The sequence below is a fragment of the Podarcis raffonei genome, chromosome 2, assembly GCF_027172205.1.
Source record: "Podarcis raffonei isolate rPodRaf1 chromosome 2, rPodRaf1.pri, whole genome shotgun sequence".
NCBI classification, from domain to species: domain Eukaryota; kingdom Metazoa; phylum Chordata; class Lepidosauria; order Squamata; family Lacertidae; genus Podarcis; species Podarcis raffonei.
In genome coordinates, this window is record NC_070603.1 from 11,342,094 (window position 1) to 11,413,637 (window position 71,544).

The window sequence follows — 71,544 nt, forward strand, 5'->3', positions numbered from 1 at the left end:
TGATGGTGGAAAATCAGCACAGCTGTTGAATGGTTTGTGGGAAGTGAGCAACATCTGGGCACTGACACCTCTCCCCCAAGCCAAGTGAACATACAACAATATGATGGTGATGGTGATAATCCTTAACATTCCTAAAGGACTTCCAAGTACAGTGGTACCTCGGGTTACATACACTTCAGGTTACAGACTCCACTAACCTAAAAATAGTACCTCGGGTTAAGAACTTTGCTTCAGGATGACAACAGGAATTGTGTTCCAGCGGCGCGGCAGCAGTGGGAGGCCCCATTAGCTAAAGTGGTGCTTCAGGTTAAGAACAGTTTCAGGTTAAGTACAGACCTCCGGACAAATTAAGTACTTAACCTGAGGTACCACCGTATTATACATGCTTTGATTCTGTGCACTATCTTGCTACAATCCTTACAACAAAGATGTAAGGAGCGTGATTCTTGGCAGCCACATCTTGCAAATTTGGGGATGGAGAAGTGAAGCTCAGAGGGAGTAGCTTCACTAAGGCAATCTGGTGAGCTCTTGCTAGAGGTGAGATTGGAACCAGAGACGACGACCTGATTCATAGCTCCATCTCTTAGTCACTACACTATGCGAGCTCTCAGAATCATAGAATCATAGAGTTGGAAGAGACCACAAGGGCCATCGAGTCCAACCCCCTGCCAAGCAGGAAACACCATCAGAGCACTCCTGACATATGGTTGTCAAGCCTCTGCTTAAAGACCTCCAAAGAAGGAGACTCCACCACACTCCTTGGCAGAAAATTCCACTGTCGAACAGCTCTTACTGTCAGGAAGTTCTTCCTAATGTTTAGGTGGAATCTTCTTTCTTGTAGTTTGGATCCATTGCTCCATGTCCGCTTCTCTGGAGCAGCAGAAAACAACCTTTCTCCCTCCTCTATGTGACATCCTTTTATATATTTGAACATGGCTATCATATCACCCCTTAGCCTCCTCTTCTCCAGGCTAAACAGAGATTGTCTGCATTTCAGAATGTGAAATCACCTTGCTGATATGCAGCTGTATGAGGGCTAGGTGTAAACTAGAGGACCTTGAGCACTCCTTCTTGACAGTGTACACATGAACGGGGGTCACCAACTTTTTAAGGTTCACGGGCACCTTTGGCTTTTTGAACGAGTGTCATGTGTGCTCCCTGTTAGGATCGCTTCCAATGGGGACAGAAAGTGTGTGCGCATGCGCACTTGGCTTTTCTGAGCTGGATGTGTAAAAGTCAGGTCCAGCAGAATTAATATGAGCCTTGAAAACAATGCAGTGGCAAAAAGGAGGCAGTGGGAAAGACGTCACTCTTCCAACTTCCTCCTATGTACTTTGCAAAGAGGAGAAAGCTAACCATTCTTAAAATAAATAAATAAATAAAACCCTGCTTGTCATGCTCCCTTCCCAATAGCACAGGAGTCCTTTTCTCCCATGTGATGAGTTCTCCCAGCTGCTTGGGCTCCTTGGTTCCATAATATGGAAGCAACTGCAGAAAGAGGCTTTCAGGTCGGGCTTCTTAACACTAAGAAGAGTCCTGCTGGATTAGGCCAGTAGCCCATCTAGCCCAGCACCCTGCCCTAAAAATGGCTAACTGGATGTGTTTGGGAAGCCTGCAAGCCGGACATGACGCAACAGCACTCTCCCCCTCTGGCCGTTTCCAGCAACTGGTGACAGTGGAGGCAAGACGCCTCAATCAGAGCGAATAATCACAGATAGCCTTGCAGACCCTGCAAGTGTCCCTATTTTCCAGGCACAGTCCCAGATATAAAGAAGCCGTCCTGGTTTCTGATTTGATCCCAGAATGTCCCACTTTTCTTAGGACGTCCCTATTTTCATCGGAGAAATGTTGGAGGGTATGGAGTTATCCGACCCTGGAGCCAAGGAGATATGTACCTATAAAACCTTTCGAAGACTTCTGAAAGGTTCTGTACAGGGAAGTCTTTAAAAATGTTTCATGTTTTATTATGTTTTTATATATGTCGGAAGCCACCTAGGGTCCTATTCATTACAGTGGTACCTCTGGTTATGTACTTAATTCATTCTGGAGGTCCGTTCTTAACCTGAGGTACCACTTTAGCTAATAGGGCCTTCTGCTGCCGCCGTGCCGCTGGTGCACAATTCCTGTTCTCATCCTGAGGTAAAATTCTTAACCTGAGGTACTACTTCTGGGTTAGCAGAGTCTGTGACCTGAAGTGTTTGTAACCTGAAGTGTTTGTAACCCAAGGTACCACTGTATTATTAATTAATAGGACGTCCCTAATTTCATCAGAGAAATGTTGGAGGGCATGGCCTTATCCTCCATGCATTTGCGTAATCCTCTCTTGAAGCCATCCAAGCTGATGGCCGTCACTGCCTCCTCTGTGAGTGAGTTCCATAGTTATTCACAGTGTGAATAAGTTCTTCCTTTAGTCCTTCTGAATCTTCCAAGAGTGGGTATTCCCTGAGTGTTATTATGACAGAGGGAGAAAACCATTTCTCTAACTGCTTTCCCCATGCCATGCGTGATTTTATACACTGCTGTCATGCTCCTCCTCTTACCTGCGTTTGCTCTGAACGTAAAAAAAACCACACCAACCCGAATATTGTAACCTTTCCTCATCAGGCAGTTGTTCCATCCCCTTGAGGCAGTGCAATCAGAGAGAGAAGTTGAAAGGAGTAAGAAAGGTAAAGCTGCCCTTTGATCTTCTCTGGGTTTTTAAAACCCTGTCATGAATATCTCTTGCAAAACTATACAGTAGGGGTGGGAAACCTGTAGCATAAGGAAGTTTCTCCTAATATTCTGTTGAAATCCGCCCTTCTGTGTGGAGGTAGGGCATCTGTTCTCATGCAGAAGGTCCTAGTCATAATTTACATGCTTCTAGTTGTGCTTTTAGGGACGCGGGTGGCGCTGTGGGTTAAACCACAGAGCCTTGGACTTGCCAATCAGAAGGTCGGTGGTTCGAATCCCTGTCATGGGGTGAGCTCCCGTTGCTTGGTCCCTGCTCCTGCCAACCTAGCAGTTCGAAAGCACGTCAAAGTGCAAGTAGATAAATAGGTACCGCTCCAGCAGGAAGGTAAACAGCATTTCCGTGTGCTTGCTCTGGTTCGCCAGAAGCGGCTTAGTCATGCTGGCCACGTGACCCAGAAGCTGTACGCCGGCTCCCTCAGCCAGTAAAGCGAGATGAGCACCGCAACCCCAGAGTCAGCCACGTCTGGACCTAATAGTCAGGGGTCCCTTTACCTTTAGTTGTGCTTTTGCGACCCACCTTTGATGAGGCCAATATCCAGCTGTGGGTCCTGACAGTGGCGTAGCCTGGCTTGCTGGCACCCAGGGCATGCGTAAATGGAGTATAAATGGAGCCCATTGTGCCAGCCCAGCCCTCACCAGCGAAGGTGCTGGATCGAACCCTCATCAGAGAAAAAAAGGGGCCGCGCTGCTGGACCGCACAGGGGTAGCCCGGCCGGATGAAGCAACCCTTGGCAGGCGAATCCCCCTGAAGCCTGCGGAGACAAGTGCTGGGCTGGGCCACTCTGGGATCTCCCCTTGCCCGCCTCCCTCCCTCCACGTCCACTCACCAACTGGGGACTGTGTCAAGCAAGGAGCAAGTGAGTGCTGGCCTGGCAGCCATTCAGCAAAGAGGCCAGGGTCGCAGAAGCGAGGCCAGGCTGGTTTCCGGGGCCCAGAGACCCCCAGCGCCTGACGGGGAAGGACGGGGAGCCGGGGACAGTGCCTGCCAGGATGTGCCTGGCTGGGACAGGGATCCCTGCAGAAGCTGGTGTCTGTGTATGCACACCTGGTTCATGCCCCCTCAAAATTGTGCACCCGGGGCTATGGCCCCCCTGACCCTGGGACCAGTTGAAGACTAGGTAAAGGTAAAGGTAAAGGGACCCCGACCATTAGGTCCAGTCATGACCGACTCTGGGGTTGCGGCACTCATCTCGCTTTATTGGCCGAGGGCCAGCGTACGGCTTCCGGATCATGTGGCTAGCATGACTAAGCTGCTTCTGGCGAACCAGAGCAGCGCACGGAAACGCTGTTTTCCTTCCCGCCTATTTATCTACTTGCACTTTGACATGCTTTCGAACTGCTAGGTTGGCAGGAGCAGGGACTGAGCAACAGGAGCTCCCCCCGTTGCGGGGATTCGAACCACCGGCCTTCTGATCGGCAAGTCCTAGGCTCTGTGGTTTAACCCACAGTGCCACCCGCGTCCCAAGTTGAAGACTAGTGATGTACAAAATACTGAGCTGGACCAAAGCCTTGACTTGGCATAACACAGTTTCCTAAGATCTGATCCTTCCCTCTGGATCTCTTCAGGGAGATGGCAGGTTATTTACAGCCAGTGTAACAAGGACTTCAGCAAAATCTATAGTATAGCTTGAAAAAGGCACAAAGAAGGCAAGAGAGATGCTAGTGTGGTTAAGCGTCACACAGTCCCTTGTTTATTTATTACTTGCCCTCCTCCCGCAAGGTCCCAGGTGGGTCACAACATTTAAGCGCACAATTAAAAACAGTTTAAAACAAGTTGCAATCATAACAATAAGGTGGGTCCTGAAAAGATATGTACACCTCAAGTGTCAAAAGCCAGGTCAAGGATAAAGGTCAAGTAGACATCCTCCCCCCCGCCAAAACCATCTTCCAAATGACATCAAATGAAGAGACGTAGAATTATCTGCCCTTAGAAGAGGCTCATGAGAGGGACACAAGGGCAAGACAGTAAATTACAGCGCACAGGACTGAAACAGAAACCCTCCTCTGCAGATTTGGCCTCAGGGCTGCCTTTCATGATTTAAGGCATTTCTCACAGCTACCCTGCTGTCTTTTGAACCAGCCCCTTTACCTGTCCCTTTAAAAGTTGCTGATCTGCAGCGATTAGCAGGTGGGTCCTGCTTTATCTCCCAAGCTATGGAAAGTTTCACCTATTGCTTTCTGCAAATCAATCCTCTATTAAGGGTACAGGAGCAAGTCAGGACCTTCCTTTCTTGTGTCCCAACTTTCCTGGCCAGCTGGCATTCCTGACTGACCATTGCAGGATGGAAAACTGAAGGGAATGGCATGTCCTGGAAGAGGGCGTGTCTGTCTGAAACCCTGAATAGAAACGCTCTATACGGCAGGAACGGAAAAACCCATGCAAAATGGTCACCGCCTGTACGCTAAAACACTGCAAAAGCCTGGGCGCAAGGCGCACACCAGCATTTACTTGGCACCAATGTGGTGAGAGCTTCAGCAACACCCACTTGCAAAGGGAGGGTAAAACTACAAAGGGGAAACCCCCCCCCCCACAGAGAAGAAGGCTGCTGGGATTCTTGCAGCGAAGGCTGAATTAATGCATCCGGAAAAAACACTTCTTCTGTTCCTAAGCGAGTGTGCATGCTCAGGGTCACTTATTACCCATTCTGCTTTTGCTTTTAAAAGATCACAAGCATGCACCCTGACTTTGAAAATTGAAAGCACATCTGTGGGCCACAGGAAAACCCATATATATGCTTTGTTTTAAAGGAGAAGACCACTCCAAGGCAGTCCACCCCCAGGGCTAATGTTCAAGCATGTATGCACTAAATTAAAATGCTGTTGGCTTTTACTCAGAAGAAGAAGAAAGAAGAAAATCTGGCTTTACTGAAAAACAATCAGGCAATACCATGATTCTACCTCGCAACATTTATGGCACCAGGCTTAGGGGTCAAAAATAGTGTGTCTGGTTGGCATTTGTCAACTCACTTAGAATTGTGGAATTGTAGAGTTGAAAGGTAGGGACGCGTGTGGCACGGTGGGTTAAACCACAGAGCCTAGGACTTGCCGATCAGAAGGTTGGCGGTTCGAATCCCTGCAACGGGGTGAGTTCCCATTGCTCGGTCCCTGCTCCTGCCAACCTAGCAGTTCGAAAGCACGTCAAAGTGCAAGTAGATAAATAGGTACCACTCCGGCGGGAAGGTAAACGGCATTTCCGTGCACTGCTCTGGTTTGCCAGAAGCGGTTTAGTCATGCTGGCCACATGACCTGGAAGCTGTACGCCGGCTCCATCGGCCAATAAAGCGAGATGAGCGCCACAACCCCAGAATCGGCCATGACTGGACCTAATGGTCAGGGGTCCCCTTTACCTTTACCTTTAGCATTGAAAGGTACTCCCATCTAGTCCAACCCTCAGCAATGCAGATTTCTCAACTAAAGCATCCATGAGAGATGGCCATCAAACCTCTGCATAAAAACCTTAAGGGAAGGAGAGTCCAGCGCCTGCCAAAGGAGTCCATTCCACTGTCGAACAGCTTACTGTCAGAAAGTTCTTCTTGTTGTTTACGTGGAAACTCCTTTTCTGTAACTTGAATCCATTGGTTTGAGTCCTGCCCTCCAGAGTAAGAGAAAACAAGCATGCTACATCTTCCATCTGACAGCTCTTTAGATCTTTGAAGATGTCTCTCATATCTCCTCTCAGTATTCCTCTTTTCCAGACTAAACATGCCCAACTCCCTCAACCGTTCCTCATAAGACTTGGTTTCCAGACACTTGACCATCTTGGTCGCCCTCCTCTGCACATGTTGCAGCTTTTCAATTGTTGTTGTTTAGACATTTAGCCATGTCTGACTCTTTGTGATCCCATGAACCAGAGCACGCCAGGCACTCCTGTGTTCCACTGCCTCCCGCAGTTTGGCCAAACTCATGCTGGTAGCTTTGAGAACACTGTCCAACCATCTCGTTCTCCGTCGTCCCCTTCTCCTTGTGCCCTCCATCTTTCCCAACATCAGGGTCTTTTCCAGGGAGTCTTCTCTTCTCATGAGGTGGCCAAAGTACTGGAGTCTCAGCTTCAGGATCTGTCCTTCCAGTGAGCCCTCAGGGCTGATTTCCTTCAGAATGGATACGTTTGGTCTTCTTGCAGTCCATGGGACTCTCAAGAGTCTCCTCCAGCACCATAATTCAAAAGCATCAATTCTTTGGCGATCAGCCTTCTTTATGGTCCAGCTTTCACCTCCATACATCACTACTGGGAAAACCATAGCTTTTACTATACGGACTTTTGTTGGCAAGGTGATGTCTCTGCTTTTTAAGATGCTGTCTAGGTTTGCCATTGCTTTTCTCCCAAGAAGCAGGCTTCTTTTAATTTCGTGGCTGCTGTCACCATATGCAGTGAAGCTTTTCAATATCCTCCTTAAATTGAGGTGCCCAGAACTGGACACAATATTGCAGGTCTGACCAAGGAAGAATAGAGTAGTACTATTTCTTCTCTTTTTCTGGACACTATACTTCTGTTGATGCATCTTAGAATAGCATTTGTTTTTGTTGTTGCTGCGTCACACTGTTGACTCATTTTAAGCTTGTGGTCCACCAAGACCCCTGGAGCCTTTTCACACGTACTACTAGCAAGCCTCCATCTTATATTTGTGCAGCTGCTTTTTCCTGCCTAAGTGTAGAACCTTACATTTGTCGCTATTGAAATTCAGTTTGTTGGTCTGAGCAGTTCTCCACCCTGTTAAGGTCATCTTGAATCCCAATTCTGTCTTCTGTGGCATTAGCTATCCCTCTCAGTTTGCTGTGACCTGCAAGTTTGATTAACACCCACAGATTTAGTCTATAAATAAGAAGAATAAAGACATCAAATCCACACAGAAACATTTTATTTGGACTTAAACTCACTTGCAGAATGAACGCAGAGGCTGTTGAAAATAATGAAGGATTAACATCAGAATGTCTTAAGGGAGTTATTGTAATATTTTGAAATGCAGTAGAACTATGAGAACTTAGGATTCCCTCCGATCTCGAAGCATGGGAAGTCAGCTAAAAAATAAATAAATTTATAATTAGGCATAACATTGGGATTTGTTTGATTATTGGATAATTTGTATAATTTGGAATATATAATTTGGTTTGATTGGAAAATTTCAATCATTATTATTATTATTTTAAAATGTTTGATTAACATCCTCTCAATTCCTTCATCAAACTCATTTATAAAGATGTTGAACAGCAACAGGCTCAGGACTTGTCACTCAGGACAAGGAACCATTAGTGAGCACTCTTTGAGTTTGGTCAGTCAACTAGCCACAAATCCACCTTACAGTAACCTCCTCCAGCACACATTTTACCAACTTATCCACAAGAATAACGGGGGACTTTGTCAAACACCTTCCTGAAATCAAGATACATTGCGTCCACAGCATTTCCCCAACCCAACAAAAAAAGAAATGAGATTCGTCTGGCATAACTTGCTTTTGAGAAAGCCACACTGGGTCTTGATAATCACAGCATCCTTTTCTAAGTGCTCACAGATTGAGTGTTTAATTATCGGTCTAGGACCTTTCCTGGTATCAATGTCAAGCTCATGGGTCAGTAGCTACCTGTGTCTTCCTTTTTCCCTTTTTTGAAGATGGGGACATTTGCCCATGGGGAAACTCACCTGTTCTCCAAGAATTCTCAAAGATAATAGACAGAGGCTCTGAGATTAAACGCTAAAGGCGGAGAGAATTTAAAGAAAAAGTCCCAATGAAGATTGAGAATTCACACAAGTATGGAATGTTCAGTGCCAGTTGGAATGGAGTTGCCTAGAGTTGGGCATGGATTGCAGGCTGGGATCTTGAACGGAAGCACTTCTGATAGAAAGTAAGGATATACTGCAACGTTTTGTTGTAGGTTCTAGCTGTGTTCTGATGTTCTTGGGAAGTTTCCTGTGCTATCAAATGCAGCTGCCCATTCTCAATTGCGGCCTCTTTTGCCTGAAACGCCACCCCCTTTGTGAAGCCAACCCCCCCTTCTTTCCCATGCTTCCTGTCATAGTTGTCAACTTTCAGATTTGAAAATAAGGGATCAGCAGCCTCAAAAATAAGGGATCTGCAGCCTCACCTGTCCTGGGGACAGTCTACGGGATATCTAACAATCTGGGATAGCAGCGGGAAACAGCGCTGGAATAAGGGAATTTCCTGCAAAAAAAAGGGAAGGTTGACACCTATGCTTCCTGTAAAACTCACCTTTTCAGAGAAGCCTGAACTTAAATGAAGCCCATGCCTTTATTGCTGCATCCGTGCACATTCACCCCTCATAAAGCTAGCTTGATTGTTCAATTCCATCCTTCTCTATGCCCCCTCTTGTTAGCTCTGCCCACTGTCAACATTTACGGTAGATTGACAGTGTGCTCTGTCTTTTTGCTTGTAATAGTCTTGTGAAGTGCTATATACACAACACTAATAACTATTCCCCAAATACCACTGGGTCATCCCTCAACTATATCGGGCAAGCCTAAACACCTGGTATCTTTACATCCCTCACTTCATTCATTCATTATGAGTTGTTAATCACCTTATATGGAATGTTATATATACGGTAGTATTCCACTGGATGGCTCAGTTGGTTAGAGCGTAGTGCTGATAACACCAAGGTTGCAGGTTTGATCCCCATCATGAATAGTTACATATTCCTGCATTGCCGGGGGCAGGACTGGATGATCATTGGGGGTCCCTTCCAACTCTACAGTTCCATGATTTTATGAACCCAGTATCAAGGTGATGCACCATCTTAAGAATAAAAGGTAAAGGTAAAGGGACCCCTGACCATTAGGTCCAGTCGTGACCGACTCTGGGGTTGCGGTACTCATCTCGCTTTATTGGCTGAGGGAGCCGGCGTCCAGGTCATGTGGCCAGCATGACTAAGCCACTTCTGGCAAACCAGAGCAGCGCACGGAAACACTGTTTATCTTCCCGCTGGAGCGGTACCTATTTATCTACTTGCACTTTGATGTGCTTTTGAACTGCTAGGTCGGCAGGAGCTGGGACCGAGCAACAGGAGCTCACCCCGTCACGGGGATTTGAACCGCCGACCTTATGATCAGCAAGTCCTAGGCTCTGTGGTTTAACCCACAGCACCACCCGAGTCCCTATCTTAAGAATAGTATCCACTAATTACAAAATGCAGCAGTTGAAATACAATGAAGAAATTTACTACATCATATCAATAACTTATCACACAACAAATAATTTCCAGAATATTAAGAGAGAGAAATTGTCCATGCATATTAAAATCTCCTTGCAGAAAATGTAAAAACAGCAGGAGGGGCAAAATATCACTCCCCTAACTAGCACAGTTCCATTGTTGCTGTTTCATGCATATCATATACACGTGTGTACGCATGCATACACCCCTGTAATGTGCATAAATGCCGGCTGGCAACACTTGCCAGGAAGAGTCAGTCCTCTGGAATATGCCGCTGAGTTGCATCAGGCCCAGCAGATGCCGGGTGTTCCTCAGGCCAATAGATGGCGCCCTCTGCACAAGGCAGCTCTTAGCAGCCAGGGAAGGTGGGGGAAGTGACTTCCACGCAGCAGCTGGAAGAAAACCTTAACCCTTCCTGTTTCTCAGCCATGCTGGGAGCAATGCAATTTTTCAGGGCTTGGAGAGCATAGGAAAGTTAGTGGTACTAGATGCCAACCATCCCACAGGAAGGTGAATTAGGTAGATGGGACTCTTTCCTACCTGTGCATAGCTGCACGCATCTCTTGCCAAAGTTATCTGTCCTGCGAATCTCTTGAATTTAATAAATAAAAATAAAGCCATGGGAGTCTGCTCTTCTTTTGCAGCTGGGCACCCCGTCAGCAGTTGCCTTGATGTAGTTGTGCCTCTGGAGCTTAGATCTGGGAAAAACTGGCCAGCCCTGGAATAGCAGGCCATGCAAGAGCAATATCTGTGCCACCGGAAGCCCCTTGGAGGAAGGTTACAGCACACAGAACCATTTCCCCTTATTTCAAATGTTCAGGTGTGAGTGCCATTGTTTATACAGCCGAAACAGCTCGACCCATGCAGAAAGGGGAGATGTCAGCAGACATGGAGAAATCCTGAGATTTGCAGTAGAACAAGTATATATATTTTGGAGGAAGACAAAGCTAAATCATAAGGGTGGGATAAAACCCCAATGCGGTCCAACTGAGCATGCTTAGTTGCTACAGAATGATGACTCGTGGGGATGGAATGGAGTATCTTGGAGAGGGCATGGCTTACTGACTTGAACATGCCACGCTGCAACATTTTGTTGCAGCAGGACACCTTTGTACATGCAATTTCAGAAGCGGTATACGAACTTCTCAACTCTTTAGTGGCACTGCAAACAGCCAAGTCATGCTGAAAAAAGAAAGTTGTGAGAAAATGAGGTGCTTTCAGGGTACTCAAGCAGTGACCCATTACATCCTGTGCTATTTAGGCAAATACACTTTGCTTATGCTTAGAGGGGCACTTTATTTTTTTTCCACACATTCTACAATGGAATACTTGTACTAAAAATAGATCTCAAGGGCAAAGCCCGAAGCCTGAATTTTAACAGGAACAAAAAGGGCTGTCTCCAATTCTTGCATGTCGTGACTGATAATGGCTAGCGTGTTCTCTTATTCTGTTATCTTACTGCAGAGGCTGGAGGCAGTGTGCTTTTGCGGACCAGTTGCTGGAAACTTCAGGAGGGGAGAGGGCTGTGTGTAAGCTCCTCTTTGTAGGCCTCCCATGGGCATCTAGTTGGCCACTGTGAGAACAGGCTGCTAGACTAGGTGGGCCACCGATCCAATCCACTGGGGTTATTTGAATGTTCTTATCTTGAGAACTTCACAGCATACAGAACAGTTGCAGCCATATCCAAATGCGGTGAGGAACCAGGGATCCTCCAGATGTTAAAGGTAAAGGTAAAGGGACCCCTGACCATTAGGTCCAGTCGTGACCAACTCTGGGGTTGCGGCGCTCATCTCGCTTTATTGGCTGAGGGAGCTGGCGTACAGCTTCCGGGTCATGTGGCCAGGATGACTAAGCTGCATCTGGCAAACCAGAGCAGCGCACGGAAACACCGTTTACCTTCCCGCCGGAGCGGTACCTATTTATCTACTTGCACTTTGACGTGCTTTCGAACTGCCAGGTTGGCAGGAGCAGGGACCGAGCAACGGGAGCTCACCCTGTCGCGGGGATTCGAACCGCCGACCTTCTGATCAGCAAGTCCTAGGCTCTGTAAATTCTATCAACCTCAGCCAGCAAGGCTGATAGTCAAGGATGTTGGGAGTTGCAGTCCAACAACATCTGGAGGGGGGGCAGGTTCCCCACTTCTGATATACCACCGGCAGATCATTGCAAAAAAACACAAGGAAGAACACAACCTTCTCCATTCTATTCACACACCATGCCTTTCTACTAAAGTCTATTTTATCATCACCTCTTTATTCCACTTTTCCTCCAAGGAGCTCAAGGTAGCATATATATATATGGGTATTTTCCTGCTGTCCCTTCATTCTGCCCTCACAACGACCCTGGAAGGTAGGTTGGACTGAGAGATGAAAATGACTGGTCCAAGCACACTGAGTGAATTTTGTGGCTCTGTGAGAAAATTGACTCTCTCTTGTGTTATTTTTAACTCCTCTAACAGCTACACCCCAGACTTGTAACCCAGATATTGTACCACCTTTACCTTTACCAATGCATAGCCAGTGGAAGATGGGGCTCCCTGCCCAGTTCCTTCCATCACCCATCCTTCTCGCTGCAAAACTGGAGTTCTGCTTGGTTTAATAGACAAACTTGTTTCAGCCATCCTTTTACAAACACAGTGATATAAACATGTGGATTTCACAGGTCACTAGAATGCCCAAAGCATTTTTCATTCATTAGCTCACCTGTCCTTAGCACAGCCCTGCAAGGTAGGTCAGTATTATGTCATCCCCCATTTTGCAGATGTGTGTGTGGGGGGGGGGTGTGGCAGCTAGTGCAAATCCTTCAGGCAGGACCAAGAACTGGACCATACATCAGTCAGCGTTCCAGTCCTTTCCTACAGCTGCGCAGAGCTGGACTGGCGTCAGCTGCTCTCAGGATGGCGTATTGATTTTTGGAAACAGTTCATTTATAACCATTGGGTAGTTGAACTTTCACCCTGTCATTTCCTCCTGATGTTTCTGGGAATTGCTGGAGAGAGGGCTTTGGGGCTTATTTAACAGGAGGTTACAGGAGCCGAGCGACAGCAGGCAAGGCATGTTGGTGGTTTAACACACACTTGCCTTCCTGGCGAGGGTTTGGTGAGGGCAGCTAGCCCAGGCAGAAGGTGGCACCGGCTACAGGCTTGGCTGGAGGAAAACTGACCAAGTGGGAGTTTAGCCACAGGCCAGCATTATTATTCTTTCCCAGTTTGGTTTAGTTTTTAGCCACAGGTGGGCTTAGCCCATGTCCGAGATTTCCATTGTTCTATGCAGTTCAGCAAGTGGGTGCCAAACTGAAAAATCTGCGTGCCAAATGGCAAAAGCTCTTTGCAGGCTGAGTTGTGAGATCTTAATGGGTGCTAGATTTCACTTGAAGGTGCTTTGACATTTATAGATGAATTTGTATATCTATATTTAGCTGTATAAGCAGTGGTGGCTGGAGCACATTGAGGCTGGTAGGGTGGAAAGCGGGGAGCTCAACAGCAGGTGAAATCAAAGACAATGACAAGCAGTGCCACTCCCTGGACCTGCTGTAAGTAAGAAGACAGGCAGGTGGTGGCTGGCTGAGGACAGACTGAGGTTGGTGGAACAGTGCCCCATTTGCCCCTCATAAACTTGCCCTGCCTATAATGCAGTTCTCTTTAGCCCAGGGATGAGCAACCTGGGTCTCTTCAAGATGTCAGGTAAAGGTAAAGGTACCCCTGACCATTAGGTCCAGTCGTGACCGACTCTGGGGTTGCGGCGCTCATCTCGCTTTATTGGCCGAGGGAGCCGGCGTACAGCTTCTGGGTCATGTGGCCAGCATGACTAAGCTGCTTCTGGCGAACCAGAGTAGCACATGGAAACACCACTTACCTTCCCGCCAGAGCAGTACCTATTTATCTACTCGCACTTTGATTTGCTTTCGAACTGCTAGCTTGGCAGGAGCAGGGACCGAGCAACGGGAGCTCACCCCGTCGCGGTGATTCGAACCGCTGACCTTCTGATTGGTAAGTCCTAGGCTCAGTGGTTTAACCCACAGCACCACCCGCTGGATTGCAACTCCCATCAGCCTCAGTCAGCACTGTCAATGAAGAGGGGTGATGGGAGTTGTAGTCCAACAACATCTGGAAGTCCGTAGGATCCCCATTCGTGCTCTGACACTGTGCTGAACAGAGTCCTTAAAAAACCCCCAATAAGGTTATGGAGGTCTTTCAAAGCAGACCAGACAAGCACCTGCCTAGGATGTTAGCACAGGGATCCTTACACTCTAGAATACAGAATCAGAGGCATGGGATACATATAACCTGTTTGCTCTGTTTAGCCACTGTGATCCCAAGTTTTGACACAAGCTGCTGCCTTAAACGGATGTTTGGTTCCATTTAGCCCAGCTCTGCCTGATGGGAGGCAGCTCTCCAAGATTGCAAGCAAAGGTCTTTCCTCGTGCTGTTACTGCTGAGATGCTTTTAATTAGGTGCTAGGGATCGAGTCTGTCAGACAAAGCACCTGCCCAGTGCTGGGCTAGTCTCCTTCAGCCAGATGTCCTTTCGCTCATCAGAAGCCCTGTCAGTACCTTGGGATGGCACAAGCCAGGAGGAACCGCTCGAGAGAGGCCGGCAGGGTATCTGCACCTTCAAAATATTTGTGTCTCAGAGTGACTCACAGCTCTGATCCTTTAAACACCTACTTGATGCTAGCAACCCTGCACACAAGAGGCCATTGCTGGGGAGAGGGGAGTCTGTTACGACAGAACTGATAAGGCCTGAGTGTTGACAGAAGCAATAACGAGGCCTGTCCACTTCTGCTCATTATCAGGTGGCGGCAGGGATTATTCTGGAATGCAAAGGGAGCGAAGGCAGCATGTGCAGATCAACACGCTCTTCATTCCCTGGATTCTCTCCGTTATGAGGACCTTTGGAGAATGAGAACTGCTGCACAGTCCTGACTCGGGAGAGGGGAATCCCATCATTTAACAATGCTGGCTGCATTCTTCACACATGGGCAGTTTGGGTGCGCTAAACATGCTTTCCTCTGTAAGATGTTCAATGCATTTTTGTTTTGCAGACTGATCAGCTGTACCCAGTATTCTGCTGCACAACTCCTCCTATCCTCCAAATGGCTTGGCGTTAGGTGCAGGTCACAAAGGATTTGCAGTCCAACAGCCTAATCCTATGGTCAGCCGTGCCCATCAAAGCCTAGGCAGAATCAGGTCCTATTATTACCATGAATTTCTTAATTGCCTTCTGAGCCACCGTCCAAAGGTGATTTACACATAAATCATAGTATTACCCTGCAGGCAAAGTCCATGGAAGGAATTCTGTGTCAGTTTGCATGAATGGGGCGTCAGGTCTGTGTGTACGTATGTCAGGACCAATTGCAAATTTCTGGTAGCTGAAAGATAACCAAGAAAGGAAACCTTTTAGAGCTTTCCCCAACCAGGTGCCCTCCAGATGTTTTAGACTACAACTCCCACCAGCTCCTGCTGGCACATTTTGACTGCCACCAAAGGAGGCATACTCCAAAACGTATGGAGGGCACCAGGTTGCCGAAGGCTGGTGCGTGTATGAGATTTCAGCAAGTAGAAACATGCTGGTCCTCTTTTTCATGCCCACATTCCCTCTTCCTAATGAAGTTAGGTGGATCAGTATCTGGGTTTATTTCTAAGAACAATTATGTCTACCTGTATTTATACTCAGGTAGGTAGCCGTGTCGGTCTGACGCAGTCAAAATATATATAAAAATAAAAAAAATGTCCAGTAGCACCTTAGAGTCCAACTAACTTTGTTCTTGGTATAAGCTTTCGTGTACGTTTTGGAGTATGCCTCCTTTGGTGGCAGTCAAAATATGTCAAATTATTTTAATATCTATCTATCTATCCATCTATCTATATCTCTATCATCTATATCTCGACTGTATTTATACTGTTGGACCCAAGGACTGAAGGCTACGTAGATGGAAGACACACGGCCTCCAGTCTAGCCTAAACAGCGCTCATTCATTTATTGTGATAGCTGATCCGCAAAGCAGTGAACTAGCTCTCTGCACATGCTCAGATGCACCCCTGTCGTTTGCAAATTCCGGTCTCGTTCGTAGCTCCATTTATGCCACGCTCACCTCCATTCATTCCAACCCCCCTCCTGCCTTTCTCTTCCGTAGGCGTTACATTTCCCCGGAGATCTCGCAAGCTCCTGTTTTCTTCAGGAGGATGCTGGGAGTTGCAGTGTCGAGGAGGATGACCCCTCCTAACTGCTGGGGGTATTGCGGGAGGAGAAAGACTACAGCTCCCAGCAGCCACCGCACAGGAAACGGGAGAGGCGCGTGGCCCGAACCGAGCATTGTAGGTAAAGTAGACCGGGAGTCTGCGGAGGGGGCGGGAGGGGGGTTCATCCACTCAGCTTTCATTGGCATAATTTAGACAATATAGTGATGGAGGTGGGGAGGTGGTGCAGATGGGGTGAGAAAAAAGACGACATTCGCCCTCTTTTGTTTTTTTAACTGTTTAAATTAAAACATTTTTGGCTTGCAAATCTACTTTTCCACCTGTCGGGGTGCAAAGCGCCCCGCGGATAACGAGAAAGTAATGGCTTTTGTTGTTGTTTAGTTGTTTAGTCGTGTCCGACTCTTCGTGACCCCATGGACCAGAGCACGCCAGGCACTCCTGTCTTCCACTGCCTCCCGCAGTTTGGTCAAACTCATGCTGGTAGCTTCGAGAACACTGTCCAACCATCTCGTCCTCCGTCGTCCACTTCTCCTTGTGCCCTCCATCTTTCCCAACATCAGGGTCTTTTCCAGGGAGTCTTCTCTTCTCATGAGGTGGCCAAAGTATTGGAGCCTCAGCTTCAGGATCTGTCCTTCCAGTGAGCCCTCAGGGCTGATTTCCTTCAGAATGGAGAGGTTTGATCTTCTTGCAGTCCATGGGACTCTCAAGAGTCTCCTCCACCACCATAATTCGAAAGCATCCATTCTTTGGCGATCAGCCTTCTTTATGGTCCAGCTCTCACTTCCGTACATCACTACTGGGAAAACCATAGCTTTAACTATACGGACCTTTGTTGGCAAGATGATGTCTCTGCTTTTTAACATGCTGTCTAGGTTTGTCATTGCTTTACTCCCAAGAAGCAGGCGTCTTTTAATTTCGTGACTGCTGTCACCATCTGCAGTGATCATGGAGCCCAAGAAAGTAAAATCTCTCACTGCCTCCATTTCTTCCCCTTCTATTTGCCAGGAGGTGTTGGGACCAATGGCCATGATCTTCATTTTTTTTGATGTTGAGTTTCAAACCATATTTTGCGCTCTCCTCTTTTACCCTCATTAAAAGGTTCTTTAATTCCTCTTCACTTTCTGCCATCAATGTTGTGTCCATTTTAATTTCGCGGCTGCTGTCACCATCTGCAGTGATCGTGGAGCCCAAGAAAGTAATGGCTAAATCACACCAAACATCCATGATAAACTAAACCAGCAGTTTTGTGACCCAACGGCAGCCAGTCCGTTGTCCTCCGGACGTTCACAAGCAGGGCATGATTTAGGCAGCTGCCTCCCCTGTTCTTTGTCTCCAGGGTCTGCTAATCTCAGGTATACTTCCTTTGAACATGGAGGTTCCTTTGTTAGCAGTACAGCTTTATAGCCCCAGACTGCTGGTGTCTCTTTATTTTTGGCCACTGCATCCTCAAATCACCCCGCAGTATCTCGCCTGAGTCTTGGAGGGTTGGCTGCTGCTAACTATTTCCTTTTGTCTTTCCCTTTTATCTGTCACCATTGTGGCTTTTATTTTATTTATTGTTGGATTTATACCCCGGCTTTCCTTCAAGGAACACCCATGGTTCTCTCCCTCTCCACTGTATCCTCACAACAACCCTTCGAGGTAGTCGAAACAAAATAATAAAAATAAATAATTCCTTCCAGTAGCACTTTAGAGACCAACTAAGTTTGTTATTGGTATGAGCTGTTGTGTGCATGCACACTAGTTGGTCTCTAAGGTGCTACTGGAAGGATTTTTATTATTATTATTTTTGTTTTGACTACAGCAGACCAGCATGGCTATCTACCTGTAACGAAACCTTTGAGGTAGGTTAGGCTGCGAGGCAACCTAGCAGTTCAAAAGCATGTCAAAGTGCAAGTAGATAAATAGGTACCACTCTGGTGGGAAGGTAAACGGTGTTTCAGTGCGCTGCTCTGGTTCGCCAGAAGTGGCTTAGTCATGCTGGCCCCATGACCCGGAAGCTGTATGCCGGCTCCCTCGGCCAGTAAAGCGAGATGAGCGCCGCAACCCCAGAGTCGGCCACGACTGGACCTAATGGTCAAGGGTCCCTTTACCTTTACCTTAGGCTGCGAGGCAGTGACGGGCCCAAGCTTCCTGGTTGGCTTGGGATTCGAATTCTGTTCTCCGAGGTCTAACAGTTACACCATGCTGACTTTTATTTTTTAGAATGGCATCAGTTCAAGGCTAAGGAATGGGCAGCAGAGAGCAAGTACAGGCCAGGGCAACTGGAGGGGGCTTGCGTAGCCTTGACCCAGATGTTATGAATTTGAAAGTAGCCTTGGCTGATCAGTGGCACTTCTGTATCTTTAAGGTTGCAATCTTCAGCAGGATTAAAAATGCAATTCTACCCCCCATGTTGATGGCTGATGGGGTTGGGTGGTGTGCATTTGCCTCTCCAGTTGGCAGAGAGGGCCACTGTTGGAGTGTGTGTGTGTGTGTGTGTGTGTGTGTGTGTGTCTGCCTGCTGTACCTTCAAGTCTGCCTCTACCCAAGTGGGCAGTAACTACCAGCAGTGTAAAGCCCTGAAGCATTGTGGGAATGGAGTGGTGGCAGGCTTTGGTCCCAAGTCCCATGGATTTCCTGAAGCTGGCATGGTGAAAATTAGGGGACGAGAATGCTCTCTGTTCTGTCCTGGCCAGCACAAACCGTGAAGGGCTTCAAATGTGAAGATATCCTTGCTCCATACAGTCATACCTTGGGTTGAAGTAGCTTCGGGTTGAGCATTTTCGTGTTGCGCTCCGTGGCGACCGGGAAGTAACAGAGTGCGTTACTTCCAGGTTTCTCCGCTTGCACATGCGCAGACGCTCAAAATGACGTCACGCGCATGCGCGGAAGTGGTGAATTGCGACCCGCAGACGCGGGTTGCATTCGCTTCAGGATGCAAATGGGGCTCCGGAATGGATCCCGTTCTCATCCAGAGATACCACTGTATATCCGTGGCCTTTCATTAACTTGTTATGTTAACTGTACTCTGACCTGTTCATGCTAAAGTTGGCTGACCCTTTCAGGTTCATGTTGGCCAACTTCTAAGTAGGAAAATGAGAACTTTGAGCTTAAAAATCAAAAATCTGTGTCAAGCTAACCAAACCCTGCAAGAGGAGAAGCTACATGTTTTCAACTAATTTTCAGGTTGTTTTTTTAAAAAAGCATAATGTTCTGCATAATTAACATTGCACTTAATTTTGCATTTGCAATTTTCATGGGGAGGGGCATTGAACTTCTGCTTGTTCCCTTCTGCAAATCTTGATCAGCAGCTCCTCTGGCTTTTGAGGTTTTTTTACCAAATGTTCTTAGAATCCCAGAATTGTAGGGTTGGAAGGGACACCAAGGGTCATCTAGTCTAACCCCCCTGCAATGCACATTTTTCATGGTTCAGAGTGCTAGAAACGTGCCTTTTAAAAAATGAAGGTTGATTTGATCAGATATACCCATGAGAGCTAGAAGCATTAAAAAAGAAGAAGATAAAGAATTATATTCTCATGGAGCAGAGTGCTGTGCTCAATATTGTTTTCGGTCTTTTCTTGCTGACAGTAGCAGTTCAACCTGAGAGTTCTGATAAAAAAAGTAAATGCCTGAAAATTCTCTAAATACCCCTCTCTGTTGAAGACAGACAAGGTTGGAGAAAGCTTGTCAGTTTCACCCAATGCTGATTTCTTTCAACTTTCCTTTCCCTTACTTCTGGCAGAACTGCAGCTGGGAGGTTAGTGACTTATAAATGTCAGTGGTGATGCACCGTCTTTTAAAAACCTAAAATAGCGTCTTATGCAATAGAGATGGCTTGTGTGTGTGTGTGTGTGTGTGTGTGTGTGTGTGTTTTAAGGGTGGGGGTGGGGCAGAGAAAACAACAACTCCACCAGTGAAATTGTCAAAAGATTTCCCCCAAAGTTATCAGTTTCACCAGAGACCAGACTGGGGGACTGGATGGTTGAAATACCATTTGAAATCCACATTCCTTCATGTCCATCAATCAGTTTTAAAAATCTGATTACAAGCACACGCACACATGCATTCCAACAGAGACCCAGGGGTCTGGGGGTGTCGATTGTGCTTTGTGGCATGTGTGAAATTGGTCATGGATATAGCAAATCTATACATTTTTTATTATAGTATACAAATATTAAGTCCCTTCTGCTATCCTTTTCAGTTTTAAAAACTTAACCAATGAATGGAAAATCTCAGTGGCTGCTGATGCACTTGTGAGCTCTTTCTCCTTAAGTACAGTGGTACCTCAGGTTAAGTACTTAATTCGTTCCGGAGGTCCGTTCTTAACCTGAAACTGTTCTTAACCTGAAGCACCACTTTAGCTAATGGGGCCTCCCGCTGCCGCTGCAGCGCCGGAGCACGATTTCTGTTCTCATCCTGAAGCAAAGTTCTTAACCTGAAGCACTATTTCTGGGTTAGCGGAGTGTGTAACCTGAAGCGTATGTAACCTGAAGCGTATGTAACCCGAGGTACCACTGTACTGTACAGAGTTGGTGTTCCTTCAGCTACATTGAACAAATACAGCTCTGGTGCTAGGTGCAAAACAGCTGCCACTTTTTTTTATTGGACAGAGGCCCTGTGCTTTTAAGAGCAACACAGCTGGCACAAATCCAACAGGTAAAGCTTCACCTGCCTCTATCCATAAAAAGAGTGGCAACTGTAGATTCAGTGCCATGCTAAGTTAGTTGCCATGCCCGTTGTGGGTTAGTGGCCAGAGATTTGGGCTAAGACCTGGGAGTTCAGGTTTCAAATCCCTGCTCAGCTGTAACACTCACAGGGTAACCTTGTGCCCATCAGTTAGTCAGCTGAACCTAACTCACAGGGTGGTTGGGAGGAGAGGTGGGATACAAATGGAATGAACAAACGAACCCATTAGCACTAGAAGGGCATGTTGTGGATGATGACGTCAACTCTCATCATAAAAAGATGACCAAAGTGTTCTTTCTCTCCACTTCTCCAATTTAAGAGGTACCGTATTTTTTGCTCTATAAGACTCACTTTTTCTCACCTAAAAAGTAAGGGGAAATGTGTGTGCGTCTTACGGAGCGAATGCAGGCTGCGCAGCTATCCCGGAAGCCAGAACAGCAAGAGGGATCGCTGCTTTTTTTTTTTTAATATTTTTTATTAAGGATTTTCTTGTTTTACAGAAGTGTAGTGCCTCGTATTTTTTCTTCTTCTTCCATGTAACATATTTACAAATCCGTTTCATTTGTTGAGGCATTAGGGGGAGAAGAAAAAAGAAAGAAAAAAGAAAGGGGGGGTGGAGAGAGGGAAGATGGATGGGGGTGGGGTCGGGTGGCGGTGTTTCTATTATGTTTAATGTATGTAGAGTTTGGTGTCAGCGTTGCTTGTGTTGTTCACTTGTGTTCCTTTGGTGGTGAGAGAGGTTGGGGTTGGCCTAGGGTGTGATTGTTTGCTTGTGATTGGCTGTGGTGATCTTTGTTTTCGTGTGTGAGTGAGCGCGCAGCGATCCCTCTTGCTGTTCTGGCTTCTGAGATTCAGAATATTTTTTTTCTTGTTTTCCTCCTCCAAAAAGTAGGTGCGTTTTGTGGTCTGGTGCATCTTATAGGGCAAAAAATACGGTACTTCCCTTCTCATCTGGAACACTGAGAATTTAAGGACGATTTTAAGAGGTCCTTCCCTTCTCATCTGGAACACTGAGAATGTGAACGTGCTCCTGTGGTGGGTACAGAAGGATCGCTGGGAAGTTTTACTGCAGAAACTTGAGACCAGGACAATCCTATTCACCTGCTGAGGAAATGCAACCCCTCGAATGACCCTTTGTAGGGGAGATGCCCTCCTGCTCCCCACCCCCCTTCTCCCAAGCCCCTTGTTAAATGCTCAGGCATGCTGGGACGCCACTGGCTGCGAATGGGATGCTGTTAATTTGTGCTCTGGGAGCACGGAGTTCTCAGGCTGTTAACATCCGGAGCTTCGTAGATTTACACCCCGTGCAGTTGGCAAGGCAATTAAATCTCTCAGCAGCCATGGCTTTTATGAGATGTTGTTCCTTCTGAGGATTTGAAATAAGGCTAAGGAGAGGGAGGGTCCCATTTTCACACACTGCCCCTCCGAGGAAAGGGTGGGGCAAGTGGGTCCCCCTTTCCTACCAGATAATTTTTGGATTTGCTCCTTTCCCCTTTGCAGCGCCCCTCCCCCCAAACGTAGCTGACTGTGATCAAGGGGGAAGCATGGACTCTTTAGGAGAGCACTGTGAGACTCTTGAATGTTCAGTTTATTGAAAGACCAAGCGCCCGGTCCTCATGGTTGCTTTGGAAAACAATGTCTATGCAGAGAGGAGTTGTGCCTGCATGACCAGAAATGTACCGACCTGCATGGCAGATAGGCATGATGGGAGTGTGGGTATTTGTAGCAGCATGACAGAAGGTTTCATTAGTGCAGGGCTGTCTAGGCAGACCATGGATAGCTGACAGTGCAAAAAGCATCTTGCCCATGCGCAGGGCGGGGCGGTGGTTAGGACTTCCATTCATCAATGCAGTGCCCTGCTGTGGTCCCAATAGATCGATCAAGCCTCAGTCTCAGCACTGTATACCTTACCCTCCAACATTTCTCCAATGAAAATTGGGACACCCTATTCCATTATTATTATTATTATTATTATTATTATTATTATTATTATTACTACCCCACCCATCTGAGTGGGTTTCCCCAGCCACTCTGGGCAGCTTCCATCTTATCTATCATCTATCTATCTATCTATCTATCTATCTATCTATCTATCTATCTACAGTGGTGCCTCGCAAGACGAAATCAATCCGTTCCGCGAGTCTCTTCGTCTTGCGGTTTTTTTGTCTTGCGAAGCACGGCTATTAGCGGCTATTAGCGGCTATTAGCGGCTTAGTGGCTATTAACGGCTTAGCGGCTATTAACGGCTTAGCGGCTATTAACGGCTTAGCGGCTATTAACGGCTTAGCGGCTTTAAGAAAAAGGAAACAAACGCGCAAGAACTCGCAAGACGTTTTGTCTTGCGAAGCAAGCCCATAGGGAAATTCGTCTTGCGGAACGACTCAAAAAACGGAAAACTCTTTTGTCTAGCGAGTTTTTCGTCTTGCGAGGCATTCGTCTTGCGGGGCACCACTGTACCTATTTATCTACTTGCACTTTGACGTGCTTTCGAACTGCAAGGTTGGCAGGAGCAGGGACTGAGCAACGGGAGCTCACCCCGTCGCGGGGATTTGATATGTCTATCTCCTTCAGATGACTTCTAAAGGTTGTTTAGTTACTTATCTCCTTTGCTCAGGGGTTGCATAACTACATACCCTTCAATGAAAATAGGGACATCCTAAGGAAAAGTGAAGGGATGTGGGTGGCGGTGTGGGTTAAACCACAGAGCCTAGGACTTGCCGATCGGAAGGTTGCCAGTTCTAATCCCCACGACGGGGTGAGCTCCCGTTGCTCGGTCCCTGCTCCTGCCAACCTAGCAGTTCGAAAGCACGTCAAAGTGCAAGTAGATAAATAGGTACCGCTCCGGCGGGAAGGTAAATGGCGTTTCCGTGCGCTGCTCTGGTTCGCCAGAAGTGGCTTAGTCATGCTGGCCACATGACCCGGAAGCTGTATGCTGGCTCCCTCGGCCAATGAAGCGAGATGAGCGCTGCAACCCCAGAGTCGGCCACGACTGGACCTAATGGTCAGGGGTCCCCTTACCTTTAAGGAAAAGTGGAGACATTCTGGGATCAAGTCAGAAACCGGGGCAGCTTCTGTAAATCTGGGACTTTCCCTGGAAAATATGGACACTTGGAGGGTCTGGTATGGTTGATCCATGGGCGGGGTAATACTAATACTAATACTAATACTAATACTAATACTAATAATAAATCTTCTCGGCCAGTGTTTTTCAGACAGGGGGGTGGATGTTCCTGCCTGCAGGTGGTTAGGTGAAACAAGCAAAATTGGGTGCAGTTTTGCAACTCTAATTGGCAAGAGCCCTATTACCAGTGGTGGGCAGTGCCCATTGAGAGTGGCAGAGCAGAAGTCGGGGAGACGAACAAGAGGTGCAGCCAGAACCAATGGCAGACGTAACCACAGCCAACAATAGGCAGAGTCAACCAACCCTAGTGTTTCCCCATTCTCTTCCCTGCTGAATTCTAAGGTCACATTCATGCCATACATCTAAAGAGCTATGAGGCCACATTAAACAACCCTGGCTTCCCTCAGGCTATTGTGTGAGTTGTGGTTTGTTAAGGGTGCTGAGATTTGTTAGGAGGCCCCTATTCTGTTCCCAGAAGAACTCTGGGAATTGTAGCTCTTGGAAGGAACAACTTTCAGCATCCTAAACTAACTACAGATCCTAGAATTCTTTGGGGAGAACCATGAAGAGGCATGGATAAGAGTGGCAGGGAAGTGTGTATAGTGAGTACATTCAAAAGTGAATTACCGTATTTTTTGCTCTATAAGACTCACTTTTTCCCTCCTAAAAAGTAAGGGGGAGTGTGTGTGCGTCTTATGGAGCGAATGCAGGCTGTGCAGCTATCCCAGAAGCCAGAACAGCAAGAGGGATTGCTACTTTCACTGCGTAGCGATCCCTCTTGCTGTTCTGGCTTCTGAGATTCAGAATATTTTTTTTCTTGTTTTCCTCCTCCAAAAACTAGGTGCGTCTTGTGGTCTGGTGCGTCTTATAGAGCGAAAAATACGGTATTCCCCAGAGATGATGGGAAAAGCAGTGCCAACAACAGCAGAAGGGCATTAGGCAGATTTCTTAGTAATGACCTGAGCAGTGTGTCGTCAACTTGTTTGCCCCTATATATTTACTACAACAAAGGTCCGTATAGTTAAAGCTATGGTTTCCCCAGTAGTGATGTATGGAAGTGAGAGCTGGACCATAAAGAAGGCTGATCGCTGAAGAATTGATGCTTTTGAATTATGGTGCTGGAGGAGACTCTTGAGAGTCCCATGGACTGCAAGAAGATCAAACCTCTCCATTCTGAAGGCAATCAGCCCTGAGTGCTCACTGGAAGGACAGATCCTGAAGCTGAGGCTACAATACTTTGGCCACCTCATGAGACGAGGAGACTCCCTGGAAAAGACCCTGATGTTGGGAAAGATTGAGGGCACAAGGAGAAGGGGATGACAGAGGACGAGATGGTTGGACAGTGTTCTTGAAGCTACCAGCATGAGTTTGACCAAACTGCGGGAGGCAGTGGAAGACAGGAGTGCCTGGCGTGCTCTGGTCCAGGGGGTCACGAAGAGTCGGACACGACTAAATGACTAAACAACAAAAATTTACTAAGGAAAGAGGGTAGATAATGTTTTCTTTTAATTGGGAAACTAAAAACTTGGGGAGGGTGGTTCAAATGTTGCAGAGAGAGGCCACTGCATAGTGCACCCCTGAGTGTCTCTCAGATCGTTTCCTTTTCTGCTGCCCCAACTGAGTGCTTGGACTGTTTGATTGGTCAGTGCTACCCTACTGCTGCCGTATGATTCCTTGCTAAAAACAATCTAGACTAGGAACGGGGCAGCTGTGTGTCACCAGATGTGGTCGAACTCCAGCTCCTATCAGCTCCAGCCAGCATGGCCAACGGTCAGGGATGATGGGAAATGTAGTCCAGCAACATCTGTTGGGCCATGGGTGCTCCATCCCTGTTCTAGATCCTGCAAAAGCTCCAAATCTGATCCTAGATTCGGTGCAGAGTGCGGCACTATGTAAAATCAACTTGTCAACTCTCAGTGTCATCTAGCTTACATACCTTTGAGTTTGGGGGATGCAAATGTGGAATTATTTTGGAGGCAAAGGGGCACACAGAGCAGGAGCAAAGAGCCTGGCTTATGGCCCAGTGAACGTTCAGACTCCTAGTATTCACCTGCCAGCGAGCCCTTTGTGAGCTAATTTTCTCTCTCCTGAATTGTGGCTCTTGAGTTTTATTTTCTCTCTCTCTCTCTCTCCAAGATTGCAAGTGAGCACACGTGTGGAGGTGGTTGTCTTTCTTTAATCACAGCACAGAGCATTTATAGGTTATTTACAGTAATGTTTTGTATCTTGAGTGAATGCTTTACTAATTATGGTAATAAAAAAGGCAATAAAATGAACATTCCCCATGGAGGAATATATTTGGAGGCCTCGCCTGGTTCACTTGTAAGCAGAGCTATGATAGAAATGGGGTAAGAAATAAGGCTGTTAAGGAATAGGCTGCAATGGATTGAGGCGTGACATACCGAGTTTTACCATTTACGAAGCAGGCCCCGGTACTTATAAGAGACTGGGTGGTTGGAGAAGATAAGGGAAAACAGGCAGGTGGAGTTTGGTCCGAATTCTGCTTCAAGGGGTAGTTGGATAGGATGGTCAACCAGTTTCAGCTTGCTACTCCATGACCCCCTCCAAGTGCTTTAAACACCTGTATGGTGGGCAGAAATTCAACTGGTGATACTATTTCCTACCATGGAGCTACAGCAATTGGGGAAAGTGATATCTGTTGCATTTCTCCCTATTGTATGCAGATGTTAAACCATTCTTCCAGAAAAATTTAGCAAACCTTTACCTACTTAAAGGTAAAGGGACCCCTGACCATTAGGTCCAGTCGTGACCGACTCTGGGGTTGCGGCGCTCATCTCACTTTACTGACAAAGGGAGCCGGCGTTTGTCTGCAGACAGCTTTCGGGTCATGTGGCCAGCATGACTAAGCCGCTTCTGGCGAACCAGAGCAGCGCACGGAAATGCCGTTTACCTTCACGCCAGAGCGGTACCTATTTATCTACTTGCACTTTGACGTGCTTTCAAACTGCTAGGTTGGCAAGAGCAGGGACCGAGCAACGGGAGCTCACTCCGTCGCGGGGATTCGAACTGCCGATCTTCTGATCGGCAAGTCCTAGGCTCTGCGGTTTAACCCACAGCACCACCCGCGTCCCCTTTTTACCTACTTAAGGTGGTTTAAATGACAAACTTTCTCACTTTCCACTGTATGAACAAACTGAAATTCATTCACATCATAGCAAAACCTCAGTGAAGATGCTGTTATGAAATTTCTGAAACAAAGGATATGATTTATCTTAAGGTGAAACAAAGAACTACCAGCCATTGTCACAAGGCAAGACCATATTTAATAGTTTCTGTGTTTTCACATTGGGAAATAGTTTTATTTAGTAAACTTGTGCACTGCTTTTTTATTTTAAAAAAGCACATTACCCCAAAGTGGTTTGTTTATAAGCCACAGGTCAGGCGTAATAAAATACAATTTAACACCTTACAACATGAAAAGCCTTCAAAGCGTTATTTTAAAACACTACTAAAAGTCAAGTGCTCCAGCACTAATTGAATATAATGTAAAAATATCCTGTTAAAGTAAAATGCTGAAGCCAAAATAGCTTTCGAAAAATCAAACCATCATGTTTCCCTGTTGATTTCAACAGAGCACTTCAGTGGGTGATAAGAAACAGTTTCATGACATGCCGCCACGTTGCGGAAGCCAAGTGTTGGGAGTGTGCTTCTAGGGGTGTCTCCTGGCTTCTCAAGAAAAGACTCAGCCAGGTAAGTGGAGCAAGAACAGAATTTATTTTATTTCACGTGTGTGCCTTCCCTATTTACCTGGATACTCCCTGCATTCTAATACCTGTCAGGAACATAGAAAGCTGCCTTCTACAAGGTCAGACTATTTGCCCATTTCAGTGGTACCTCGGGTTAAGTACTTAATTCGTTCTGGAGGTCCGTACTTAACCTGAAACTGTTCTTAACCTGAAGCACCACTTTAGCTAATGGGGCCTCCTGCTGCTGCCGCGCCGCCGGAGCACAATATCTGTTCTCATCCTGAAGCAAAGTTCTTAACCTGAATTTCTGGGTTAGCGGAGTCTGTAACCTGAAGCGTATGTAACCTGAAGCGTATGTAACCCGAGGTACCACTGTATTCTATTATACTCCGGCTCTAGCAACAGTTCTTAAGCAGAGAGGCTTTTACATAGTGTGCTACCCGAGAGCCTTTTTAAATACGGAGATCCCATCATTGAACATGAGAAGCTTTGCCTGCAAAGCAAGTACTCTTCCTCTGAACTATGGTCTCTTGCCTGTTCCAGGGAACCAGGCAGAGGGCCTTCTCAATAGTGGCACCCTCCCTGTGGAACACCCTCCCATCAGATGTCAAGGAAGTAAACAGCTATCCGACTTTTAGAAGATATCTGAAGGCAGACCTGTTTAGGGGAGTTTTTAGTGTTTGATTTTTATCTTGTTTTTAATATTCTGTTGGGAGCTGCACAGAGTGGCTGGGGAAACCCAGCCAGATGGGCAGGGTGTAAACAACAACAACAACAACAACAACAACAACAACAATTATTATTATTCCTACCCAAACTTGCTTTGTTTTTTTGTGCAGGAATGCCATGTTAATTTATAGTTACTAGTGTTGTCGTTCTTCAGTGTACAGATTCCTGCCCTCTTATCCAGGGTCTCTAGGAGTTTCATATGTGAGTGGGCAATGAATGCATTCACTGGTTAGTGCCCATAGCCAAAAACGCACAGGCATGAGTTGTTAAGGTAAAACTCAGGGTAAAAGGTAAAGGGATCCCTGACCATTAGGTCCAATCGCGGACGACTCTGGGGTTGCAGCGCTCATCTCGCTTTATTGGCCAAGGGAGCCGGCGTACAGCCACTCAGGGTACATTTCACTTGTTAAAGCTGCCAAGGTCTTTATGAAGACCTTTGTGCTGATGTGCTTGTGATCCAGTGAGAAATTAGGCTGGCTTGATCTGCCTCCAAAGAACACACATCCCCACCAGCAGAATGTGGAACCTAATGTGGGTATCCGTATCATAGCTGTATAGCCCATATCCCACGACTCAGCCATCCATTCTCCGGCCCAGGAATCATAGAATTGTAGAGTTGAAAGAAACCCTGAGGGTCATCTAGTCCAACCCCCCTGCAATAAAGGAAGGAGCGTCTCCACCCCCATTGTTCAGTCCAGACACTGAGATCCAGCGCCGAGGGCCTTCTGGCGGTTCCCTTGCTGGGAGAAGTGAGGTTACAGGGAACCAGACAGGGGCCTTCTAAGTAGTGGCACCTGCCCTGTGCAACGCCCTCCCTTCAGATGTGAAGGAAATAAGTAGCTATCCTATCTTTAAAAGACATCTGAAGGCAGCCCTGTTCAGGGAAGTTTTTAATATTTAATGCTGTATTGTTTTTAATACTTGATTGGGAGCTGCCCAGAGTGGCTGGGGAAACTCAGCAAGATGGGCAGGGTATAAATTATTATTATTGTTATTATTATCTCAACTAAAGTATCCATGGCAGATGGCCACCCAACCTCTGCTTTTCTCATTTACCAGGCAGAGCTCCGATGAACTCCTCAGAGGCTCCCGTGAGCTTTTTTGAGGGCAATGGCTTGGCTGAGCAGTTTCTTCGCATAGAGCGAGAGCAGACACTCCGCCTGAAGGAGCTCAGCTTCCTCGAGCCCGTTGAGTACGTTTACAACCCCTTGGAATACGCCTGGGAACCCCACGAAGACTACGTGCGTCGATACTGTCAGTTCCGCAAGGAGGTGCTGTTTCTTGGTATGAACCCAGGGCCTTTTGGAATGGCCCAGACTGGGGTAAGAAGGCAAGCCGAGGTGGGGGAGAGTAATTTGAGCTTGACAGGATTTGGAACTTAATCTGCATCAGGGCTTCACCTCGTAAGCTCTTATTTAAGGCTGCAGGGCTCGGCCCTGGGCCACTTGTAGTAATAATAGGGAAGCGAGGGCCTTTGAACATGTTCAGAGTGCTGTTTTTATTACTTGGAGCAGTTGCAACAAGACTCCAGGCATCAGGGATTAGTGGGAAGGATATTCGGATGAGACTTCAAGGCCTAGTATGTGGATCAACTTTAACAAATAACTCAGGCCTGTGTCTATGGCTCCCCATAAAGTCAAGATACTAGCCAAGTTTTCTGAGGCAGAAAATCCCCATTTTGCCCTCCCTGGCACTAAAAGTACAGTGGTACCTCAGGTTAAGAACTTAATTTGTTCTGGAGGTCCGTTCTTAACCTGAAACTGTTCTTAACCTGAGGTACCACTTAGCTAATGGGGCCTCCTGCTGCCGCTGCACCGCTGAAGCACAATTTCAGTTCTCATCCTGAAGCAAAGTTCTTAACCTGAGGTACTATTTCTGGGTTAACAGAGTCTGTAACCTGAAGCGCCTGTAACCTGAAGCGTCTGTAATCTGAGGTACAGTGATCATAACTTACAACTTGCATGATGCCTAAAATCTGTTGCCTGTGGGGAACGCCTAACTTTGCCTAAGGGTAGGGCCGGCCCCAAGTCCTCTGCCATATACACAAGGCCTATACATATTACAAATGGAATAACTGCCAACCCTGACAGTTATATCAAGGTTTTTCTGCAGCTGACTTGGGGCTGAGCTGCAGGGCAATCCTATGCACATCTAACCGAGAAGTAAGGCCCATTGAGTTCAGAGGAGTCTCAGGTAAGAGTGTATGAAATTGGAGCCTTATATGCTGTCTGTGCAGACGTGCCCATATGAGCAATCCCAGACATCCTTGCAATGTGGTCAGTAGTGAAGGCACAAACCATTGTAGCAGCTGCTTCCTTTGTTCCTGGCCTTTGCTGCCCCATTTGCAGAACACGGTTCTCTGTGCAATGGGCTGGGACTGCTCATATATCCACAAGGAAAACGATCCATTTACCACGTTTTTGGGCAACTCTTTCAGAATAAGCACATTTTGCAAGATGCCAGCCATTTCCAAACGGTACGGCAGGGATCCGCTGGTGTGGCTTGCAAGACCTGCTAGTGTGCCAGAAGAAGGAAGATAATGTAATTTAAAAACCCCAAAAAAACTCCTAGGAACCACTTCCAGCCATTCCTCCTCCCAATTGGCTTTCTCTGAGAGCAGGTGATTTTGCTAACCAATCGGGAGAGATTGAATTAAAAAAAGGTAAAGGACCCACAGAGCCTAGGGCTTGCTGATCAGAAGGTCGGCGGTTCGAATCCCTGCGACGGGGTGAGCTCCTGTTGCTCTCTCCCAGCTCCTGCCAACCTAGCAGTTCGAAAGCACGTTAAAGTGCAAGTAGATAAATAGGTACCACTCCGGCGGGAAGGTAAACGGCGTTTCCGTGCGCTGCTCTGGTTCGCCAGAAGCGGCTTAGTCATGCTGGCCACATGACCCGGAAGCTGTACGCCGGCTCCCTCGGCCAATAAAGCGAGATGAGCGCCGCAACCCCAGAGTCATCTGCGATTGGACCTAACAGTCAGGGGTCCCTTTACCTTTACCTTTAAAGGACCCCTTTAACAACTCTTGCTAACAACTCTGGGGGTTGTGGTGCTCATCTCGCTTTACTGGCCGAGGGAGCCGATGTTTGTCTGCAGAAAGTTTTTCCAGGTCATATAGCCGGCATAACTAAGCCACTTCTGACGAAACCAGAGTAGTGCACGGAAAGGCCGTTTACCTTCCCGCCGGAGCGGTACCTATTTATCTACTTGCACTTTGACGTGCTTTCGAACTGCTAGGATGGCAGAAGCTGGGACCGAGCAATGGGAGCTCACCCCATCATGGGGATTCGAACCGCCAACCTTCTGATCGGCAAGCCCAAGGCTCAGTGGTTTAGACCACAGCGCCACCCGTATTCCATGAGATTGAATTACCCGCCCCCAATTGAGATCACCCCCTGCGGATTTATACGAGTTACGGCTTCTGGTGTGTCTTCCCAGAGCGGCTGCCCAGTGGCAAAATCACAGCACTGTGGCAGGTCCATAAGGAAAGCATTCTAAAAGGGGTGTGTGTGTTCTTAAGAATGAAATGTGGTTCCAGATTTAACTAACAAAAAACAGGTTAATGTATATGACAGCAGTGTCCCACACCGAATGTAACTGACTTGCAGAAAGGACTCTATGAATTGAAAACAGAGATGTTGTATGTATTCTTGCTATCTATGAAAATCCTTTAATAAATACAAATTTAAAAAAACAGGTTGCACCCAGTGCTAGTCCTACTCAGAACAGACCCATTAAAATTAATAGACATGACTAACTGAGATTTATTAATTTAATGGGTCTGCTCGGAGTAGGACTAGCATTGGAGTGAAACCCAGTGCATTTTATGTGCTGCAGATTTGGGAAATGTATGGCTTCGAGTCCAGCAATGGCAGTGTAAGCACCTGGTGTGCTAAAGGTTGTTGCTGTTGCAAACCACAGCAGCTAGATATAGGTATAACATAAAATCACAGCGGCTCTAACTTGTTTTGATGGTGGGGCCTCCAGGTTGCCTGTCTGTGAGAAGGAACTCAGTGCTGACTAGATGATGGTGGGCGTTAATAAAATGACCCCATGTGCGAGCGAGGCTTCCTGGCCAGCTCTTGTGTGCGAACGAACTGCATGATTCCAGCGGAGATACTTCTGTGCTGAAGAACTCTTCCTTGTTATCTCTCTAGTTTCCTGCATGTGGCTTGGGCCTCGTGGGTGGAACTGGGGTGTCCTGACTTGTCCCATCGTAGCGGAGTCAGCACCCAGACAAATAGCTTCACGTCTGCTTTGATGCTGAGCCAGGAGAGGAGAGGAGTAGGGAAATTGATAGGGTGGCAAAGTGCTTGCTGTGATATTGCGAAGACCTAGCTTAAACATGTATAGGTGGGTAGGTGTAAACTGACTGATTCTCCTCCCCCCCCGCCCCGCGCGATGCTAGAAGCAGTTAGCTCTACGATGTGGATGTAGACACAACTCTGCTAAAGGGCAGCGGGTTGTGTGTGTTGTGGGGGAAAGCTGTTCAGAGGTTTTTTTAACTTAAGCTATGATAACACAGGAATTAGTCTGGAGATCACAGTAAAACAACTGCTTCTGTTTCCTGTGGTCTGCTCTGCCCACGCTGCAGACAAGCTGGTTTAATAGTCATTCCTCCTCCGTCTGAGGAATCCTAGGAATTATAAATGGGGGGAGGGGGTGGCTCTAGCAAAATCTACAGCACCCTGAGACAAAGGTGCTGAAGATCAGACCATTGTTCCATCTTGCTCAGAAGTTCCCAAACTTATTTGGCCTATCGCCCCCTTTTCGGGGGGGGAGCACTCAGTGCCCCCCTGGAAATCTACCTTCTTTAAGCGAACAAACAAAAAGATGCAGTGGCAAATTTGCGTTCTTTTATGTATCTGTATTTCTACATACAAGGGACGCGGGTGGCGCTGTGGGTTAAACCACAGAGCCTAGGACTTGCCGATCAGAAGGTCGGCGGTTCAAATCCCCGCCACGGGGTGAGCTCCCGTTGCTCGGTCCCTGCTCCTGCCAACCTAGCAGTTCGAAATAACGTCAGAGTGCAAGTAGATAAATAGGTACCGCTCCGGCGGGAAGGTAAACGGCGTTTCCGTGCACTGCTCTGGTTCGCCAGAAGCGGCTTAGTCATGCAAGCCACATGACTCGGAAGCTGTACGCCGGCTCCCTCGGCCAATAAAGCGAGATGAGCGCGCAACCCCAGAGTTGCAGGTTTGATCTCCATACGGTATAGCTGCATATTCCTGGCTTGCAGCGGGTTGGACTAGATGGTCCTTAGGGTGAGGTTACAGGGAACCAGGCAGAGGGCCTTCTTGGTGGTGGCGCCCTCCCATTAGATGTCAAGGAAATAAACAACTATCTGATTTTTAGAAGGCATCTGAAGGCAGACCTGATTAGGAAAGATTTTAATGTTTGCTATTTTATTGCTTTTTTATTCTGTTGGGAGCAGTCCAGAGCGGCTGGGGAAACCCAGCCAGATGGGCGGGGTATTATTATTATTGTTGTTGTTGTTATTACTGAATTTATTATTATTATTATTATTATTATTATTATTATTATTATTATTATTTACAAATGGTTTTTCAACATTTTATTTCTTCTTTCTTTATGCTTCCACCACCCCATGATTTTTAATCAACTCCTCCCAATTGCACCCAAGGCTACTACCTCCCCCCGGGATCATTCCAGCCCCCCACCCAGGGGGCAATATCAGCCACTTTGGAAACACAGATCTAGCTACATATTGTGGATCGAGGGCCCGACCCCCGCTATGTGAAATAAACACACAAGGACACGTGATATGAGGTTAATGGGCAAGAAAAGGCCACAACTTTATTGATTACAGCAGTGAAAAGGTATTGGCTTAGGCATTGGATGACTATAGGAGGTGGGTTTATTCAAGAGTAGGTGGAGCCTGTTGATGCTCATCCAACTATAGGCTCACCCCTGATGTCACCGAGGGTCGTGCCATGGCCTCCCGCCAAGCAGGCATCGGACGGAATACACGACCGCCAGATTCCTTTAACGGAATAACCCACGGTAGATAGCATAGGCGATGGCCACACCTAGCCCTTGACACACATGAATCCAATGCCTAACCTACCCACCAATACCACAAAAGTTGTGACGATTGCTACGAGGTAGGCGAAAAAACCAAAAAGCCTAATGCCAAATGGAAAAATTCCTACCAGGCCCCCAGACAACCGGGGCGACCAACCTAAGGTCCATAGCAAGGCCAAAAAACCTAGACCCTGAGCTAAATGGGAGTGGAGGGTGGGTGACTCGCTGCAGGACGACGACGACTGAGGAGGAGGTGGAGCTGGAGCCGCAGCATTAAGCTGCTAAACACGCCCCCCGGAGACACCTGGTTGGCTGCCTCCGGTGGGCGCCAGCCAGGTGAGGAGGGGCGGGGGCTAAGGCCCCCGGCCAGGGGCGGAGCTCGGGCTCCCGCCCACAACCACTCCCCTCTCTTCCAGGGAGGAGAGTCTTTATCTACGCCGACTGGCAGAGCCTCTCCAGGATGTTCGGGGAGGAGTTTTTCCTAGTTCTACCTAGAGAGGCTGGGAAATTCTGCATGCTCTTTGAAAACTGAATTAAATCCCAAAGTCTTAGCATTCCAGTGGAGAGACCACGCATGGCATTAGAAGCCCCATTCCGTGCCGCACACATGGTCACTTCCATTCTTATTTCCCTCTGGCCTGCCTTTTGAAAACCCAATCCATTTTGTGGCCTGTGTGAGCATTTAAATTTTATGGAGATCAGCGTCTGATAACGATAGATGGATTAGCCTCTCATCACGAAGGCTTATCCCACTCCCCTCCCCAAAGAAAAGATACCGGTAGATGCTTTTCAGAGCAGCAGCTGGGCTGAGCTGGAAAAGAGGAGGAGAGGTCTGTATTTGGCTGGCCTGCACCGGAAGCTCCTGCCTCCCATCCAAGAAAAACTTTAATAAAAACAATTTAAAAGAGAAGAAGCCCCTGTCTCTGTCGTCCACAAAACTGTTGTTCACAATTAAGGCTTGCGAAGCAAAAGACTTTGCTGCACAGCCAGGTCCCCTGTAAGCTCATCTCACAATCCTATATATGTTTACTACACAGAAGTAAGACTCATGGGGTCAATTAAGTTTCACTCAGAGGAGTCTTGTTGAAACTAATGAACAGGACTAAGTTAGGTCCATTGATTTCAGTGTGTCTGCTCTGAGCAAAATCGAGTTGAATACCACCCATGGTATAAGATCAGTTTTCCCCAACCTTGGGTCTCCAGCTGTTTTTGGACTACAATTCCTATCATCCTTGACCCACTGGTCTTGCTAGCTAGGGATGATGGGAGTTGTAGTCCAAAAACAGCTGGAGACCCAAGGTTGAAAAAAACTGCTTAGGTGAATAATGATTCCCAAAACCCCATGTCTCAGGAGACATCCATTTTTATTCATCTACCCTTGACTTTCCTACTTATTATTATTATTTATACAAGGCATAGGCACACTTGGCCCCCTCCAGATGTTTTGGGACTACAACTCCCACCATCCCTAGCTAATAGGACCAGTGGTCAGGGATGATGGGACTTGTTGTCCCAAAACATCTGGAGGCCGAGTTTGCCTATGCCTGATTTATGCAGTGGTACCTCAGTTTAAGAACAGCCCTGTTTACAATCTACAGTGGTACCTTGGGTTAAGTACTTAATTCATTCCGGAGGTCCGTACTTAACCTGAAACTGTTCTTAACCTGAAGCACCACTTTAGCTAATGGGGCCTCCTGCTGCTGCCGTGCTGCCGGAGCACGATTTCTGTTCTCATCCTGAAGCAAAGTTCTTAACCTGAGGTACTATTTCTGGGTTAGCGGAGTCTGTAACCTGAAGCGTATGTAACCCGAGGTACCACTGTATTTGGTTTACGAACTCCGCAAAACTGGAAGTAGTGTCCCGGTTTGTGAACTTTACCTTGGTCTAAGAAAAGAAGCACTGGAAGGTCACTGGAGGCGGGAGGCCTCATTAGGGAAAGCGTACTTCGGTTTAAGAACGGTTTCGGTTTAAGAATGGATTTTCAGAACAGATTAAGTTCATAAACCAAGGTACTGCTGTATATGGCTTTTCTTCCAAAATGAATCTTACAGTGGCACAAGAACGTAAAAGAGTCCTGCCGGAGGAGGCCAGGGGCCTATTTAGTCCAGCATCTTCCTCTCACAGCAGCCAATCTGATGCCTATGGGAATCTTGCTAGCAGGACCTCAACGCAACAGCTTCCCCAATTGTGATTTCCAGCAGCTGTTATTCGGAAGCTTACTGCCTCTGGCATATGTAGTCTTCAGAGGCACTAATTAGACCTAGGCCTCTTCTTAGGTGATCTTGAGCAGCTATGCAAGGAAATAATTGTGGTACCCCCATGGAGTAATCTGGATTTTCTCTGTGGTGAAGATCCCTAGTGAAGGTTTCGCTGTCTTCTTCTTTGTCTCTGAACAGCTGTCAGGGACTGTGCTGAGGAGGGCTGCACTGAATGGTGGGAGCCTCCCCTTCCCCCTGCCCCTGCTCCTAAATCTTCCCAGGAGCAAGAGGACAGTATAGATTTGGAACAATGGTTTGCAGAGGGACATAGTTCAGAAGGCAGAAGCTGGGAAATACTGGATGGGGAACAGCTAGGAGAAGAAACACTGGAGGAGACAGGGTTATCAGTTTCACAGTCTCTGGACAGCATTCCTCCACTCAGCCCAAGGTCAAGAAGAGCTCAGAAAGTGTCAGAACAGAAAGCACAGAGGATACAAACTCAGATTACAAGACGTAGGAATGTCGTAGATTAATAGGGATAGAAGGGAGTGTAAACCTAAATTGGGAGCACCGCCATTTCTAGGAGATGTGTTCTTTGTTCTCTTGCTGTGATTATTAAAGTTTCTAACTGGTAAGATTACCCGAAGCCTGACATCCGCCTAGTCTTGGGGCTACTTGCTAAGGACGTTGTGTTTTAACTTGTTTACTTCCCTCCTCTCTGAAATAGATTGATTTGGGGTTGCCTTTTCTGACAAATTGGGAGTCCCACAGAAATCCCAAAGCAAATGCAGATCTGTCAAAGCCTATGAAGTCAGACTCTTTCCCATCAGATCTTGATTCCTATGTGATGGTTCTTGCTCCCTTGCAGGTGCCCTTTGGAGAGGTGCAGCTGGTCCGAGACTGGCTCCAGGTCCGTGGGCAGGTGTCCAAGCCACCAAGGGAGCACCCCAAGAGACCTATCCGGGGCCTGGAATGCCCCCAGACGGAGGTGAGCGGCGCCCGCTTCTGGGGCTTCTTCCGCTCCTTGTGTGCCAGGCCCGAGGTGTTCTTCCGCCACTGTTTTGTTCACAACCACTGCCCGCTTCTCTTTCTTAGTCACAGCGGACGCAACTTGACTCCGGCCGACCTGCCGGCCGCCAAGCGGGAACAGCTCCTGCAGGTCTGTGACGACGCTCTGTGCGAAGCTGTCAAGCTCTTGGGTGTCAACATGGTGATCGGCGTGGGGCGCTTTGCTGAGCAGCGCGCCCGCAAGGCCCTGTCGGCTGCTGGGATCCCAGTGCGAGTCGAGGGGGTGATGCACCCATCGCCTCGCAACCCCCAGGCCAACAAGGGCTGGGATGCCATCATCCGAGCAAAACTGGAGGAACTTGGTGTGCTGGCTCTCCTTGTGGAATGATTGCTTGCGGAACCTCAGTTGCCCTTGGGTGACTTGGCCTCACATGCCAATCACACTGGATGTGCCAATGACTCTGGACTCATTTTTCATAGACCAGCCCAGGCTTGGGCTACGAAAGCTACTGTTCTATCATTGGGTTGACACTACCATTTTTTAACACTACTCTTTTTTTGTGCTCCTCATAATTCACTTCTTCAGGTTCTTCTGGAGCCCCCCGTTGAGTCTTTCCTGGAATTTGGGTTTCAATTTCATCTCCATGTATTGGTGCTAAACCTCATCTGGGGTGATATCTGGCAGATCTTGTAGCAGCAGCTGCCACTCTGCTAGATGCTCCTGTCTCCTGCTGGCTTCTCCATGATCAAACTCATGTTAGACATTGAAGTAGGGAGATTGGCCCAGGGTGCTCAGTCTGGCTTTTTGCGAAACCTCTTTTCTTTTTGGGGGGGCGCATGTTAACATACAGTGGTACCTCAGGTTAAGTACTTAATTTGTTCCGGAGGTCTGTTCTTAACCTGAAACTGTACTTAACCTGAAGCACCACTTTAGCTAATGGGGTCTCCTGCTGCTGCTGCGCCGCCGCTGCCCAATTTCTGTTCTCATCCTGAAACAAAGTTCTTAACTCAAGATACTATTTCTGGGTTAGCGGAGTCTATAACCTGAAGCGTATGTAACCTGAAGTGTTTGTAACCTGAGGTACCATTGTATTAAGGTGTCTTAATAACCATTGGCTTAACTAGCCACCGTGATGCACTCCAGATGCCTTGGACTACAATTCCCAGCATCCGTGGCCATTTTGAGTATGACTGATGGGAATCAGACTCCAACAACACCTTACAGGGTACTACGTTGGCTACTCCTGATCTAGCCCATTAGTCAAAACCTGATGTAAGGTCGGTCTCAACACCAGCACTACCTCCATACACACACATTTAAAAAATATGTATATAATGAATAGGTCCCCAAACACGTGTTTGCTTTAAAGGTGGGTCCCGTGCTGGAAAAGGCTGTGGGCAACTGGTCAAGCCCCCTTTTGCTTACTCTGTGTAGTTCTCTTAAGTTCAAGACCTGCCACTTGAGTGGAGATGTAGGAGAATTGCGTGCAAAATCTTCCGTATGGCGGACGTGCCGTGTCACTGAGCTACAGCCCTCAGAGTGCAGGTAAATCAAGCAGGTGGCAATCAAAGTGGCTGTCTGGTTTAGGCGCTTCTGCAATGTGGGGGCTGCCTCTCCATAGCTGCTTCCCGTGCAGCTTCAACTGGGGTGTGCACCCCCAGAAGAAGTCACGGGGTCTGCTCATGAGCAGAGCTGCTGGGCCGGAGAGGGTGGCCCAGGGATGGAGGTGCATGGTTGGCAGCCTCTCTCCGCTGTGGCGGAGCTGCACATGGCATAGCCAAGGAGAGGGGTGGCAGACACTCCACTCCCACGTCCTGCAGCTGGGCGTGAGGAAGATGAGAGCCTCTTGTGGGGGTGCCTAGTCACTCTCTCTCCAGAAAATGCGCTTGGGGCACGGCACACCCAGCCCTCCCCACACTGCACCCCTGGAACTGTATAGCATGTTTTGGTCCTTGGGGGTATATGTGCATGTTATCCAAAATCTTCGCCATGAATTCACACCAGGGTGACTATGGGACGCGGGTGGCGCTGTGGGTTAAACTACAGAGCCTAGGACTTGCCGATCAGAAGGTCAGGTCGGCGGTTCGAATCCCCACGACAGGGTGAGCTCCCGTTGCTCAGTCCCAGCTCCTGCCAACCTAGCAGTTCCAAAGCACGTCAAAGTGCAAGTAGATAAATAGGTACCACTCTGGCGGGAAGGTATACAGCGTTTCCGTGTGCTGCTCTGGTTCGCTAGAAGTGGCTTAGTCATGCTGGCCACATGATCCGAAAGCTGTACGCCAGCTCCCTCAGGCAATAAAGCGAGATGGGCGCCGCAACCCCAGAGTCGGTCACGACTGGACCTAATGGTCAGGGGTCCCTTTACGCTTTAAGAAGTGACTGGCCACTAGGATGGATCTAGCCCATGGGGCCTCTTCTCTTTTAGTGTTAAATAAGAACTAGGTCTGTGCAAAGCAGCTTCATATGCTCATAAGTCATTTCTGGTCCAGCTGATTTAATCAGTTTTTTTAAAATTAAAAATTGGCATTAATTTCAGCTTATTCCTTTTGGTTCCCTCCCACCTCTGTTGGTTTTAATAACCAAACACAAAAGGGAGACTTTTGCTTCCTGTTTATATGCAGTGCTAGCAGATATTTTGAACTAGGTTGAAACCACTGTGGCTTCCCTTTGAGGACTAAGAATTGCAGGCAACTCACAGCTGCAAGGGAGAGCTCTCCCTTAAAACCAGTTGTCTGGATCTTCTGCTTAATGCTGATTGTTCACTTCTTTTGAATCCACATTGCTTCTGGTGTGTGATAAGAGAATATTCTGCATTCCATAACCTTCTCTGATGGAAAGAGAAAATATCAAAGTTGGCGTTGCCTTTCAACACTGAGCATTTATGTTTTTGTTGATTAAATTGTAAGCTACCTCACACCCCAGGAAAGGTATGCTCGTCCTTTAGCAAACTTAAGAATATTTCAGAGGGCTGGCAGTATGCAAAATTTATTGAATGTAACTTAAATTTTGGAGATAAATTCCAGAGTTTAGCTGTGTAATGTGTGAAAATGTACTGTCTTTGTCCGTCTTCAATCTTCCATCATTAAGCTTCATTGAATGTCTACGAGTTCCAGTGTAATGAGAAAAGCAGGAAATGTTTTCTCTGTCAACTTCTTGCATACCTTATGCATATATTTCATGTTCCCTGACCCCCACCTCTCCTTTTTTCTGAACTAAAAATCCCTGAATGTTGTAGACTTTTCTGAATTGTTCCACCTCTTTGATCATTTTCGTTCTCCCTTTCTGAACCTGCAATATCCTTTTTGAGCTGAGGCAACCAGAACTGTTCATAGTATTCCAAGTGTGATTGCACCATAGATTTTCAAAAACAGTACTGTATTATGATTCTGGCAATTACATTTCCTGTCTCGTTCCTAGATACCTAGTGTGGAATTTGCCTTTTTCACAGCTGCCACTCACTGGGTTGGCATTTTCATTAAGCTATTCACCATGACCCAAATATATCTGTCCTGGTCAGACCTCGTAAGAGGTATATGTGAAGTTGCCAAAAAAAAGCAAAAAAACCCCTTTCTTTCCCCGTTATTTAAAATTTAATAATATTATGTTGCAACAATATGCAGCAAAATCTATTATATCTCATGCAAAAGAAAAAACAAGGAAATGACATATGAAGAGGAGAGAGAGAGACACAACAAAACTCTATAATACCTTGAAGAAATTAAAAGGAAAAATATCACTTGCTTTATTAACTCCCGAACTGTAAAAAGAAGGTGCACCTCTCAATAAAAAAAAAATTTCTTGATTATTTAGTATTGCATTTCTCTTGTATGGAAGTTTTTTCCTTAAGATTTGCCAAGTTTCGCTTAACCAATCAGTTATGGTAGGGGGATCTTTATTTTCCCATTTTGGTGCAATACCCTGTTTTGCTGTTGTTAGCACTGCAGTAATCGGTTGTAAATCGGTATTAATAACTTCTGGAAGTGAAGTTGCAATGTTTTAGCCCCAATGTGCATCACTGAATCACACTTGCCATTTTAATGTTCATTCACAGCATGAAGAAAGTGTTTTGGACCCCACTTGCAATCCCTTTTTGCTCTTTCCATCTGGAACCCTCTGGTGTCATCAGCAAACCTGGTCCTGCCTAACTCCAGGCCATTTATGTGCAAGTTTCAAAACATTGGTTCCAATAACAGTCCTTTGAAGACGCCACTTTCTACATTGTGAGAACTGTTCATTTATTCCTTCTCTCTGCTTCCTGTTCTTTAACCTGTTACATATCCAGATGATAACATCTTTTGTTATTCCATGACAGCTAAGTTTAGTCCTAGGTGAGGGACTTTATGAAAAGCTTTTTGAAATCAAAGTTGTTGTTGTTGTTTAGTCGTTTAGTCGTGTCCGACTCTTCATGACCCCATGGACCAGAGAATGCCAGGCACCTCTGTCCTCCACTGCCTCCCGCAGTTTGGTCAAACTCATGCTGGTAACCTCGAAAACACTATCCAACCATCTCGTCCCCTGTCGCCCCCTTCTCCTTGTGCCCTCCATCTTTCCCAACATCAGGGTCTTCTCCAGGGAGTCTTCTCTTCTCATGAGGTGGCCAAAGTACTGGAGCCTCAGCTTCACAATCTGTCCTTCCAGTGAGCACTCAGGGCTGATTTCCTTCAGAATGGAGAGGTTTGATCTTCTTCTCCTCCAGCACCATAATTCAAAAGCATCAATTCTTCGGCGATCAGCCTTCTTTATGGTCCATGAAATCAAAGTACGTAATGCCTAACAGATCAGGCCTATCCATATGCTTATTGACACCAGTACCGGTAATTCAAAAGCATGTGAGAAAACATTCCCTTCATGGGGGGAAAAAAACAGTACTTTTTGTTGGGGTTGGGGATAAATTCTGTACATGCTCAGAGGCATTCATGCCTGTGTACCTGAATTTCAGCAAACAAAAGCTCACCACCATAGCTTTATACTACTGTATAGTGCACTCAGCCGACAGCTTCCAGGACAGCTCTCCCATTTATTCAGCAGGTGGGGTGCCCTAGATGCAAAATCCCTTCTAAATCCATTAAATATGATGCATCACTTTCCTCTTTAAAGGAAGATGGAGGAATTCCATGTTAATGTAAAAGGCATTAAAAGATTTGCAGCTTGGAAGATTTGTAACCTGCTTCCGCTGTGCTCATGTGCGTTAGGGAGTGTAAGGAGGTGTTGGCAAGCGTCCCTCCTCCCTGGCTGCCCTGTGCCTTTGAAGTCTTTGACACGAGATGTGCATCAGATCTCCTGCACCCTCTTTCAATTTAGGGGGTATAAGCGCCTCTCTGCTGTAATCCTGTATCTTGAGATGTAATGTCGCCGATAGCCCAGTGCTGAGAGCCGCTGTGGCCGGTGTGTTCCTGCAGTTCTAAGCGCTGTCAGAGCTGGTGATGGATGGCTCAGAGCCGAGTGGACAAAAGCAATCTGCACTCCCTTGTAACTCAATCCACAGCTCCAAGAGCAGCTGTCGCTGCAGCCGCTTATCGGCTTGCTCCACTTCTGGAGGCCTGGGGAGACCAAATCGCAAAGTGCCTTCGTGCTTGTAGGGGAGGTTGAGTTTAGCACAAAAAAGACCCTCCAGGGAGCCTAGCGAAATCCACCTTGCTGCAATTGATCACAGCGGAGCACAGAATACAGCTTTTAACTTGGCGTCTGAAACTCTTTCCTTGGAATTGGGGCTTTTATATAACAACGAGTTTATAGTCCTCGTGGTTTTGGAGGAACAACCTTCTTCTTCTTCTTCTTCTTCTTCTTCTTCTTCTTCTTCTTCTTCTTCTTCTTCTTCTTCTTCCTCCTCCTCCTCCTCCTCCTCCTCCTCCTCCTCCTCCTCTTTGGCGATCACTCGTAGCCAAGTAAGATGGTCTTCCATAAACACGGTTTTAACAATGAGTTCGTAAGTGACTGTGAAGGCCAATTCTGAACCCACATGTCCTTCCACAGTGGGGACATTGGTTTCCGGGCGGGAGTTGATCACAGTGTGGATTTGCCAAGCGTGCCTTACTCTTAGCACGTTTCTCCCTTGTGTCCTGAGTTCGAGTGTCTTCAAAGTCCATGACACCTTTGATAAAGGCTGTTCTCCAGTTGGAGCGCTCGCAGGCCATTGTTTCCCAGTTGTCGCTGTTTATACTACATTTTTAAAGATTTGCCTTGAAGCAGTCTTTAAACCTCTTGTTGACCACCAGCATTACACTTTCTGTTTTTAAGTTTGTAATAGAGTCGTTGACCACCACCTTGATAACTCTGGAGAAAACCCTAATGACCTGTAGGAAGTTTTTTCTGGAATAATCATAGGTTGTAATGGAGTGGTTTCCTGGTCTATTAACAGAGAAGAAAGTTAAGCCTAGTGAGAAACGTATGTGCAAAAGCTTGACACTTTAATTTACAGCTGCTGTGAGAATGGTCTTATCCTATCTATAATGAAGCTCCATGCCTCTTGCTGCTGGTAGAAGAACCCAGTTTTGACTGAACCTTTATTTTCAATTCAGATGGTTCCAGTACAAATAAATCCCCTTTCCCCTAAAACGTTACCTTGATAACGTTCTAGATTGGACCCTGGATCTCATTGGCTGTCACAGCCTTCATTCTATTCGTTACGAGATATGAGAAAAATCTGGTGAAAAGGTTGCTGTCATTTAGTCGTGTCCGACTCTTCGTGACCCCATGGACCAGAGCACGCCAGGCACTCCTGTCTTCCACTGCCTCCCGCAGTTTAGTCAAACTCATGCTGGTAGCTTCAAGAACACTGTCCTACCATCTCGTCCTCTGTCGTCCCCTTCTCCTTGTGCCCTCCATCTTTCCCAACATCAGGGTCTTTTCCAAGGAGTCTTCTCTTCTCATGAGGTGGCCAAAGTATTGGAGCCTCAGCTTCAGGATCTGTCCTTCCAGTGAGCACTCAGGGCTGATTTCCTTAAGAATGGATGAAAAGGTATTTAAGAATGGTGAAAAGGTATTTAGTTCTATCTAGCTAATTCACTCCCTGGTGTGGTTGGTTTGTGTACATGTGTATTTTTATGTGTTATTATTTTGTGCCAGGAGAAGTTGCAGCAGATCAGATGAACCTCATAGATATATGAGTATTGGCTATCAGCTTTGGCATTCTGCCAACTCTTGTAAACACAGGCATTCCCCTGATCTTGACCCAAGTCTCCTGTTTGGTTTCGATTGCTGTGTTGTCATCATGTGGTTATTTTAGCATATTTTAATGATGGACGTTGATATTTTAATGTTTTAATCGGACTGTTTTATTGTGTACTTTCATTATGGGTGTTTTCTATTTCAATTTCTGTATAACAGATTTTTATACTTTGTAAACTGCTTGTGAGCTGATTGTGCCAATAAGTGGCCTATACATTTATAAATAAGAACAGTTTATCTCACCTGTTCTCACTGAGATTCTTCAAAGTGGCTTGCACAGTAAATAATGCATCACAATGCACTTAACAATTATTTTTGATTGTTTCATAATCCGGAGCTAAAAGTATCTGGTAGGGCCTCTGTCAGGATTTCAACCAGCCATCCCTTGATTTAAGTCATATGTTGTATATCTGAAGAAAGTGCTTTTAAATGTCCTGTCTTGATAGCTACTGGGGTTTTTCAGAGATATTCCTTTCTTCCCCATCCTCAACAGTGTGCGGTCCTCCGTGGAATATTCCTATGCTGTGTTTTCTGGTCGCCTCAGCTGCTACTTCTCCCTCCCCCATCTTTTCCCATTCTGGGCATACGTGCAAGTATTTCTGTATTTGTGTGCCCATGCTCTTAAAAAGCAAGAACAACAACACACACAGGAAGTGTGCAAGAGCAGAAGAGTGAACATTACCCGTCTCTTGTTACCATGTTTCACAATGAAGCCTTGTGGGTTGTTGTTTAAGGGGAGGAGTATCTATTTCCATTCTGTTTTCAAAATATATGCAGAGGTTTTGCATTCTGCTGATCTATATTCTGATAAAGAGATCTTGTGCAGAAATTCAGTATGAAAAAAAGAACGTCCTAATGCATGTACAGTGGGTTAAGTACTTAATTCGTTCTGGAGGTCCGTTCTTAACCTGAAACTGTTCTTAACCTGAAGCACCACTTTAGCTAATGGGGGCCTCCTGCTGCCGCTGCGCCGCCGGAACACAATTTCTGTTCTCATCCTGAAGCAAAGTTCTTAACCTGAAGCACTATTTCTGGGTTAGCAGAGTCTGTAACCTGAAGCATATGTAACCTGAAGCGTATGTAACCCGAGGTACCACTGTACTGTGATTACAGTCTCCATGGTAACCCTTACATGAGATCTTGAGCGAGCAACTTCTCCGATTGCAGTTGTTGAAACTGAAACTTCACCAATGTTTGAGGAGCAAACTTTGACACATAGGGCAAACCACCTTCCCCTCCCAGAAGAAAAGAGCTAACAAGCTTTCACTACCAGCAGTGGCTGCATAGCAGGTTACTTCTGCATAACAGGCTTTCCATCGTACAAGAAAATCCAAATTAAGTATACATATAAAAAACGACCTGGCATTTTGTACAACGGTGCCATCATGCAGACAGTGTGAAAAACCTGGGTGCGTAAAGAACACGAATTCCACCATTAACATCTATTATCTAGTCCATGGGTAGGCAAACTAAGGCCCAGGGGCCGGATCCAGACCAATCGCCTTCTAAATCCGGCTCGTGGACAGTCCGTGAATCAGCTTGTTTTTACATGAGTAGAATGTGTCCTTTTATTTAAAATGCATCTCTGGGTTATTTGTGGGGCCTGCCTGGTGTTTTTACATGAGTAGAATGTGTGCTTTTATTTAAAATACATCTCTGGGTTATTTGCGGGGCATAGGAATTTGTTCATTTTTTTTTCCTTTTCAAGATATAGTCCGGCCCCCCACATGGTCTGAGGGACAGTGGACCAGCCCCCTGCTGAAAAAGTTTACTGACCCCTTATCTAGTCCAGTGTTTCCCAACCTTGGGCCTCCAGCTGTTTTTGAACTACAATTCCCATCATCCCTGACCACTGGTCTTGCTAGCTAGGGATGATGGGAGTTGTAGTCCAAAAACAGCTGGAGGCCCAAGGTTGGGAAACACTGATCTAGTCCAACCCCTTTCAACGCAGGTTTATGCATCTGTCACAAGCAGGGATTGAACCTGCAACCTTGGCATTATCAGCACTGCACTCTAACCAACTGAGCTGCTATGGACATCCCCACCTGTCTGAATGGTGGCCGGAGAAAGAAACAATTGTAATGGAGCCAGGAATGGACACAAGAGCCCAGGTTTGGCAGCTGACAGGAGGTTGAAGAAGAAGAAGAAGAGTTTGGATTTGATATCCCGCCTTTCACTCCCCTTCAGGAGTCTCAAAGCGGCTAACAATCTCCTTTCCCTTCCTCCCCCACAACAAACACTCTGTGAGGTAAGTGGGGCTGAGAGACTTCAAAGAAGTGTGACTGGCCCAAGGTCACCCAGCAGCTGCATGTGGAGGAGCGGAGACACGAACCCGGTTCCCCAGATTAGGTGACTACCGCTCTTAACCACTACACCACACTGGCTCTCGAGGTTGGTGGTTCAAGCCCACCCAGGGACGGCTGTGGGCAGGTTTCCTGCATTGCAAGGGGTTGGACTAGATGACCCTTAGGGTCTCTTCCAACTCTCTAGTTCTATGATGCTAAGAAGCCGTGGTGGTGGTAGGGTTTCTCAAGGACATACCGTATTTTCCGCTCTATAAGATGCACCCGACCATAAGACACACCTAGTTTTAGAGGAGGAGAACAAGAAAATATATATTCTCCCTCTCTGCACAGCGCCCCTTCAGCGAAGCAGCAGAAGAAATGGAGCGCAGCTCTCCATCTCTGCGCAGTGCCTCTGCAGCGAAGCGAAGTCAGTACAGCAAGAGGGATTGCTGCGCAGCTAAAGCAGGGATCCCTCTTGCTGTTCTGGCTTCTGTGATAGCCATGCCAAGCCTCTTCAGGGCAGGGGGAGCATTCCTCCCATTGCCCTGAAGAGGCTTCGCACGGTTATCCCAGAAGTCAGAACAGCAAGAGGGATCGCTGCTTTCGCTATCCCTCTTGTTGTTCTGGCTTCTGGGATAGCTGCGCAGCTTGCATTTGCTCCATAAGACGCACACAAATTTCCCCTTACTTTTTAGGAGGGAAAAAGTGCGTCTTATAGAGCGAAAAATACGGTGCGTGTGGGAGAAGTGGTGCTGTTTTAAAGAAGTGGGCTGTTCTGGGTGCCAACCCATTTGCAGTTTGTATCTTTGTGAATAAACAGATCTTGCCTTGTAATAAATAACAGGAAAAACACACGTTCATCACGGACCCTATATAAGGAAATGGACCCTATATAAGGCTGCCCCCCCCCGTTGCACAGGCTGGCTACATCCTGCTGCTGTGCTGAGTCCCGAGGGGCTTCTCTCCCTAGAATTTTAGGCCATTACCTCATCACTACCTCATCCCAGCTCCCCTCTCCACCCCACCTGCCCCACACAGCTTTTGATCTCCCGTGACATTAACCTGAAATTTGAGATTTCGCTCTGGAACTAACAGATGGGGGCTGAGGGCTGGAGGAGAAGCCACAGGGCGGGGGGGGGGGCGGCGAAATCAAAAGGACCTCTCGCAGGAGCCTGCATCAAAGATCAGCTGTATCGGATTGTCTGCCTCTCCCAGCATCTGGTGAGAATCACTTTTTGGACCAGGCAAAACCGAGTTCTAAGTGTCAAGGTGATGAAAGCATCCAATTTTCTGACCTCGTCTCTTATAATATCATCCAGTCTCGGATGCAGCAAGCCAGCCGCTCCATTTGGAGGCTTAAACGTCGCAAAAGACAGGTGGGAAGAAGGGCAAAACAAGGTTCTTTTCAATGTGACTCTCAGTAGATGGAAGATGCTTTCAAGCAACAGATACCAACCTTTTCAGACACACAGAGCACTATGCCTTTCAGGGTCCAGGACTCAGTTTCTACCACATCCGTCCATCCATCCTTTTCCTTCTCTCTCCCTCTCAGGCTTTCATGCTCCTTTTTCATCCCCTTACTCTCTTTCTCCATCTCTTACAAAGGAAGGAAGGAAGGAAGGAAGGAAGGAAGGAAGGAAGGAAGGAAGGAAGGAAGGAAATAGTAGCTGTGGAGCAACTCACTGGTGGAAGATGTGTGCTTTGAACATGTGGCTGGCTACTCTCAAGCAACACTATATGCTTCCCTGCTGAAAGAAGGCCATTTGAGCCCAATATTCAGAAGCATTGTAAAACATTTTGTAGTTGTAAACGGTAATCGTTACAGATGGTTTTGTTGACTTTACTGGTTTAGAGTTTTATTGATTCGCACTGTATGTGTTTTTTTAACTTTTATATTTTCACTGTTGATTTTTTTATTTTATTAGGGCTGTTGTAAGCCACTCAGAGCTGCACTGAATTAATAATCCTAACAACATGGAGTCCTGTGGCACGTTAAAGACTGACACCTTTATGGTTAGTTATTGCTGGTCTTTAAGGTGCCATGAGGGACGCGGGTGGCGCTGTGGGTAAAACCTCAGCGCCTAGGACTTGCCAATCACATGGTCGGCGGTTTGAATCCCCGCGGCGGGGTGAGCTCCTGTCGTTTGGTCCCAGCTCCTGCCCACCTAGCAGTTCGAAAGCACGTCAAAGTGCAAGTAGATAAATAGGTACCGCTTTATAGCGGGAAGGTAAACGGCGTTTCCGTGTGCTGCGCTGGCTCGCCAGAGCAGCTTTGTCACGCTGGCCACGTGACCCGGAAGTGTCTCCGGACAGCGCTGGCTCCCGGCCTCTAGAGTGAGATGAGCGCACAACCCTAGAGTCTGTCAAGACTGGCCTGTACGGGCAGGGGTACCTTTACCTTTACCTTCAAGGTGCCATGGGACTCTCAGTTTTTCCTGCTGTGACAGACTTAACAACACAGCTATCCTTCTGTAACAACCACAGCTCAGCAGAAACAAGGGAAGTTGGTGTCGACGTTTGCCTTTTATCCCTTTTCACTTTTCATCATTCTGCAGATGGGTCTAAAAGTGTCCCGCTCATTCAGAGTGAGGGCAAGAGGCATTACCCCCACTCTGAATTGACTTTGGGGAGGTGCACATTATTATTATTATTATTAATAATAATAATAATAATAATAATAATAATAATACCCTGCCTATCTGGGTATGTTGAAACAATCATGGGGTTGAGTAGGTGGTAATATTACCAATTGTTTGAGACATAAGCCAGTAAAAACCATATACCATTCGGGACCAGCGTAACAGGACTCTCTCTTGTGGGACAACTCCTTAAACCAAAGGCCTTTCTTATTCATTAAAAGTGGTCCCACAAAGCTCTGTAATGTGGAAGTCAATGCATGTGAGAGCCTTTCTCTGTCGTGATTGGTTGTTGATGCTGCTTTATAAATATTAATGATAAAAATATTACAGTTTTTGTTTAAGAAAGGGGTATTATCAAATTTTGGTGGTGGTGCGGAAGTGACGAGGCATCAAGTGATGGACCTACTTGTGTGAAGTCATTGACCTTAAGTGGAATGTTCCTGCATGCCTCCCACTTGCCTGTTCCCTCAGCGGATATTCCAGCAAGGTAGGGCACATCTCCAGATTTTTAGAGCATCGCCACCAGGTGGCTTGTGGTTTATTTATTCTTTTAATTGCAGGAGGAGATGCTGGCGCTGAGATTTTCTACTCAGCTGCACAGTGAAATTTACATACCCATTCGTTGGAAAACAGCTTGGAGAGCATCATTAGCAGGCAATGGTTCCCATAGGTTCTTCCTGGTGGAAAAGTCTTCTGCACCATTGATGCAGAGATGTTCCTAAAGGTAAACTGGCTAGGCGCATCAACACCTTTGTGTAGCACTGACCCCCTCAAATAATTTGTTTGACCCTGAAGTAATTGTCATTGATCTCCATGTTGAAGTAGACACAGCCTGCAGTTTCCCTCTGGTGGAGTTAGTTGGAGCCAAGATTGTGAGATGAGCTTCCAATGGCCTATGGGTGGCCAACTCCCAAGAGACTGTCATCTCCTTACCATATTTTTCGCTCAATAAGACGTACTTTCCCCCCTCCAAAAATTAAAGGGAAATGTGTGTGCGTCTTATGGAGCGAATGCAGGCTCCACGGCTTCAGCGATAGCAACGCGAAGCCTCCCAAGCGCAGTGGAAGCGCTCCCGCCACGCTCCGGAGGCTTTGCGTTGCTTTTGCTGAAGCCTGGAGAGTGAGAGGGGTTGGTGCGCACCGATCCCTCTTGCTTTCCTGGGTTTGCTTCGCTGGAGAGGCGCTGCGCAGCTTTCCCTCTCTGCGCAGCGCCCCTTCAGCGAAGCGGGAGGAGAAATGGAAGGGGCTCCATTTCTCCTGCCGCTTCGCTGAAGGGGTGCTGCGCAGAGAGGGAGAGATTCTCCCCCCTTGTTCTCCCCCTCTAAAACAACGTACGTCCTATGGTCGGGTGCGTCCTATAGAGCGAAAAATACAGTACATTGTTAAAAACTGGCAGTGATCTATCCCCTTTTTGGGGATTTGGGTCAAAGTTGTTGAGGTTTTTCAGGGATGATGTAAAATGTTGAGCTTTTTTTAGGGGAGCCACAGTTGTTCAGCTTTTTTGCGGGGGAGCCAGTGATCTACCACAGATGTCCAGTGATCTACCTGTTGGACATGCCTGCATAGGTAAATACAGAGGTGAATAGGTGAAATGTAGGCCTAGTTTCAGGTGGTATACCTGTGTTTGGACTATACCGCTTCAACCTGAAGGTGATCATGATGGCTGAGTGCTCTTCCATTCAAGAATTTATTTTTTAATTTGTATGGAGAAGCATTCAGTCACATGACCCTCCTCTCATAGTCCCAGACCCTTTTTTCCAGGGACAGTCCTGGATTTACAGAAGCTGTCCTGGTTTCTGATTTGATCCCGGAATGTCACGCTTTTCCTTAGGACGTCCCTATTTTCATCAGAGAACTATTGGAGGGTATGGAGTTAATGTGACCCCCAAGCCAATAAGATATGTAACTATACAGCCATTAGAAGATATCTGAAGATGGCCCTGTATAGGGAAGTTTTTGCATGTTTAATGTTTGATTATGTTTTTATATATGTTGGAAGCCGCTCAGAGTGGCTGGGGCAACCCAGTCAGATGGGCAGGGTATAAATAATAAAATTATTGTTGTTGTTATTATTATGGAATAGGATGTCCCTATTTTCATTGGAGAAATGTTGGAGGATACACCTGATTGTTCAGCAATCCCACAAGACGCTCTTCCCTGTTAAGGGACACAGTATATTCCGCATCATGCGGGTGGCGCTGTGGGTTAAACCACAGAGCTGAGGGCTTGCTGATCAGAAGGTCGGCGGTTCGAATCCCCGTGACGGGGTGAGCTCCCATTGCTGGGTCCCTGCTCCTGCCAACCTAGCAGTTCGAAAGCACGTCGAAGTGCAAGTAGATAAATAGGTACCGCTCTGGCGGGAAGGTAAACGGCGTTTTCGTGCGCTGCTCTGGTTCGCCAGAAGCGGGTTAGTCATGCTGGCCACATGACCTGGAAGCTGTACGCCGGCTCCCTCGGCCAATAAAGCGAGATGAGCGCCGCAACCCCAGAGTTGGCCACGACTGGACCTAATGGTCAGGGGTCCCTTTACCCTTTACCTATATTCCACATTGCATAGGCCTGAAGGTCTCCTATGCAGGAACCTGCATTTACAATATGGGATTCAACCTTACCTGATCCTCTTCGCACAATCATTTCCTTTTATGGAGAACTGGTGCTGTTGAATTCAAGCTTCCATCAGCCCCAGCAAGCATGGTCCATGGGCATGGGGCGTGTGAGTTGTAGACCACACTGGAAGTTGGACCTTGTTTTGACACTGCTAGCGGGGCACCATCTTCCATTGCATTTGAGATCGGCAGGTTGCAAGGAGGGGAGAGAGTTCAGGTCACCTGGCACACAGAGATATGTCCACCAACAGAATGAAATGGGCAGGGGCTACAGCTGCCGCTTCCATTGCGTGGCGATTCCCGCCCCCCACCCCCAGTTGGATAGAAATAAAGACACAGGACACCATAATTTAAGGTTAATGGGCAAAAATTGGCCACAACTTTATTGATTACAGGTAAGAGCGGTATTGGCTTTAGGCATTGGTCCTATCAGACTATCTGGCACAAGACCTGGAGGGGTTAACTCCAACAGGGGGAGCCCCTGAGATGCACATCCCTAGGTGCTCCCCGAGGGGTTACCGCTCGGGGGCGCTCTTTAGGCCCTAACCTCCATAGGTTTCGGAGGAGGCAACGCCCCCCGGAATCCTTTATCGGACTACCCCTCAGCATTTGGGGGAGGTGATGGCGCTCCTCCCCCCATCTCATCAGCATAAGAATACCCCTACCAATGCCTAACCGCCAGAACCAAAGGTGTTGTGACGTTTTGCTACGAGGTAGGCGAAAAAACCAAATGGCTTTAAAATCACTGCCAATTAGCCAAAATGGAAAAACTCCTACCAGGCCCCTTGCGGCGACCAACCGAAGTCCATAGCAAAGTCAGATGAAACCTAGAGGGCGGATGGGTGGGAAACTGCAGCTGGAACGAAGAAAGAAAGGGGCGTTCTCGGGCCGCACTGACCTTAAATTACCCCAAGCCCCGCCTCTGCAGCCAGCCAATTGGCTGGCCCAGGCAATGACGCGGCCCGAGGATTCCCTAGAACGCGCGGGGCTGCAACCAGCCCCGCGTGGGTGAAGGTGGGCGTGAGCCCGCACCCCCCCTCCTGATGTCGGGAGAGGCTTTGCCATTCCATCTGCCACCACCTCACTTTGACTAATGATAGGGCCAGCCGTGGTGGGTAGGAAGCAGTGAGAAATTTCCCTTGCACAAGCACAGAATTAGATGCAGCCCATTGCTTAGGAGACAGTCGGAGGAGATGAAATAGATTAGGAAGAGCCAAGAGATCAGGTTTCAGAGTAATTGGCCCTAAAACTGCAAGCGTCTGCTCAAAACAGGAGAGTTGGCCAGATCTGAGGTACCCTGGTTTTGAGGCTTCAACCAGGAATCTCCTGACCTACGTTTGGGGCAACCTCAGCTTGTCATAAAAACGGCATGGAACATTGACTTTGGTCGTTGGCTGGCAGTACGAAGCCTCTGGATTGGCCAGCTGGATTGCAAATTCTGTGACCCTGTCCTTCTGTCCTTTCCTGCTCAGTGAAGTGGTACCTATTCTCTGTTGCTGCATTCAACGCTTCAGACTTGGAAGCCCATGCTGTTTCCTACAACATGGCCTGGCTCCGACAGCATGCGCCTCTCACCTCCTCCTCGAGCCACCTTGTACTTTGCCTGAACTTCCCAGCCATTGATGGAGGAGAGGGGAGCCTTTCCCCACTCTGCTTCTCTTCCCCCAGGGGTGGATGTTTAAGCAGACTGACAACCTCACCTGCAAAATGTACTAACTAGATAAATGATTGTTCTTAAGCGTTGCCTCCCATCTTTGGAAGATAATTATAGCTTCCTGTGAAATAGAATGGCGAGGCCTGCTCACCGCAAGCTATGTTCTGTCCAGGGAAATTGCTTTCATGCAGGAGTAATTTTGCTCCGAGCTATAGGAGCCCGACAGTGATTAATTATTGCACAGCTGGGATGCTCAAGAAGGGTCCACATAGCTCTCGATGGGAGGCAGGGAGGTCCCATTAGCACCCATCAGAGTCGCTGGCACAGCCTCATTGGCAATGATGAGAATCAGTTTTCCTCAGTTATCCCGTGCTGAAGTTGACCAAAATCACAAGCTCTCTTTGTGCTGTTTGGGTGCCATGACCTTTGAAAGTCCTATCAACTGTAGATTTTTTTTTATATATCACACAAAAGCCTGACGTCATTCATAGGAATTCTCCCCAAAGCACAGGACATCTGCATCAGGGTTAATGGCTGAAAACGCATCTTCTCTGTGAAGTTTTTTCAGATGTCACCAGGTGCCGGCTTTAGGTTCTTACCCCAACAATCAAGTTGTGTCATTCGCTCATAAAGGAGGACTGAGATCAGCATACAGTGGTACCTCGGGTTACATACGCTTCAGGTTACAGACTCCCCTAACCCAGAAATATTACCTCGGGTTAAGAACTTTGCTTCAGGATGAGAGCAGAAATTGTGCTCCGGCGGCCCGGCAGCAGCAGGAGGCCCCATTAGCTAAAGTGGTGCTTCAGGCTAAGAACAGTTTCAGGTTAAGAACGGACCTCCGGAACGAATTAAGTACTTAACCTGAGGTACCACTGTATTCATAGAATGTGTGTGGTTGAGTACACACTGCGCTCAATTCTTCCCTCAAAGAATTTTCAGAACTGTAGTTTACCCCTCGCAGAACTACGACTCCCGACACTTAAACTACGGTTTCCAGGAATCTTTGAGGGAAATGTGCTTTAAATGTGTGGTGTGTGATGCAGCATGTGCATGAGGGTAAATGTGAGTGTGCATATAAATGCCCATTCTTGGCTGGCCAGTGAGTGGGAGAGAAAACATGGCTAGGATCTACCAGTTTCAGTGGGACCAGCTTCCAATCCGTGTCTACTGAGCCAAGGGGATGAGGATTGTCCTTTATTCCATTTCATAGAGGATTGCCTTATGAACCTGGATGTCTCCAGCTCAAATCTCCCCGCTGGCAAGGAACTCGCAGAGTGGCACTCTCTCTCGGCCTCAGCCCCTCCATCTGTGACATCAATGTAGCAATAGTGATGCGCCTGGCAGTGACTATCAAAGAGTGCCTGTACTGCACTTTGAGCACCCTACAGCAGGCTTGCAAACAGCCACTCCCCTATGGCGAGTAACATGTGTCTCCAGGTGAGCAAGCAGTCGATGTTTGTGAAACTGGAAGAGAATGGGCAGGTGGGCTACTTTTTTTTTTTAAAAAAAGAAAGGTAATTATGGACACAACATTGATGGCAGAAAGTGAGGAGGAATTAAAGAACCTTTTAATGAGAGTAAAAGAGGAGAGCGCAAAATATGGTTTGAAACTCAACATCAAAAAAAATGAAGATCATGGCCATTGGTCCCAACACCTCCTGGCAAATAGAAGGGGAAGAAATGGAGGCAGTGAGAGATTTTACTTTCTTGGGCTCCATGATCACTGCAGATGGTGACAGCAGTCATGAAATTAAAAGACGCCTGCTTCCTAGGAGTAAAGCAATGACAAATCTAGACAGCATGTTAAAACATCATCTTGCCAACAAAGGTCCGTATAGTTAAAGCTATGGTTTTCCCAGTAGTGATGTATGGAAGTGAGAGCTGGACCATAAAGAAAGCTGATCGCCAAAGAATTGATGCTTTGGAATTATGGTGCTGGAGGAGACTCTTGAGAGTCCCATGGACTGCAAGAAGATCAAACCTATCCATTCTGAAGGAAATCAGCCCTCACTGGAAGGACAGATCCTGAAGCTGAGACTCCAATACTTTGGCCACCTCATGAGAAGAGAAGACTCCCTGGAAAAGACCCTGAGATGGAGGGCACAAGGAGAAGGGGATGACAGAGGACGAGATGGCTGGACAGTGTTCTCGAAGCTACCAGCATGAGTTTGACTAAATTGCGGGAGGCAGTGGAAGACAGAAGTGCCAGGCATGCTCTGGTCCATGGGGTCACGAAGAGTCGGACACGACTAAACGACTAAACAACAACAATCTTCTGTGTATTGGCAAGGCTGCTCTCAAGCGCCATATAAATGCTAACCGATTCTTCCTTCGTGTTAGATGGATGAGCATTGTGTCTGTGTTGTTTACACAAACATATTGAGGGTCTCTGAGTAAGTGCTTCCACGGTAAAGGCGGGGGGTGGGGAGGAGGGGGAAATTAAACTCATAAGGCCTTGTATGTCTCAATAAATCCCCTCGCTAGGAGCAGCGAGAAGCGAGGGCTGCCTGCCCGCCGCCAGCGCTTTCAGAATTTTGATTACCCGTATGCGGCTCCCAGCGTTCCGGCTGGTGCGCTGGCCCGCAGCTACTCGTCAACCCAATTAAATAACATTTAAATGCATAACAATCCCGCCAACATCCAACGATGATGGAAATTGTCAGCTCGCAAAGTGGAGCCTGCCGCTGTCCCACGTTTTGTGCACTCAGCAATTCTGCCAGCAATTTCGCGGCGAGCAAACGCACCGCTTTATTGTTGCACTTTTGTTCTTTGGGAAACTTTTGAAGATCATTCTGCCACGGTGCTAATTAATTTGCAAAACGCTGGCACACCAGATGATTCAGTCTGTGCATATATCCTCATCCCTCCTTCCCCACATCTCTCTCTCTCTCTCTCTCTCTCTCTCTCTCTCTCTCTCTCTCTCTCATCGGCTCTCTGTTGGATTTGCCAACTCTTCTAATGCCTCTTATAATTGCAGGCTGCCATCCAGAGGGCAGCTCTCCCTTCTGACTCCCTTTTGGATCTTAATTTCTTCTTTTTTATTATGGTCACTTTAATCCAAAAATGTCCCAAATCATTAACCTTTCCATCATGCTTTCCTAAACCATACTATTAGGGATTTAGCATAAGTGAGATAAGCTGTGCAGGAACTGAACTGCTACAGTAAAGCCGAGTTCTGTGCAAGAGATCACCTTCTCCCTTAACACAATTTGCGCTGGGATCCCACCCAGGTTTATCTGGAAATACGTAAGCTCCCTTGAACATTGTAGTACCGAACTTCTGAGTAAGTATGCTTGGGGTCACACTGTCCTACACATTTTTCAAACTATGTTCTGAATGTACAAACAGAACAAAGCAAAGGGGCCAGTCTTGCTCAATACCAAAAAAAGAAGAAGTGTGTGTGTGTGTGTGTGTGTGTGTGTATACACATATATTCTTAGGCATGATCTGGAGGGATGCAACCAATGGGAATTTAGCAGAACTGTCATTTAGGTATGTTATATGGCAGGGGTCAGCAAACTTTTTCAGCAGGGGGCCGGTCCCCTGTTCCTCAGACCTTGTGGGGGGCTGGGCTATATTTTGCACAAAAAAATGAATGAATTCCTATGCCCCACATGTAACCCAGAGATGCATTTTGAATAAAAGCACACATTCTACTCCTGTAAAAACACCAGGCAGGTCCCACAAATAACCCAGAGATGCATTTTAAATAAAAGCACCCATTCTACTCGATTCCCGGATCATCTGCGGGCCGTATTTAGAAGGCGATTGGGCCAGATCTGGCCCCCGGGCCTTAGTTTGCCTACTCATATTATATGGCAAGTGTCTTTTGAGTTATGACTTAGCAATGAGCCTGTCTGCTATTGGGGTGCCCAAGTAGATCTCTGGTTATTATGAGATACAAACAGGTCACCACAACACCTCCCTTCAGCCAGGGGCGGAGGAAAGGGGTGGTGGGGGTGGGTCACTCCGGGTGTCACCACTGAGGGGGGTGACAAAAGGTCGGACGGCACTCACCACGGGGCCTGCAGTGCGCCCAAGCCACTCGTCTTTCCTGGGAGTGACACGGTGGCTTGGGGGTCTGCAGGCTCTGTGCTGCCCTAAACGGCCCGCCCTCTGTCTCCCCCCAGCTGTAGGGTGGCTGAGTTGGAGGAGGCAGGCAGACTCCTCGGAGGCCCTGCGGAGCGTCCTCCCCTGGCTGCCCCTGCCCCACAGGCGGCTGGCCCCGCCCCTGGACACAGGCCACACGCACCGCCCCAGGCGCCCGATCGGCTTGCTCCGCCGATGCCTCCAGCTCTGCACCAAACCTTGTGGTGCTCTGATCAGCACCAAAGCTCTGGGGCTAGCTGCCGTTTTCATGTCCCAGCATGCCCCAAAGTGACACTTTGTCAGGGGCATTGTGGGAAATTTAAATAGCGGCCAGCCCCAGAAGCTCTGTGCTGTTCATAGTGCTGCTGCGTGCCAGGCCGCACAGGAGGGGGCTTTGCCTAGGGGGCTTACTCCAACCTAGAGGTGAAGCCCTGAGGGTGATGTTTAATTTTGGTGTCAGGCTTTAACTGTTGCAAGTTTAATGGAAAACTGGGGGAAGGAAGGTCTGTTAAAATGAAGAAGATGTTAACTACTGTCTTCCTATAAAGACAGAGAATAATAATAATAATAATAATAATAATAATAATAATAATAATAATTTATTTATACCCCGCCCATCTGGCTGGGTTTCCCCAGCCACTCTGGGCGGCTTCCAAGAAAAGATTAAAAATACATTGAAACATTAAAAAATCTCTCTGACAGCCACCGTCCTCTGACCATCTTTTAGGAACCAGCTAACATGCAGATTTGCATTATGGGACCCCAAAGCTTGAGTCTGATGTGGTAAAACATCAATTCCTACCAGACTCCTGGGTGCCTTTCACCTACCAACTAGTCCCTGAGCCAGGACGGGGACACCAGAGGAGATTGATAAACCCAAGCAAGACATCTGCAAGGATCATTGAGCTAATTAACAACCCGGCAGAAAGAAAAATGCTCCTCGTTAGGGAGCGGCGCAGGCTTCCTTGTAAACAGGGCGTGTCGGTTACTGGGGAGGAGAGAGAAGGGGAAGCGAGTGGGGTGGCATCTCCCACAATCGTCCTCTGGAACAAGAGCAGAGGCTCTGCAGGGGCCTTTGACGACTGGATAGCAAGATCAGGCTAAGACTGTCCCTCCATCTCAGCATCTCCTTGCCTTACCAAGGACCGGTTTCTCAGTGCATCGTGGGAAGCAGCTAGCTAGAACGGACAGCCTGTCAAATGACTTTGGTTGCTGTACTTGCAGGCATAGGCAAACTCGGCCCTCCAGATGTTTTGGGACTACAACTCCCATCATCCCTAGCTAACAGGACCAGTGGTCAGGGATGATGGGAATTGTAGTCCCAAAACATCTGGAGAGCTGAGTTTGCCTATGCCTGCTTTACTCTCTCGCAGGAGTTTTATCTGTTAGTGTTGATCATGCTGCTCTTAAAGGTATTGGAACAGCCACAATGCCATACCCTCCAACATTTCTCTGATGAAATTAGGGACATCCAATTCAACAACAAAAGGGACGTGGGTGGCACTGTGGGTTAAAGAGCCTAGGACTTGCCAATCAGAAGGTTGGCGGTTCAAATCCCCGCGACGGAGTGAGCTCCCATTGTTCGGTCCCTGCTCCTGCCAACCTAGCAGTTCGAAAGCACGAAGTGCAAGTAAATAAATAGGTACAGCTCCGGTGGGAAGGTAAACGGCATTTCCATGCGCTGCTCTGGTTTGCCAGAAGCAGCTTAGTCATGCTGGCCACATGACCCTGAAGCAGTACGCTGGCTCCCTCTGCCAATAAAGCGAGATGAACGCCACAACCCCTTTACCTTTACCTTTATTCAACAACAACAGTAATATTCATATGCCACCCATCTGACTGAGTTGCCCCAGCCACTATGGGCTGCTTGCAACATATATAAAAAACATAATAAAACATTAAACATTTTTTAAAAAAAACGCCCCTATATAGGGCTGCCTTCAGATGTCTTCTAAAAGTTGTATAGTTGCTAATCTCCTTGGCTCAGGGTCGCCTAACTCCACACCGCCCAACATTTCTCCAATGAAAACAGGGACGTCCTACCATACTCTCCAAAATTTCTCCAATGAAGCTAAGGAAACGTGGGACATTCTGGGGTCAAATCAGGAACTGGGATGGCTTCTATAAATCCAGGACTGTCCCAGGAAAATAGGGTCACTTGGATGGCCTGCAATGCCCCTCCCATTTGTGAATTGATTATCTGACAGGAGAGACAGGCAGCCTCAGTCATTTTAACATGTTGAGTGAATCTGGAGATTTAACTACACCTTTTTTGCCTTTGTAAAACAGATCTGTAAGCTCAGTCCCCCTCCTTTGCAGTAACTGATAGTGGTGTGAGCCAATGTAACATGGCATTATCGCCAGCATCATTGTTCTGCATGCTTTTTTAAAACTTCCACGAAATCCTCCCCACAAGATCTTGAAACACCCTGTCTGCGTGATGTGGGGGCCTGGACTGTTTCTGAAAACCAGCAAATGCATCTCCTCCGAGAGGAGCTGAATATGGCATCAGATTAGAAACATTAGAGGAGATGAAACAAAAGATGCTTCCTGCTATTAAAAGGGAATCCTTTTAAAATGTGGTATGGGAGACATTTAATCCTGTGAATTACCAGCAATAACTGGGTAATAAAATTCAGGCTGGGCTGGAGGTAATGAAATATACCCAGATTAAATACATATGTGGAAAAACTGTGAGAAGGCACTGGGGGAAGAGTTAATTCAGCACAATTCTATACATGGTTCATCCAGAAGGAAAACCCACTGACTTCAATGACGCTTACTCCTAGGTAGGGATGGGGAGACAGCCTATTCAGTTCATCAGTTCACATTTAAAGGTGAATCTATCAAGTAGGCACTTTCTGAAGCAATATGAAACCTGAAACACAGCCATACTTTGAAATTGGTACTTATCTGAATTTTGTTATGCAGTTTCCCAACCAACCAATGTTTTCCAAAATGCATATATTTGGGGAAATATGCTTTAAAATTGAAATATTGTTGAAAATAGCATTGTGTTAGGGGAAATTGCTTGCAATAATGGATGCATGAGTCAAAACCGCATACAAAAATGTGTTTATTACAAGAAATTTGCACTAAGATGCCGATTAATTTTCATGAGGATTGGAATTATAGAATCTTACAGTTGGAAAGGGACACCAAGGGATCATCTAGTCCAACCCCCTGCAATGCAGGAATCTCAGCTAAAGCATCCATGACAGATGGCCATCCAAGCTCTGCTTAAAAACCTCCAAGGAAGGAGAGTCCACCAGCTCCCAAGGGAGTCTGTTCCACTGCTGAACAGCTCTTACTGTTTGAAAGCTTTTCTGAACGTTTAGTCGGAATCTCCTTGCTTGTAACTTGAAGCCATTGGTTGGAGTTCAATTGTTAAATTGCAAATTGCTGCAGAAATATCACGAAATCTGAGATCAGAAAAATTGGAAACTTAGAGAACTGAAATGGACAGTTCTTTCCAGCCCTGCTTCTTAGCTAAGTGGATATAGGATTGTAACCTTATTACCTTTGAAATCTGGTCGTTTTCTTAAAGGTAAAGGGACCCCTGACCATTAAGTCCAGTCGCGGACGACTCTGGGGTTGTGGCGCTCATCTTGCTTTATTGGCCGAGGGAGCATGGAAACGCCGTTTACCATCCCGCCAGAGCAGTACCTATTTATTTACTTGCACTTTGATGTGATTTTGAATTGCTAGGTTGGCAGGAGCAGGGACCGAGCAATGGGAACTCACCCCGTCACGGGGATTTGAATTGCGACCTTCTGATCGGCAAGCCCAAGAGGCTCAGTGGTTTAGACCACAGTGCCACCCACTTCCCTCCTATTGTTTTCTTAAAGGTAAAGGTAAAGGTCCTCCTGCCCGTACGGGCCAGTCTTGACAGACTCTGGGGTTGTGCGCCCATCTCACTTAAGAGGCCGGGGGCCAGCGCTGTCCGGAGACACTTCCGGGTCACGTGGCCAGCGTGACACCGCTGCTCTGGCGAGCCAGAGCCGCACACGGAAACGCCGTTTACCTTCCCGCTAGTAAGCGGTCCCTATTTATCTACTTGCACCCGGGGGTGCTTTCAAACTGCTAGGTTGGCAGGCGCTGGGATCGAGCAACGGGAGCTTACCCCGCCGAGGGGATTCGAACCGCCGACCTTTCGATCGGCAAGCCCTAGGCGCTGAGGCTTTTACCCACAGCGCCACCCGCGCTGGGTGGACTGGGGAGGCCAGGAGAAGATGAGGACGTTGCACTGTGTGTATGGAAGCCCATTGCACCAGTGGAGGTGCCTAGCACTGAAGAAGTGAGAAAAATAAAGACTAGCGAGGACCTGATCATAATGAAAAATAATTGAGAGAAAGGGAAACTGACTGACAGTTTTTGAATGGCTCTGACAAATGTGGACAGCTTTCAAAGTAATTGCTTGGCAGCTTTGGAATGTTGAAATATTGAAAGATATGCAGTTTTGCAACACAGTCCCTCTTCATCTATACTCAGTCAGGGTTACGTGTCTCTGTGTTCAACAGCCCTATTCTCAGGAAAATGCGCATATAGGACTGCAGCCTTAAATGGGCCTGAACCTATATTTAGAATATGATGGAGTTGAAGAAATGTGGCGTTTACTGTAAGAAGCAAAACAAAACTGAGGGAGTGATGTTTTGCTCCGATGACTACTGCAGGCCCATCGTACACCGGCTTTGCAAAGGTGGAGAACTTATGAATGCAAATGTATATCTTGCCCCATCCAAAAAGGGAGGGATGGGCAACAATGAATGAAAACAGATTTGACAACAACTTGTTAAAATATACCATAGAAGCCCCTGTATTGCTATCAGACAGTCTAAAATGTATTTGCCCCCTCTCCCATGCCAAGTGAATCCAAGCATCCGAAAAGTCATGGGGGAAAAACAGATTCATGCAAGGCTGGGCTGTAATGGTGCACTTGGAACAATTGCATCATCATCATCATCACCACCACTTTTAATTTGTATACTGTCTTTCTATCTTACAATACCCAAGGCGGTTTACAAGCTGAAGAAACAAAGAATGCACACCTTATAACAATCTAATGCCATACAAAAAATGTGATCATAAAACATAACATGCATGATGGCCCGTGCCTGCAGTGGGGCCCGACTCTGAACTTAAACAACAACAAAAAAAAAATCAAACAAGCCTCTTGCTCTCCTGGAAGGAAAGTTATAAAGCAAAATGTGCAGGCAACTTTCTAAGCTGGGGCTTGTCAGCCTGATGTCAAGCTGATTGGAGATTTTTTTTAAAATGCAGTGACTCAGAGACTGAAGGAAGCGGCCTTAGCTGGGCAACTCTTGGGCAAGAGCGGAAGTAGAACTGTAGATCTGACAAATCTGGGTTCCGGATGAGTCTGGAATTTAGGGATGGATGATGCTGTTTCATTTTCTCATTTTTCCAATCTTCAGTTCTTTATCATAGTTGGCAATTTTTTTAAAAAAAGTTCGCCCAAAATTTCATCTGTGCTTTTAGTTTCATATGTGTTTTTGTATTTTTGTGTGCATTCTTGCCTAAAAAATACATTTTTGCAAGCAATTTTCCTGATATTATAATGCATCTCTGCATTATATTTCACCCATAGTATTTATTTATTTGTCTATTTATTGCAGAAAATAGGTTTGTCTATAGTTTGTCTAGAGGTCTATAATCATAAAAAACCAATAAGCCATTTACATAAAATATAAATTTAAAATGATCAATAGAAGCCAGAAGTTTATATATGAATTCCTGTGTGAACTTTCCCCTAATCTGCCCATTTCTGCACACATTACAGTCGTACCTTAGATCTCAAATGCCTTGGCTCCCAAACGATTGAAACCCGGAAGTGAGTGTTCTGGTTTTCAAATGATTTTCAGAAGCCAAATGTCCAGCACGGCTTGCGCGGCTTCCGATTGGCTGCAGGAGCTTTCTGCAGCCAATTAGAAGCCGCACTTTGGTTTCCAAACATTCTGGAAGTCGAACAGACTCCCGGAATGCATTCTGTTCGAGAACCAAGCTACGACTGTATTTGGTTGGGGGACTGCACTGAAAGAAGTGGTGGAAGCTGAAATTTTTGAATTTTGAAAAATAGCTGTGTTTTGATTGAACCTTATGAAAATTCCAGCCGAGTGGAATTTCTCCCCTGTCCCTCACCTAGATTCCAGATGGCGACCTCCACTTTTCTGCCAGTCCGTGGGTTTGTGTTCCCTCTTCTTGACTTCCGCAGTCCTTCCTCTAGACTGGCTCTCTTCTCATGCTGGAGATGATTGGTGGGAATGTAAAGCCAGCAGCCGGCTGGTTAGGACACAGCGATCACTTGTGTCCCCACTATGCACGTCCGCAAGGTGTGATTTATCGCGACATGTTCGTGATTTACTCCCTGCTGTTGCTACTGTCATAAATCGCCTGTGCAAATGGCTGGCTCTGTATCACAGTGGCCGACAGGCAGCGTAATGAACTGGCACGCATGGTGCGCTGCTCAGAGTGGGCATTGTTTTCAGGGGCTGCATGCCCCATGCCTCTCCAGACAGGATGGGTGTTGTGGGTTTGCAGCCCCCAGCAAAATTTTCTTTGGGAGGAAACCCCCCCAACCCATGATCAATAGGTTTTGCTTAACAGTCCACATGGTCACCCATCCTTTGGGATGAGAAAGGATTTATTCTCACCCTGGTCTGATTGGTTAATTAATGATTTTAACCTGTGTTAAACCCTCCCTCTCCCCACACTCTCCAGTTTGATGCCCACATAGAAAAGGCAAGATCCTCTGCACAGTGAAAGGAAATTAAAGGCTCACACATTAATAGATTCACAGGGTTTGAGGCATTGCCTGTCCCGCGGAACGAGACCGGTGATAAATCCTTGTGGGATTAGCGGCAAAGTGGATCAAGAGACAACCCCACAATTGATGTGATCTTAGGTTTGGGTTGAGGGGCTGGGCGCAGGCTCGACAAGCGCTAGCCCAGAGACTGCGAATTAGCGATGCCATATTGGGTTGCTGCCATTGATACTAGCGGAAGGTTTGCAAATGTACACACGATGAACAGTGATCCCTCTTCCAAGTTGCCTAGAGCAGGGGCCAGCTGGCTCAAGCTGTCTCCAGCCTCTCAATCTTTTCTCAAAAACCAAAATCTGCCAGAATTCTTTCTGTAAAGGCTCGTTTCTACTTCAGCATCCGAGAATCTGGTGGCATCATAAAAGACTAGCCAATTTATTATGGCATAAGCTTTCGGGGATTGCAGTCCATCAGACGCATGAAGTGTTATCCTAAGTAACAAGTACTGTGCCTATACAGGGATGGAGGGCAGGGTCAATAAGGAAATGCCAATAATGATAATTTCCCCATTAACAGTAGGCATTCACCAAAAAACAGTGGTCGATAGCACAGACATCCTAGCATCGGTAAGCCAATTAACACACGTAGTGTGATAAAGTTATCTGGTCCCAATTCAATCCTCAAGTGTCAAACCTTTTGTAGTGCAACAGTTTTGCACTGCAGTCCCCCTTGGATGTTCCTTTGTTCAAGGTTGATCTCCTTGAGGTCCGTTACAGAGTGTCTTGGGGAGTTGAAATGTCCTCCCAGTGGCTTTTGTCCTCCCATTCCTGATGTTACGATTTTCATGGACACAGGCCTGACTTGTCCAGGGTGGAGGAATAATAATAATAATAATAATAATAATAATAATAATAATAATAATATATTTATACCCCGCCCATTTGGCTGGGTTTCCCCAGCCACTCTGGGCAGCTTCCAACAAAACACTAAAATACAATAACCTATTAAACATTGAAAGCTTCCCTAAACAGGGCTGCCTTCAGATGTCTTCTAAAAGTCTGTTAGCTGTTTTTCTCTTTGACATCTGGTGGGAGGGCGTTCCACAGGGCGGGTGCCACTACCAAGAAGGCCCTCTGCCTGGTTCCCTGTAACTTGGCTTCTCGCAGTGAGGGAACCGCCAGAAGGCCCTCGGCCCTGGACCTTAGTGTCTGGGCTGAATGATGGGGGTGGAGATGCTCCTTCAGGTATACTGGACCGAGGCTGTTTAGGGCTTTAAAGGTCAGCACCAACACTTTGAATTGTGCTCGGAAACGTACTGGGAGCCAGTGTAGGTCTTTCAAGACTGGTGTTATGTGGTCTCAGTGGCCGCTCCCAGTCACAGTCTAGCTGCCGCATTCTGGATTAGTTGTAGTTTCCAGGTCAACTTCAAAGGTAGCCCCACATAGAGCGCATTGCAGTAGTCCAAGCGAGAGATAACTAGAGCATGCACCACTCTGGCCAGACAGTCTGTAGGCAGGTAGGGTCTCAGATGGAGCTGATAAACAGCTGCCTTGGACACAGAATTGACCTGCGACTCCATGGACAGCTGTGAGTCCAGAATGACTCCCAGGCTGCGCACCTGGTCCTTCAGGGGCACAGTTACTCCATTCAGGACCAGGGAGTCCTCCCCCCCGCCCGCCTCCCCCCCCAAAACAGTACTTCTGTCTTGTCAGGATTCAACCTCAGTCTGTTAGCCGCCATCCATCCAGCTGCCAGACATTGCTGGCTTCTCTGCCTGGCTGCTGGAACTCTCCCCCCAGCCACACATCCTCTTCCAAAGCCTCACATCCTTCAGTGGTCCTCATTTGCACCGTCCCACCCCTTGAGGTTTTTGCCTGGCTGGCATAGGTCCTTGAACTCTGATTATGCCTCCTATGTGCCTGGATGGAAGGCAGAGAGGGGCTTGTGAATGTGTAGAAACCAGCCTATTGCACGAAAGTGAAAATTTACATTCACTTTTGCTTCCAACTCCACCCACCACTGGCATGTTGCCATTGGCCAGAAGGAAATGGGACGCGGGTGGCGCTGTTGGTTAAACCACAGAGCCTAGGACTTGCTGATCAGAAGGTCGGCGGTTTGAATCCCCATGACGGGGTGAGCTCCCGTTGCTCGGTCCCTGCTCCTGCCAACCTAGCAGTTTGAAAGCACGTCAAAGTGCAAGTAGATAAATAGGTACCACTACGGCGGGAAGGTAAACAGCATTTCCGTGCGCTGCTCTGGTTCGCCAGAAGCAGCTTAGTCACACTGGCCACATGACCTGGAAGCTGTATGCCAGCTCCCTCGGCCAATAAAGCGAGATGAGCCCTGCAACCCCAGAGTCAGTCACGACTGGACCTAATGGTCAGGGGTCCCTTTACCTTTACCTTTGCTTCCGACCCCACCCACCACTGGCATGTTGCCATTGGCCAGAAGGAAATGTGGCCCTAAGGTTGAAGAAGCTTGACGTAGCTAGCTTTTGGAGGAACTGATACTGCTTCTGGTTTCTGCCTAGGTGCCTGCTACTGATCCTCTGTGCTTGACATGTAAATAAACAGATTATCCCTCAAACGCTGCAAGACATCTTCTTCCTTGCCCATTGTTTTCCCCATACTCCCCAGTCCAGTATCCTCCTTATCTCGAAAGTAGAAGGCAGAGCCTTGTTTGGGCAGATACAAATGTCAAAGGAGACTGCCTGCGAATCATCTTGACCACCCCTGGTAAGCCGTCCACCTTCTCCTCCTGCCTTTTAAAGCTTGCTTCACAGAAGCCCATGCAGTGTGACGGATTTCCTTGCTAGCAGCTGCTAAGTCACTCATGAGGGACGGCGCCATGTGCCATCTATTACCGGCAGAGATTTCCACCCCAATAACATTGATTCCTCGGTTCCTGGCTGCCATAACTCAGAGCCCCTATTAAACCTCCTGCTCGGAGCCCTTTTCTGCTGCTGATGGTGGGAGTCCCATGAACAGGGCTGCATTTAGGACACACTGGGAAAATAAAATAGAATTCCTTGCCCCCTGCAATCCAAATTCTGTGCCAAGAACATCAGGATTCTGCAACTTCTGTACGTTATGCACCTAGAGCAAGTGGGAGAAAAGCTGTCTTGAGAGCGGGGCAAAGGAAAACTGGGGAGAATAAATAAATAAACATAAACATAAATACATAATTTTGTTTGTAGGCCAGCTTTCCATGGTTCACACAATGCTCAGTGGCTTACAACCTGATTAATAAAAGTGGTCCTAAACGATAGATAGAACATAAAAAAACACAACCAAATTGCACAATTTTTACATAAATCATAATAACATCTAAAAGAAAGATACAGAAATCAGTATCAATAACAGCACAAACCACCCTCCCAACAAATCCTAGTAAACAATAGTCTGTTCAGCAGCCCAATCTTTTGTAGCTGGAGTCAGTCAGGGCCCCACCCTCCCAGGCAAGGTGGAAAAAGACCTGCAAGGCTGGGAGCAGGTCTTTCCAGGTCTCACAGCCAAGATGCTCTCTGGTCTCTTCAGCAGCCTGAGATTTTGTAGCTGGAGTCAGTCAAGGCTCCTTCCATCCAGGTCAGGAAGAAAAAAGCCTGCAGGGAAGGGAGCAGGTCTTCCAGGACTCACAGCCAAGATGGATATGACTCCAGTTATTTAATAGGGAAGGCCACAGCTCAGTGGTACATCCTCTGCTTTGCATGGAGGTCCCAGGTTCAGTCCCCGGCATCTGCAGGTAGGACTGAGAATATACCTTGTCTGAAACCTGAGAGAGCTGTTGCCAGTCTGAGTAGACAACACTGACCTAGATGGGTCAGTAGTATGACTTGCAGGTACCCTCCTCCCAAAGCCCTTTTGCATGGCTCACAGCTCTGCCATCCTGATAAATAGGAGAACTCCTTGTATTTTATTTATTTATGGATCGCTGTTAACAATCTGTGGAAGGGCATGCATTTTTAAATGTTACAGTATTCCCAGGCCATTTGTGTAGCACATTGAAATACTAAATCGTTTTTTTTTCTCCCTGCCTTTAAAAAAACCCCCAGTTTTCAAAGATGTCCAGGTGTTAATTGCAGAGAGAAAGCCAGCCTCCCTGTTATTAAGGATCTAAATTCATGCTTCCTGTCTTGGAAGACCTGATGCAGTTTTTCTGCTGACTGCTCTGATTCTCAGGGAATCTAAAAGCAGCAGTCTCATGCCTTAAAATACAGATGGTACAGGCCAGAGAAAAAAGTTCATGCAGACTGGATGTTGTTTGTTTATTTTTACATTTCCCAGAATCTTTCATGCTAAAATCCAAACCAAAACAGCAGCACAAATCTCTGCCCCGAGGAACATACAATCTAAATTTTGAGAGACTGGCGGCAACAGAGGATTATAGGATGACGTACAGGTTATGGGGGGAAAATATGAGCAAATGCAGTTGCATATGAAGTCCAAAGGGCAGAGGCAAAGTGTGCCCCTTAGCCAGAACAATGGATTGAGGCTACGGTCCGCTAAACTCCCCACCTCCCTAGAAATTTATGGTAGTATGATAGATACAGGATTGCCCTTGGTTTGTACACTGTTTCCCCCAGCTCTGCCATTGCTTCTGGTCAAACTGGCTTTGCAGGCTTCTGAAGCGCCGCAAAAGCTTACAATACCTGTTTGGCCAGAGACAATATTCTGCATTCAGCTTGCTTGTCTTGTGTGGATTTCATGACAATCCTTGCAATATATGTAGCTGGTACATGTTTGTTTATTTCCCTGCTTTGCTCCATTTTTATCCCTCTCTTCCTCCAAGAATATTCAGGGCAGTGTACATTGTTCTCTGCTCCATTTTTATCTGCAAATCAATCCTGTGAGGTAGGGTAAGCTAAGAGATGGTGACTGGCCCAAGGGTTGGGGAGGAATCTGTAAGATGTGTGCTTGAAGGAAGAACCGAACCTGGTCCTAGCCTAACACTCTAAACTACTATAGTGGTACTGATGATTCTTACCAAAACAAGTGCTTGGATGCTGAATCCTTCAATGTGAGAGGAAGAATTATTCCCTCGTAGAGCCAGTGTGGTGTAGTGGTTAAGAGCAGTAGACTCGTAATCTGGTGAACCGGGTTCGCGTCTCCGCTCCTCCACATGCAGCTGCTGGGTGACCTTGGGCCAGTACCACTTCTCTGAAGTCTCTCAGCCCCACTCACCTCACAGAGTGTTTGTGTGGGGGAGGAAGGGAAAGGAGAATGTTAGCCGCTTTGAGACTCCTTAAAGGGAGTGAAAGACGGGATATCAAATCCAAACTCTTCTTCTCTTCTTCGTACTGACAATAGGGAGTGATTCAGACCCTATTTTCCAGGGACAGTCCTGGATTTACAGAAGCCATCCCTGTTTTTGATTTGATCCCAGAATGTCCTGCTTTTTCCTTTGGACACCTGTATTTTCATCAGAGAAATGTTGGAGGGTTTTGAATAGGATGTCCCTATTTTCATCAGAAAAATGTTGGAGGGTATGCATGATTGCATAGTTGATTCTAGGAGCTGTTGCCTAAACACAGATCCTCATATAGAATTGCTCCACTAGATAGCATTCAAAATGGTCTTCCATCCCCACTAGGTACTGCACACCTGCTGCATTTGGGCTGCATCATAAAATAAAATTAAAATTGCTTGAAGACAACCCCAATTTTGCTCCAAGGAAAGCTGAATTTTGCATAAATTTTGCAGATTTAGCACACATAAATTTTACACCATTTCTGCATGTCTGTTCACCATGTTGTTGTCATTGTTGTTTAGTCGTTTAGTCGTGTCCGACTCTTCGTGACCCCATGGACCAGAGCACGCCAGGCACTCCTGTCTTCCACTGCCTCCCGCAGTTTGGTCAGACTCATGCTGGTAGCTTCAAGAACACTGTCCAACCATCTCGTCCTCTGTCATCCCCTTCTCCTTGTGCCCTCCATCTTTCCCAGCATCAGGGTTTTTTCCAGGGAGTCTTCTCTTCTCATGAGGTGGCCAAAGTATTGGAGCCTCGGCTTCAGGATCTGTCCTTCCAGTGAGCACCCAGGGCTGATTTCCTTCAGAATGGAGAGGTTTGTTCTTCTTGCAGTCCATGGGACCCTCAAGAGTCTCCTCCAGCACCATAATTCAAAGGCATCAATTCTTCGGCGATCAGCCTTCTTTATGGTCCAGCTCTCACTTCCCTGTTCACCATAGAGTAAGCCAAAGAACTCTGCACAGCACTGAATCTATGCCCTCCTTTCCATGCTGAAAACCCTGCTTAACTTCCCTTTGGCTTATGAGATCGGTACCCAGTAAGGTCCGCACACTTTTCAGTCTCTTACTGCAGACTTAAGGGGTAGGAACGTGCTTTTAAAAATTATAAGTCAGGCTCTTAGAATGCAGCATTCTGCACCTGATGCTAATTTTGCTGTTTGCACAGTGTGATTATAGAATATAGCACAGCCCTGTGTGTTTTATTGACAGCATTTGTTTGTCCATTAAAAGAAATGAGATTGCAACAGACAAGCAGCATAATGTGGCTTGTTTCAGTTGTCTCACAAAGGTTACCACTTACCTATGTCAACGCAGGCCATTGCAAGAATGTTTAATTGTAGCATAAAGGTGGCACTGTTATTATAGCTCCTGTTTTATTGGCAACATAGGAGATGGAGGCAGCCGCTTCCTGAAGTGACCACTAGAGGGCACTTTGGAGCGCAGGAATACCTTGCACAGGAAGAGGAAATGAAGGATTTTACCTGTCCTAAAGCCATAGAGGTGATGGTCACAATCCCA

At 47.0% G+C, this 71,544-nt stretch overlaps 1 protein-coding gene across 5 annotated transcripts; it reads left to right on the forward strand.

Moving 5' to 3' along the window:
• The first annotated feature begins 16,086 nt into the window (after positions 1-16,086).
• Positions 16,087-38,124, forward strand: SMUG1 (single-strand-selective monofunctional uracil-DNA glycosylase 1). 5 transcript variants are annotated; one of them, XM_053373538.1, is made up of 4 exons: positions 16,119-16,210; positions 27,482-27,589; positions 29,374-29,636; positions 37,423-38,124. In XM_053373538.1, the coding sequence occupies exons 3-4, from the start codon at positions 29,385-29,387 to the stop codon at positions 37,948-37,950; spliced, it is 780 nt and encodes a 259-aa protein (XP_053229513.1). In that variant the 5' UTR covers positions 16,119-16,210; positions 27,482-27,589; positions 29,374-29,384; the 3' UTR covers positions 37,951-38,124. The 5 variants fall into 5 exon arrangements, with proteins under 5 accessions (XP_053229486.1, XP_053229513.1, XP_053229496.1 ...); XM_053373521.1 differs by having other exon boundaries at positions 16,120-16,210; positions 27,472-27,589; XM_053373528.1 differs by having other exon boundaries at positions 16,123-16,206; positions 27,472-27,589.
• Positions 38,125-71,544: the final 33,420 nt, after the last annotated feature.

Excerpts from the sequence above, each read along its gene's own strand:
- SMUG1 (XM_053373511.1), top strand. The coding sequence starts at position 16,102 with ATGACCCCTCCTAACTGCTGGGGGTATTGCGGGAGGAGAAAGACTACA. Across the intron at positions 16,211-29,373 it reads GCCCGAACCGAGCATTGTAG|GCAGAGCTCCGATGAACTCC; the intron begins GTAAAGTAGACC and ends CTCATTTACCAG. Across the intron at positions 29,637-37,422 it reads TTGGAATGGCCCAGACTGGG|GTGCCCTTTGGAGAGGTGCA; the intron begins GTAAGAAGGCAA and ends GCTCCCTTGCAG.